This window comes from Capsicum annuum, chromosome 7, assembly GCF_002878395.1.
Source record: "Capsicum annuum cultivar UCD-10X-F1 chromosome 7, UCD10Xv1.1, whole genome shotgun sequence".
Taxonomy (NCBI): Eukaryota; Viridiplantae; Streptophyta; class Magnoliopsida; order Solanales; family Solanaceae; genus Capsicum; species Capsicum annuum.
The window spans coordinates 180,447,811-180,519,899 of record NC_061117.1 but is presented as its reverse complement, the minus strand read 5'-3'; the positions used below and the strand labels follow the sequence as shown (position 1 = coordinate 180,519,899).

The window sequence follows — 72,089 nt, the reverse complement described above, 5'->3', positions numbered from 1 at the left end:
TTGCAGAGCCGGTAGTGATGTTTGTTTTGGTTATGGCTAGCCAGGCCATAGATTTAGAGATTGTCCTCAGTCCAGTTATCAGGGTCACCAAAATCGTCCCACAGCTCAGTCCAATCGCCCAAACCAGTAGGGTGCCACTTCCAGTGCTACTAGTGGGAAATGTACAAATAGACTCTATGCTCTTCAGACTCGACAGGATCAGGAAAATTCTCCTGATGTCATTACTGGTACATTATAGATTTCCACGTTTATGTTTACGCTTTGCTAGATCCAGGTGCATCCTTGTATTTTGTCACCCCATACATAGCAGGCAATTTCAGAATCAGTCCCGAAATTTTAGCAGAGCCCTTTTTAGTCTCTACCCCAGTGGGTAAAACCATCATAGCTCAGTGGGTATACAGGAACTGTCCGGTTATGATATTTCAGAAATCCACGTCAGCAGATTTAGTCGAATTAGAGATGATTGATTTTGATGCCATTCTCGGCATGGATTGGCTTTATTCCTGCTATGCCATAATTGACTGTAGAACCCAGATGTTCAATTTCAGTTCTCGAATAAGCCTGTCCTAGAGTGGAAGGGTATTACTTCATCTTTTAGGGGTCAACTTGTTTTCTACTTTTGGGCAAGGAAAATGATTTCAAAGGGGTGTGTGTATCATCTCATGCATATAAAGGATTCCAGTTCCGAATCTCCCTGTCTTGAATCAGTTCCATTTGTTAATGAATATTCAGACGTCTTTCCCAAAGATCTTCCAGGCATTCCTCTCGAAAGGGAAATAGACTTCGAAATAGACCTTCTCTCAGGTACTCAGCCTATTTCTATTCTGCCATACAGAATGGCACCAGTAGAACTCAAGAAACTGAAAGATCAGTTAAAGGATCTCTTAGATAAGGGATTTATCAAGCCCAGTGTATCCCCATGGGGTGCACCAGTCTTATTTGTGTGCAAGAAAGACGGTTCTCTCGGGATGTTTATTGATTATCGTCAGCTCAAAAAAGTCACGATCAAGAACAGGTATCCGCTTCCTAGAATAGATGACTTGTTTGGCCAACTTTAGGGTGCTAGTTATTTCTCTAAGATAGACCTCAGATCAGGCTATCATCAGCTCAAAGTTAGAGAACGTGACATCCTGAAGACAGCTTTCCGTACTCGGTATGGTCACTTTAAATTTCTAGTCATGTCCTTTGGTCTTACCAATGCCCCTGCATCTTTTATGGACTTGATGAACTGGGTGTTTAAGCATTACTTGGACATGTTCATCATAGTCTTCATAGATGATATTCTGGTCTATTCTCGCACAGAGCGTGATCATTCAGACCATCTCAAAATTATTCTTCAGACTATCGGAGATCATTAGTTGTTCGCCAAGTTTAGTAAGTACAAATTTTGGCTAAGATCAGTAGCATTCCTTGGCCATATTATTTTTGGTGATGGAATTAGAGTAGATCCTCAGAAGATCAAAGCGGTAAGAAGCTGTCCTCGCCCTGTCTCTTCATCAGATGTCAGGAGTTTTTTGGGTTTGGCTGGCTATTACAGATGCTTTGTCAAGGGATTTTCTTCTATTGCATCTCCTATGTCCAGATTGACTCAGAAGAAGGTTAAGTTTCAATGGTCAAATTCTTGTGAGAAGAGTTTTCAAGAGTTGAAGACTCGACTCACCTCAGCCCCAGTTCTAACTCTTCCAAATGGTTCAGACGGTTTTGTAGTCTATTATGAAGCATCCAGAGTAGGCTTAGGTTGTTTCCTCATACAACACAATAAATTCATAGCTTATGTCTCTAAACAGCTAAAGCCTTATGAGAAGAATTATCTTACTCATGATCTTGAGTTATCAGCCCTAGTATTTGCCTTACAGATTTGGAGGCATTATCTATACGGAGTTCATGTAGATGTCTTCACAAATCATAAGAGTCTCTAGTATGTATTTTCTCAAAAAAAATCTCAATCTTCATCAGAGAAGATGGTTAGAGCTTTTGAAAGATAATGACATGAGTGTTCTTTATCATTCGGGCAAGGCCAACGTTATGGCCAACGCTCTCAGTAGACTCTCCATGGGTAGTGTTTCTCACATAGAGGATGGTAAGAAGAAGATAGCCCAGGAAATTCATTAGTTTGCCAGACTAGGTGTTCTCTTAGTCAACTCTTCAGAGGTTGGTGTATGTGTTTAGACAAGTTCAGAGTAGTTCAGAGTCATCTCTATTTTGTGAGGTAAAAGAAAAGCAAGACAGGGATCCTAGCCTTGTCAAGCTAAAAAAGTTAGTTCAGAATCAGAAAGTAGAGGCTTTCTCCCAAGGGGGAGATGGTGTTCTTCGTTGTCAGGGTTGTCTGTGTGTTCCAGGTGTAGATGACTTGAGGCATCAAATTCTTGCAGAGGCACATGGTACGCGATACTCTATTCATCCAGGGGCCGCTAAGATATACCACGACTTGTAGGAGATCTATTGGTGGAGTGGGATGAAAAGAGATGTTTTAGAGTTTGTGGCTAAGTGCTCTACATGTCAGCAGGTTAAGATAGAGCATCAGAAACCTAGTGGGTCCATGCAGGAGTTTACCATTCATACTTGGAAGTGGGAAAAAGTGAACATGGATTTCGTGACAGGTTTGCCTCAAACTCATCAACATCATGATTCGGTTTGGGTCATTGTAGACAGAATAACCAAGTCAGCTCATTTCCTTCCAGTTCATACCTCTTATTCAGCCGAGGATTACGCCAAACTCTATATCAGGGATTTGGTGAGATTCACAGTGTTCCATTATCTATCATCTCAGATAAAGGTACACAATTTACCTCTCACTTTTGGAAAGCATTCTAAAAGGGTTTTGGTGCCCAAGTCCATCTCAGTACAGTGTTTCATCCTCAGACAGATGGCCAAGAAGAGAGGACTATTCAGAATCTTAAAGATATGCTAAGGGCGTGTGAAATTGATTTCAAAGGAAGTTGGGACGACCACTTGCCCTTGATTGAGTTTGCATACAACAATAGCTATCATTTTAGTATTCAGATGGCTCTATTCGAAGCTCTCTATGGTAGAAGGTATAGATCTCCAGTTGGTTGGTTCGAAGTTAGTGAGGCCTCAGTCATCGGTCCTAACTTGGTATTCGACGCCTTAGAGAAAGTTCAGTTGATCAGAGAGAGACTTAGAGTTGCTCAGAGCCAACAGAAGTCTTATGTAGATGTTTGTAGAAAGGATTTTGAGTTTGAGGTCAATGACTATGTCTATCTCAAAATCTCTCCCATGAAGGGAGTGAAGAGGTTCGGCAAGAAAGAAAAATTCAGTCCCTGCTATGTCGGTCCCTTCAGGATTCTCAGTCGCTTCGGCAAGGTAGCTTATGATCTTGAATTGCCTTTAGATCTAGCCTCAATTCATCCGTTCTTCCATGTCTCTTTGCTCAAGAAGTACATAGGTGACCCAGCAGTTATAGTCCTTATTCAGAACATTGATGTTCAGGACAACCTCTCTTATGAAGAGATTCTAGTTAAAATTTTAGACTATCAGATTCGTAGGCTAAGGAACAAAGAAGTCCCTCTAGTCAAAGTTCTTTGGAAATATCAGTCCATTAAGGGAGCTACTTGGGAAGTAGAAGCAGACATGCATACCAAGTACCCTCACCTTTTCTTCGTCAACCCAGATCAAGCTCAAGGTAACAGTCCTCCTTAAGCTTATTCAGTTTCACGTTAAGCATTCAATACAACTTGATATTTCATTTAATGTTCATGTTCCATCACAAATTTGGTATCAAGTACCATTTCATATTCAGTCATGCATACATGTATCAGTCCAGTAAATAATCATGCATCATATATGCATTCTCATTGCGAGATCCTCAGTCATGCGTTTATGAATCAGTTACACGTGCATCAGATATGCATGTTCAGTATAACGCGCTCAGTTTGTCAGTCATAAGATCATGTTCCAGCTACTCCTGTTCAGATTATTGTTTCCCCTCTCAGTCAGTTCCATTCGAGGACTCTCAAGGGGGAGATATTATAATACTCGTGCCTTTTTCCTAGCTAGAAATCATCTCAAGGATACTAGGACTTAATTTAAAATACAAACCTATCATTGTACACATGGTATTTTTGATATTTTCACTTTCTATCACGTGGGAAATTGAGTTAGCTTTCCAACGGTACCAATTTTGTCCAAATCCGACATCAAACGAGGAAGTTATGGACGTTTTACTTGGAACTGTTGAAAATGCCCAGGTATGACGACCAAGTTGACGGACCGCCACTTTGACCGTCACAGCCAAGGCAGTTGAGACATGTACTGTATAAGGACTGACGGACGAGTTGATGGATAGTCAAAGTTGTGACGGACCGTCATCCAGCCCGTCAACTCTTATCCAGTGAACCCCATTTCTGGTCCACGTCTAACGGGCTAAGTGACGGACCGTCAAGTTTCTGACGGACTGTCAGTCAGACCGTCACATGCCACGTTCAGTTTATTCCCAAGTCATTTTAATAGGGGTATTTTGGTCACTTACCACTTGCCTATATATATCCAAATGAGTCCGAATTCAGCCATTTTGATCATTATTATTTCACAAACAAAAACTAGGGTTTCTTTCTAAATTTAATATCCAAGAACAAGACCCAATATTCTTCAAGAATCAAAGGATTTCAAACACTTCAAGTTCAAAAAAATGTCAAGAACCTTGAGTCAGGTATGTGTAATATTCATCTATGGACCCCTTTTGTTCATAGAGTTCAAGAACCATGCTTTTAAATGAGAAACTTTGATTTCATTGTGGTTATATGATGTTGTTCATGTTAATGATCATTGTTTAAGCTTCAAGATATTAATTTAAGTTGACTTCCATGATGTATGCATCCTTGTAGTTAAAACCCATGAATTTGGGTGGTTCAAGATGATTAAAATTGTTTAGAAAACCTATGCCCCAAAGTGTGCATGCAAGGTGTTTGTTAAAATGCCCAGAATGCTAAAAATCATGTTCCCATGACCCCATAGTAATTAAATGACAAGCTATGTCAACTCTTAAGATGATTCCACATGAACTTCCATGCTATTGATATGTGTTGCTAGTATGATTATGCAATGAACATGATATTAAAGTTGTGCAAGTACTTCCATGTGACATGAAATCCTTTCCATGCAATACATTATTGATAACCATGCTTAGTATGAAATCCCTTATGTACGATATTATGAATTGTGGACTTAAATCTTGTGATCAAGTCATGTCATGTGTGTCAGTTTCCTTCCATCGAGTCCTGGGGGTATTCATACCCAAAAAATATAGTTGTGTGCCTAGAGCCAAGTCACATTACCTTTATAATCTCAGTCAAGCCATGATCTATAGAACTCAGTCAGTCATGTAACTCAAGAAACCTCCGAAATCTCATGATCTCAGCAAAAATCTCAGATAGTAGTGCTATTCCATCAGTCAACAGAAGTCAATTACTCAGTCTATGTACAGCCAGTTAAATCATGTTCAGTCTCTTCAGATGGGAGTAAAAGTTAGCACCGAGTGAACCCAAGGATGGGAATTCACCTACCAGTTTAGGGTGAGATTCTTAGCAGTCATCCTTGTATTCCAGAACTACATAGCCAGCATAGGTTGAGACATCTTAACCTGTCAGACTAGGGTTGATGAGGTGGCTTAACCTGTTAGCTTAGGCTTCCCACCATTCTCATTTGAGTACCTACCAGATGAGGGTCACTCACAACTGTCCTTACCAGTGGCGTGGTATTGACACTCATCCAGTCGGGGTAGAGATTGGACCTCAACTTAGCTATATGCATTATTGGGACATGTCAGTTAAACAACTACCTCCCACAGTTTTAGGCTCAGTCTCAGTAAAAGAACTCAGACAGTTCTTCAGATAGCAGTATACCAAGACTGCTAGATATACTCAAAGTCAGTTATAGTATGGAACTCAGATAGTTCCATCAAACCTAGGGCTGTTAGACACAGTCACCCATATTGACAAAACCATAGTTTCAGTCAGGTCAGAAATTAGTAAATCATGGATTAGCGTACAGATCCACTATTATGTATTTATGTTTCCAATTATTATGTATGTATGTTTGCACTCTCACTTTCATATCAGTCAGTTAGTTAGCATTGTTTATGCATGTAACCCTATTTATGTTTAGCCTACCTCACTCGTATACTCAGTACTTCAGTTATACTGATGCATTTGCACTATAGTTCTTTCTTTTCATGTTACACTATAGGTTCAGAGACACGAGTTCCAGACCAGCAGTAGCATTCACATTCCAGTATATAGAGCTGCAGTGAGTTTTCTTCATTCAAGGAAGATATGATTTGATTTATTTATTTATTATTTCAGTTAGCTATCAGTTTACGGAGTTAGTTGGGGACATGTTCCTTCAACTTCTTATTCAGACAGTGTTTAGAGGCTCTCAGATTTAGTTCAGTCTTGATTCAGACTTTAGTTATCTTGGGTATTTTTCACCCACATGGATCTCATAATTATTTTAGTTGAACCTTATGGTCTATTGTTTATGTTTTCCGCATATTACATGTATGTTATGCAATGTACAGGTACGGATATTAGTCATGGGTTAGCTTGTGGTCCCTCGGTGTCATGAGCACAGTGTAGCATTCCGGTTCAGAAAATTGAGGTGTTACATAACTAGACCACAACTTCAAAATTAGTAATAATTTGAGAAACGAGAAGCCCTCTATATACGATGAAAATATATAAGAAAGGCCCAAATGGAGTCTATTTGATTTTGATCGACCTTTAAAGAAAAACATCAGTTGATACAAAACCTAAATTTTAGAAGAAAACAACATATTTGAATATACAATCCATAACGAACTGAAGCTCGAACAAGATACTATGCACAGAACATCAACTGAACAAAATGGATAAAAGTCAACTTGAGCCAATTTATTCATATTTGAAGATAAAAAGACAAGCTATAAAAGAAGTACATATTATGTAGGCCTAAATAAAAGGTGATCACATAGATTTTTAAATGAAAATCAGCATAGCAAACAACTAAAAATTAAGAGGAAATAAGCATTTAATTAACACTTAAACAACATATTTATGAAAAGGAAATGACACTTAACAAATTTTTTAAAAAAAAATAGATTCTAACAGAAAATTGTATAAAGAGGGTTTTACCTTTTCTAGAGCAACGAAATTGGAACGACAAACTAATCACAATGAAATTTTGGCAACTAGAACTCGACTTAGACTCACGGAGTTCAAACAATGTTCATCAGATTTGATTTTTTGACTGTTCTTTGGGAATTTTGGCTATGTTAAATTAGAAGCATGTGCCTCTAGAATCTCCAAGTTTTCCTTAAAAAAATAATCCTCCTTATCAACCCTATCTCTCACCATCTATTTATAGGGGATTTGGAGTGGGGGGGAAATTAGGGTTTTGGATTTCAAATTTGAATTTGAGTAGATTTCTTCAGAAACTTTTGAATTCCATAGTGATACAAAGACCATTAATGGTCTTTGTACTTGAAAATTAGTGGAAAGAGATGAGAAAAGAGAGGTTGGTTTCATTGGTGAAAGAGGTGAATTAATTCACAGTCTAAAATGGTGAACATGGACTGTAAATTGCAAAGATGGCGAAATTCCAATCGAAAATTTGCAGAAAAGCAGCAGAGACTAGGCTATGGTGAGCTATTGTTCTGGAAAAAAAACTGAAGAGAAAACACAGTATTCTTTTTTTATCTAGAAAAGAGTTGAGCATGTGGAAGAGTGGTGTGACGCACAAATATTGAAGGGAGGATTGTGTGCGTGAGTTGTTGATATTGTTTGTTGTTGTTGTTGTGCAGCTGTGCAACAGCTGATGTTGTATTGAAAAAGACAAGAGTGGGCCGGGTCATTATTTTTAGGCCTGTTGGGCAGGCTAGTAAGTGAACTGGTATGGGCTGATGTTTTAAGTTAGTATTGTGGGCCCATTTATATTAAAAGGATTTGCATTGGATTGATTTAGGAATAGGACTTTAATTATTATTGGGTAGATTAAGCTATTTAAGAGATAGCCTAAATGAGATGGGATTTTTGTCAATTTTATTTATAATCTAACCAAATTGACAAGTCCATTAACCAATTGCATAACAATTGTGGCCAAATATATTTCAATTATTGCCGAATCCAACAAATTGACTAAATTGAATCAAAATTCAAAGTAAATGAACAATTAATTTAATGCAGAGTTTCTTGATTTTGTAAAATCAAACACATATTTATTATTATTATTATATTTCAAAAAAATAAATCATTTTTTGAGAACAAATTATATTTAATTTAAAATTTTAACCATTTGAATTCATTTTCAAGATAACCTTCGATTAAAATCTAATTTTTCATAAAAATAATTATTTAAATAACAAAATTATATAATTTTGTATATATGAATACAAAAATATATAATCGTTACTTAAAATTACCTAGATAAATACTTTGGAAAGCTTTTAGCCGAATAAATAAACAGTGTAATTTTATTTAAAATTGAAGAAACTCAGAATTAAACTCAACCGGGGAGGACAAAAATTAGGTGTCAATAACTGCCCCTCCCCTTTGGGTAGGGTATATCCAAGTAACCTTGGACAAATGGAGTTTAACGTTCTAATTTTTTTTCGGCCATAAATTTATTTTGAGGAAAAGGTTAGCTTTTACACAAGTTTCATGGAGTTATGGACAGACCTCGGTATCAGGTTTCCTACATATCTTAGGTTATATGAGAATTCAAGCCACATGTAGTTCAGAACGCTTGATTTGAAGTGTGATTTTCAAAAAAATCACAAGTTATCTCAGTTTTATGAATTTTGGTAAAATCGAGAAGCTGGGGGAATAAGAGGATTAAAAGAGGTTGAAATGCAGTCGAGTTTTCTACATAGAGATCAGCCTATATATCCTTGAGGCTCAAGGAATCATATTGCCTACAGTTTGATTCAATCGGTGAAAAATGTAGTCTTTTATGCCAAGACGACCTTTGGCTCAAGATGAGCAACAGATAATTATGCTAGGGATTAGAGGCTTGTAATTATATCAATTACAAAACATGGGGCCTTTATGAATGTCAATATGAGATACATGGATATAATTCCCAAAGCTCGAGGTGTATGTCACCCAAATTTGAAGAAAAAGGAAAGTTATTTTCAACGTGGGTTTAAAAATACTCTGAAAGTGAACTGAAATCGAATTTCCAAAATACCCACATGGCTTCGATAGGGATGTGGTTTGATGGTGGTGGAAGCCATCTTTTAGCTCATGTCCAAAGAGTTTGACATTCCTCTTCGAACTATGTCCTAATTCACTGCTAAGAAAAAGTTCCACATTATGCTGCATCTTTTTTAGAGTCGTCCACACCTGTGTTTATGGTTTGAGATTTTCATCCTTTTCAGATGCTCTCAGCAATATCTCAAACAACTATTAGTGATAAACATAATTTTGTAAGGGATCTATAGTCTTTTACCATATCCCCGCATGAGTTGCTACTTTAAAAAACGTCATCCTCTCATGTACTTGTTTGGAGAGCGAAAATTCTTATGATAACCAACACAACTACCCTCTTTGTTGTTGGATGAAATAGTTGTTTTGATGGTTGAAAATTTTCTTCAAAGTGGGGCGGCCTTCTTGGGCATAACGACACTTTGTATAGAACGATCCCTGCAACTGCACAATTCTATGCTGATGTGGAAACCCTTTTGGTTACCTATACTGCTTCTTGTATTTGACCTTGGGGAGTCTTGTGCATATTTTGTATTAATATGAATCATAGATATCCCTCGAATTGCCAGTCTTTGGGTAATCTAGCACATCACTTGATATTGGATATAAGGCGACGTACAGATATCCTTTAAGTTGCTAGCTTTTGTGTAATCCTACATATTATCCAACCTTGGATAAGAGATGACTTATAGATATCACTCTAATAGATAGATATCAGGTACTTCTGCACATCATCCGACTTTGGATACAATATGACTTATAGATATCTCTCAAAATTGTACTCTTTGGGTAATCCTGTGCATAATCGATCTTGGAAATGACACGGATTATAGAGAACCCTTAGACCTATCAATTTTAAAAATCTTGCATATTTTTTGGGTACGATGTTGTTGTGGCTTATGGAGGATCCATGGACTGTCAACTTATGGATAATTTTGCACACTATCCTATCTCAAATAATGTGACTTATAGATGACTCTCGAATTGTCAACTTTTGGAAAATCTAGTATGTCTTACATCTTTGGATAGCGAGTATAGCCATCTTTCAAACCATATGTTTCTTGAGATATAGTGGTGGATGCCATTTGATCTTTGATAATTGATGCACTTTAAGCCGATGAATATCTCTTAATGCCAGGTTGCTTTGCCTTTGCGTGATTTGATCAGATATAGATGCTTCAGAATATCCTTCAGCTCTAGACTCTTTCTCCTTTGTGTGATTAATGTATATATATATGGAAATGCTTTAAAATATCCTTCAGCACTAGACTCTTTAGACTTTGTGTGATTGATGCATATATGTGGAAATGCTTCAAAATATCGTTCAACACTAGACTCTTTTGCATTTGTGTGATTAATGGATATATGTGGAAATGCTTCAAAATATCCTTAAACTATACTCTTTATCCTTTGTGTGCTTAACGAATATAGAAGACTTTGAATTAATCACAGGAATCAAATACAATTTGGAGATGCCCTTGAATTATTGTGTAAGACCCCGCAAAATCCTCTTTATCGAAATCCCTTAAAGCATGCCAAAAGAGGTCCCAGACTTAGAAATTTTTTAGCTAAGTGTTAGGACTTAGTCTTTTCCAAAGCCCTCAAATTTTGAGGAATTTATTTATGACCTTCCCGACCTACGAAAGTTGATTTTTAAGTTAATTCACGGTTGAGGAAGTCAATAGTATATCTCGGGTGAGTTTCAAAATTTTTGGACTAGCGTAAGAGTATGTTTAGGATTCCAAAATAGTAGCTCAAGGTGATATCCCCACGGCGCCTCACCTAGAGCGGCATTTCAGAGCCCGCGACACCATGCCCAGAGCGGCGCTCCAGAGCCCGTAGCGCCCTGGCCAGTCCGGTTTGGGTAAATTTTTGCAGTTAAGCCCTATGTTTTTAAGGGCAAATAGGTCTTTTTCCCTTTACCCCATAGCTTAATAACACGGGATTAAAGTCCCAAATAGCCAAATCCCTTATATTTTACACAAAATCATCTCAAGAACAAACCCTAGCTTCAACAAGTTCAAGAAACAAACCTTAAGAATTCACCCCACTCTCCACGAAATTGACTATTAAGGTATGTTAGGTGTTCATCCAAGAGTTTCCTTCCACCCTTGGAGTTCAAGAACCCTTTTAATTACAAGATTTATGATTTTAAGATTTACATGTTTGAATTCAATCGTGTTCACGTATCTGTTGATGTTGGGAGATCAAATTCAAGATTTAATTGTTACTTTCATGAAAATAAAGTAACATGTGTGTGGTGGTAGTTTCCCTATCAAGAATCTTTGAATTGTAAATTTATTATTATAACCATGATATATTAGCATGTCATTCATGCCCAAGTAAAAGATTATGCCTCTTAGGTGTTTGACAAAATGCTTAATTGAGTTAGTTGTTCATTTGGGGTCTCGTGGTGATCCTAGTGTTGAACTCATGTCATTACAATGTGTTAAATTTCTAAACATGCTAAAGTTATGCCTTGTAAGTGCTTGATGGAATGTCCATGAGAATGAAATAGTGAAATTATGACATGATAGCATGTATTCCCCATTCATGTATAAGTAGATTCCTTACAAGTGTTTCATTGAATGCCTCTATGAATGAATCATAGACAAGTATGCATTGTTATGATTTTTAAGATTATACTATGTTTTACTTTTCATGCTATCGAGTCCTAGGGGTATTTTATACCTAAAAACTTAGTTATTTACCTAGAGCCAGTGTCAATTAAAGAATATTATCAGTCATGGCACAATCAGTAGTACTCTCAGTCAGTCATGAAAATCAGTAAAACTCAGTCAATCAAAAAACTCAGTAAGCTCAGCATTAGTCCAGTATTCAGTTCGGAACTCAGTAGTATTCATTTTAGAGCCCAGTAAGCCTAGTCAGTTCATAGAATTCAGTCAAAAAATAGTTCAGTACTCAGTATCAGTTTAGTCCAGTTCAGTGTAATCAGTTCAGTGTCTTTCAGTTGGGAGTAGGATTTAACACCGAGTAAACCCAAGAACGAGGGCTCACTTGACAGTAGAGGGTGTGATCCTTTGAATCAATCCTTGAGTTCTAGAACTACGTAGCCAGCGTAGGTTGAGACATCAAACCTGTGAGTTGAGGGTTGATGAGGGTGTTTTAACCTGTCAGATAAGGGTTCCACCATTCTCATTTGAGTACCTGCCAGATAAGGGTAACTCTTCAGTGTCTTTACCCATGCACGGTACTGACACCCTTCCAACTGGGTCACAGGTTGGACCCCAACTCAGCTATTTTATTTGGGGCATGTCAGTTAGATGATTACCTCCCACAGTCTCAATTTTAGTTCCAGTCTCAGTATAGAACTCAGAATAGTTCTATAGAAATCAGGATTGTTAGATACAGTCACTCACTTATCAGTAATACAGTATCAATAAACTCATATATTAGTAAACCAGTGATTCAGAACTTAGTATTCAATGTTACGATGATCTCAATTACAGTTTAAGCATTCATGTATGTACTCTCATTTAGTTATGTTCACGTTATTTAGTCAGTTATTATGCATACATATGAACCCATGCATATTAGACTACCTCACTTAGCATACCAGTACATTTAAAGTACTGACGCATACTTTTCTCTTGCTCTATAATGTCTTATATCATAGGTTGAGACACACGGGCTCCCAACCGTACTTAGTGACCCAATCTATCAGCAGCAGAGTTAGTGATGAGACTTCATAGTTCGAGGATAAATTTATCATTTCAGTTATATCAGTACTCAGTTTACTTTCGTATTCGAAGTTAGTTGGGGACTTGTCCCATCAACTCCTTATTCAGAAAGTAGAGGCTTTTCAAACTAGAGTATTTTAGACAGATGTATCAGTATTCAGTTCTTAGTATTGATATTCAGTATTTATTTTAGATTTGAACCTTATGGCAGCTTTTCGCCTAATTTTTACATAATTACAGTATTGTTATTCAGTTATTGCAACAGGTACCAGTCATGAGTTAGTTTGTGGTCCTTTAAGATTATGAGCACTATCCAGGGTACATACTCAGGGTGTTACAAACTTAGTATCAGAGCCTAAGGTTCAACAGAGTCCTAGAAAGTCTAAAAGTCGCATCTAGTAAAGTCTTGTACATAGGTGTGTAGCGTGTCACACTTATGGACAAGAGGCTATGAGACGTTTTAGGAAAAGTTTCCCTTCTTTAAGTATTTATATCATGCGAATGAGAATGAGCTTAAGTTAAACTCTCAGTCTAATTCATCTATTTCTTATGCTTCCAGAATATGTCTTCTAGAGAAGCTAACAAAATAAGTAATGAAAACCAGTCAGCCCCTCCGCATGTTCAGGCAGATCCCCTGAATAAGCATATTTCTCACGCTGAGTTCAGTTCCAATCTTAGTATAGAACTCAGAATAGTTCTACAGAAATCAGGACTATTAATACAGTCACTCATTTATCAGTAATACAGTATCAATAAACTCATATATTGGTAAATCGATGATTTAGAACTTAGTATTCAGTGTTACCATGATCTCAATTATAGTTTAAGCTTTCATGTATGTACTCTTATTTAGTTATGTTCACGTTATTCAGTTAGTTATTATTCATACATATGAACCTATGCATATCAAACTACCTCACTAAGAATACCAGTACACCGCCTTAGCTTATTCAATAGTTGCTCAGAACAATTGGCTGGCTGTTATCCTATCTAGGCTTATGGCTCATGCTCCTCACAATAAGGAGGGGATTTGTAGGAAAAAAGGGAGAAAGAATAATAGGGCTAGAATGTCTAGGCTAAAGAGTGGCTGAACTAATCCCCTTTGCCAGAAATATGGCAGAAACCACCAGGGTATCTGCAGGGCTGATAGTGATGTGTATTTCAGGTATGGAGATCTAGGTCACAGAGTCGGAGAATGTCCTCAGTCAAGTTTCCAGGGTCAGCATAATCATCCCCCAGTGAAGTTAGGTCATCCGAATCAGTAGAATGCCTCTTCCAATGCCACCAATGGGCAACGCCCAAACCGATTCTATGCCCTTCAGTCCCGACAGAATCAGGAAGGTTCTCCTGATATGGTCACTGGTATGTTACAATTTTATCATTTGAATGTTTATGGTTTGCCAGATCCAAGAGCCTCTTTTAACTCCTTATATAGTTGTTGACTTTAGAGTCAGTCCCAAAATTTTAGCAGAGCCTTTTTTAGTCTCTACCTCAGTGGGTAAATCTATCATATCCCAGTGGATATACAGGAACTGTCCAATTATGGTATCTCAGAAAGTCACATCAGCAGACTTAGTTTAATTAAAGATGACCGATTTTGATATCATTCTCGGCATAGATTGGCTTCATTCCTACTATTTCTTAGTCGACTGTAGAAATAGAATTATCTAGCTTCAGTTCTTGAATGAACCCATCCTAGAGTGGAGGGGTAGTACTTTAGCACTCAGGGCTAAGCTTGTTTCCTACCTAAGGGCAAGAAAAATAATATCTAAGGGATGTGTCTACCATCTCGTTCGAGTCCAAGACTCTAGTTCAGAAATCCCTACTCTTGAGCAAGTATTAGTAGCATATGAATTCTTAGACGTGTTTCCCAAAAATCTTCCGGGAGTTCCTTCCAAAAGGGAAATTGACTTTAGAATCGACCTTCTTCCAGATACTTAGCCCATATATTTTTCTCCATATAGGATGGCACCTATAGAACTCAAGGAGTTAAAAGAAAAGACAAAGGATCTCCTAGATAATGGATTCATCAGACCTAGTATGTCCCCGTGGGGTGCACCAGTTCTATTCGTGCGTAAGAAAGATGGTTCTCTCAGAATGTGTATAGACTACCTTCGGCTAAATAAAGTCACCATCAAGAACAAGTATCCATTCCCAGAATTGATGACTTATTTGACCAACTTCAGGGTTCCAGTTACTTTTCTAAGATAGACCTCAGATTAGGTTATCATCAACTCAAAGTCAGAGAATGTGATATTCTAAAAACATCTTCCAAAACTTGGTATAGTCACTTCAAATTCTTAGTCATGTCATTTGGTCTTACCAATGCTCTAGTAGCCTACATGGGCTTGATAAACCACGTGTTCAAGTAGCACTTGGACATGTTCATCATAGTTTACATAGATGACCCTCTTGTCTATTCCCATAATGAGGATGAACCCACTGGTCATCTCATAATCGTACTTCAGACTCTCAAAAACCATCAATTATCATAGTATCTTATCTATTCATGTCTTACATATCTGCTCTATGGTAATATCTCATAATTGTGCACGTTAGCAAAAATCATGTACTCTTATAGTTCCTAGTATAGGAGTTTTAGTTCACTCAATATTACGAATCATATTTCTTAAATATAGAAACTCCAGACTCAAGCCATGCAACTCATGACTCATGTAATTATATCATGCTTTACAGTATGCTCAGTTCTCAAGGCTCATGCTACACTCTTAATAGTCGGCTAAGTTTAGATTATGTCATGTATATCCTCAGTTTAGGTCTCTTAATAAATCTATGGTGTTTCTATTCTACTTCTCAGGCCTCAATTTAGTGTCGAGATCGGCATAGTATTCATTCACGTTTTAGATCCTTATGTTTTAACCCTTTAGTGAACTCTCCTTATGAAATAATATAGTGATGAGCGATTACTTAGATGGGAGGGAGTATATGTTTTATGATAAGGAAAGATTTTTGCATGCTTGTTTTACACGAGGCTGTAGTTATGAGAATAGGCCTGAATGTCAGGTTAGTGTGCTAAGTAAATGGCTAGCAAGAAGTTGTATTCAGTTGTTGAAGGGAGAGAAACCATAATTTTTTTCATAAGATGATAAGTTGAGAAAATGCCAAGTATAAGTGTCTATTTAAATCCTCGATTTATGTTAGTATCCATCGCGTAGTTATCAGAACCCAGTATTCAGTTCCAGTACAGTCTCAGTTACCATCTTAGTTATAGTCTCAGTCCCAGTCTCAGTCCAGTAATCAGATCAGTAACTCAGTTCAGTTTCAGGTTTTCTTGGTCATAGCGTATAGTTATTAGTTATTCGGTTATCAATATTTTAGTGCCTCCGTTTACAGACTACTTCAGAATCATGTTATACGCTTGGTCTTGCATTCTCAAGTAATACAGTTTTCACGAATTCATGCTCAGCTATCTCATGTTACTCAGTCAGTCCTTACCTCATATGTATAATACACTACAGTTTTAGTCCAACTATCTAGACTAAGTACAATTCCATCTTATATGACCCAGTATTCAACTATTAGTCATTCGGTTAATCAGACAAGTTAGCATATTATGAATTCGTGCTCAGTACCCATGTGAGTATTTTTAGTAGTCTCACGTGAAGTGTTGTGCTAAGTTGGAGAATATAGTGAGAAAGTATTTGAGGATTATGTCTAAGCTTGAAAATTTATAGATAGAGTACATGATGCTTAGTGACTCTATCTGAGATGATGTTTTGTAGACTATATCCCATGCCACAGAATTAGAGCCATGTTTGATTTCTTATTCAGATGCCGTATTCAGACCATTCCAAGATTTCTTACTCCCTAAATTCACTAGAACTCTATAGAAAGAGTATCAAGGAAATGCTCCAGTCAAGTATAAGTTTTCAGTATGAGTTAATCCGTAAAGCCAACAATTCAGTTTAGCAGTTAAGCAGACAAGTTGTACAGTTTAGTTTCCCATCTTTCCATCTAGACATACTATTCAAAGTCTCATGAACGTAACATAACTATTCTAAGATCAAGAAACTAGGTAGTTGCAAGTCCAGCTCAGTTCATGTATCATGACTCAATTTTAGATCTCGAATATTTAGTCATGATTTAGTTCGTAGGTGCCCCATTTATCATCTTATGCCTATCCTCAGTGTCTCAGCCAAGCCATTATTCTTCAGGGGAAATAATATCCCAAGGGAGAGATTCACTATAATTCCCCAAGCTTTCATTACCTAAACCTTTCATCTTCTCTTCACGTAACGAATCCAGTTTGGAGTAGTGGGTACTCATAGGTGGACCCTCAAGTTCCAATCTCTGCCATAAGCCATGTATTCAGGGATTCAGTTTAGTTCATGATGTTCAGTTCATGTATTAAGTTTCAGGCTCAGTTATGTTCTCATGTTCCCATTCATGCATGCTTAGTAAATGATCTCAGGTTCGTTAGTATTCTCAGCTTAAGGTAACAGTCTTTCTTAGACTGGCTTAGTTTCATATTAAGTTACAGTTACAAACTTGGTATCCATTACCATTGCATATTCAGTCATGCATCCACAAATCAGTTCTATTATGTAATCATGCATCAGATATGCATGCTCAATGTGAGAAACTCAGCTTATCAGTAATCCCAGTCATGCTTTCATGAATCAGCTCAGTCATGTATTCATGCATCAGATATGCATGTTCAGTATAAAATTTTAGTTTGTCAGTAGTGTCAGTTATGTAATCATGCTTCAGTTGTGCATGTTCAGTGTGTAAGCTCAGTATATCAATAGTCTTAGTTCAGTCGATCTAATTCGACGACGAATGTTCCCAAGGGGGAGATATTTTAAGATATCACAAAATCCTCGTCATCGAGATCCTTTAAAGCATGTGAAAAGAGGTCTCAGACTTAGAAAATTTTCAGCTAATTGTTAGGACTTAGTCTCTTCTAAAGCCCTCAAATTTTGAGGAATTTATTTACTACCTACCCGACCTCCGAAAGTTGATTTTTAAGTTCACGAGTGGGAAGTCAATAGTATATCTCGGGTGAGTTTTGAAATTTTTGAACTAGCGTAAGGGCATGTTTGGGATTCCAAAATAGTAGCTCAGGGTGATATACCCATGGCGCCCCACCTAGAGCAGCGCTCCAGAGCTCACAGCGCCCTGGCCAGTCCAGTCCGAGTAAATTTTTAAAGTTAAGACCCACATTTTTAAGGGTAAATGGGCCTTTTCCCTTTATCCCACAGCTCAATAACACAGGATTAAAGCCCCAAATAGCCAAATCCCGCATATTTTTTACAAAATCATCTCAAGAACAAACCCTAGTTTCAACAAGTTCAAGAAACAAACCTCAAGAATTCACCCCACTCTTCACGAAATTGACTATTAAGGTATGTTAAGTGTTCATCCAAGGGTTTCCTTTCCATCCTTGGAGTTTAAGAGCCCTTTTTAATTACAATATTTGTGATTTTAAGATCTACATGTTCGAATTCAATTGTGTTCATGTATGTGTTGATATTGGGAGATCAAATTCAAGATTTAATTGCTAGTCTCATGAAAATAAAGTAACATGTGTGTGGTGGAAATTTCCCGATCAAGAATCTTTTAATTGTAAATTGATTGTTGTAACCATGTTATATTAGCATGTCATTCATGCCAAAGTACAAGATTATGCCTCTTAGGTGTTTGACAAAATTCTTAATTGAGTTAGTTGTGCATTTAGGGTCTCTTGGTGATCCTAGTGTTAAACTCATGTCATTTCAATGTGTTAAATTTCTAAACATACTAAAGTTATTCCTTGTAAGTATTTGATGGAATGTCCATGAGAATGAAATAGTGAAATTGTGACATGATAGCATGTATTCCCCATTCATGTATAAGTAGATGCCTTACAAGTGTTGATTGAATGCCTCTATAAATGAATCATAGACAAGTATGCATTGTTATGATTTTCAAGATTATCCTATGTTTTACTTTTCATGCTATCGAGTCCTAGGGTATTTAATACCCGACAACTTAGCTATTTACCTAGAGTCAGTTTCGATTATAGAATAGTATCAGTTATGTCATGATTAGTAGTACTCTTAGTCAGTCATGAAACTCAGTACAAATAAGTCAATCACAGAACTGAGAAAAACTCAGTAAGCTCAGTATCGGTCCAGTATTCAGTTCAGAACTCAGTAGTATTCAGTTCAGAGCCCAGTAAGCTCAGTCAGTTCATAGCATTTAGTCAGTAATTATTTTAGTACTCAGTATTAGTTCAGTCAAAATTAGTATAATCAGTTCAGTGTCTTTCAGTTGGGAGTAGGATTCAGCACCGAGTAAACCCAAGAATGGTGGCTCACTTGACAGCAGAGGGTATGATCCTTAGAAGTAATCCTTGAGTTCTAGAACTACGTAGCCAGCATAGGTTGAGATATCAAACCTACCATTTGAGGGTTGATGAGGTATTTTAACCTGTTAGATGAGGGTTCCACCATTCTCATTTGAGTACCTACCAAATAAGGATAACTCTTTAGTGTCCTTACCCATGGCATGGTACTGACACCCTTCCAACTAGGGTCACAGGTTGGACCCCAACTCAACTATTTTATTTGGGGCATGTCGTTTAGATGACTACCTCCCACAGTATCAGTATAGAACTCAAAATAGTTCTATATAAACTAGGACTGTCAGATACAGTCACTCAGTTATCTGTAATACAGTATTAGTTAACTCAGATATCAGTAAACCAGTGATTTAGAACTCAATATTTAGTGTTATCATGATCTCAGTTACAGTTTAAGCATTCTTGCATGCACTCTCGTTTAGTTATGTTCACGTTATTCAGTCAGTTATTGTTCATGCATATAAATCCATGCATATCAGCCTACCTCACTTAGCATACCAGTACATTCAAAGTACTTACGCATACTTTCTCTTACGTTATGATGTCTTATATTATAGGTTCAGATGCACGGGCTCCCGAACATACCTAGCGGCCTAATCTATCAGCAGCAGAGTTAGTGGTGAGTCCTCATAGTTTGAGGACTGATTTATCATTTCAATTATATCAGTACTTAGTTTACTTCAGTAGCCAGAGTTGGTTGGGGACTTGTCCCATCAACTCATTATTCAGACAGTAGAGGCTTTTCAGACTAGAGTATTTTAGATAAATGTATCAGTATTCAGTTCTAAGTATTGATATTCAGTATTTATTTCAGATTTGAACCTTATGCCAGCTTTCTGCCTAATTTTTGCATAATTATAGTAATGTTATTCAGTTATTGCAGTAGGTACCAGTCATAGGTTAGCTTGTGGTCCTTTGGGATTATGAGCACCATGTAGCATCTGGGGCACAGACTCGGTACGTTACATGTTATCTCTTTGAAACTAGCCAGAGAAAGCAATATGATCTTTGGGACATGGCCCTTATGGTAGGACCCTTTTGGCATGACCTTCTTAGCATGACCCTCTTGTCATGTCCCTTTCAGCATGACCCTCTTGGTATGACCCTTACAGCATGGCCCTCTTAGCATGGCCCTCTTGGCATGATATGATGCACCATAAAGATAAGGATGAATACAAATAATTGTGCAACAATTGTCGAAAACATCGCCTTAACCATCCATTAGCATATTGGACCTTCTCTAAATACCATTTTCGAACGTCATAGTTATTTATGGTCCCTGATCTGTTGGGGATGTGAGTAAATCATCATTTTTATTTCCACATCTGATGATACTCGTAACCATAGAAAACTTGTTAGTTTTGGGAAACTTAACTATTTTCAGCTTCCTGACCATCCTGGCCCTTTTTTATTGGCCTTTGGATATTTGACTTTGTTGTATTTATTTAAATAAAGGACTATTTTGAATAATCGATCCTTTTGTTGGTTTTTTAGCTGGCTTCAGGATAACCTACATCCACAGAAAATTTGTTAGTTTGGTAAAATTGATATGTGTTGACCTCCTTGGTCTTCAAATCCTCTCATTATCATCGTTGAACTCTCATCTTACTCAGGTGTTTGTCATCCTATGGCTTTGACTTTGACTCCCTGAGTTGGTGGATGTAAGGACTAAAGTAATTTAAAGTGATTACTTTTGTAAAAAATTGAATTTTTAAGAAATATCCTCTTTTAAAATAAGATTGAGAAGGGTCTCTGTCAATTAAGTCATGTCATGTACTAGCTTTAATAATATTTTTGGCTCGAGGCATTGACATATCTGTCATTCTATCGGTGAGATCTAGAGATCTTTTATTATTGTGGATAAGGAGTTTTGGGGATGAGCCTTTGTAGCTGAAGGTCCATGAAGTTGACTCTGTTATTTCGACACCAATGATGTCAGGATTCGAGGCTACCCCCTAGTCGCGACAACGGTGCTTACAGTCACAAGTGACCACAAGCTAACCCATGAGTGGGTAACTGCTGTGAGCACTGAGTCAATTGATAAATAATGACATATGCGGAAAAAATTGATAATTCTATAAGGTTTTAAATACTGAAAATACAACCGATAAGTCTAATAAACTAACTGACTGTCTGAATGTCTGAAAAGCCTCTGACTGACTGTGGAGGTGATGGGACAAACCCCTAACTAACTATAACTGACTGAAATAGAGAAATACTAAAATAACTGAATGAAAGATAAACTTGTCCTCAAAAGATGAGGACTCACCACCGTTGTTGTTGCTGTAATACTGAACTATCTAAGTGCAATCAAGAAATTATGCGTCTGAACTTATGATATAAGACATCATACCCCGAAGAAAAGTATGCGGTCAGTACTTTGAATGTACTGGTATATAAGATGAGGTTAGGCAGTAATGCAAGGGTTAACTGTGCATGAAATAATGACTAGTTGAATAGCTTGAGATAACTGAGTATGCATGCATAAAAAATAAAATACTGAGAATGCAAGACCAAGCATATAATGTTTCTGAAACAATCTGTAAGTTGAATTACTGAAATTTGATAACTGAATAATTGGAAGTCTGTATGCTATGGTCAAGCAAACCTGAACTGAATATTGTACTGAATACTATACTAAGACTGTGTGAGGTATCATCTAACCAACATGCCCCAATCTAAGTGGGTTCCAACATGTACCTCTAGTTGGAAGGGTGTCAGTACCGTGCCATAGGTACTAACAATGGTTATGTCAACCCTAAACTGGTAGGAAGACATCTTGTCAACCTTAAACTGACAGGAAGACTCATGAGATATGTGTCAACCCTAAACAAACAGAAATATAAATACATCTCAACCTATGCTAGCTACGTAGTTCTGTAACTCAGGAATTACTACTAAGGGTCAAACCCTATATTGGCAGGAATACCCCCATCCATAGGTTCGCTCGGTGTTGAATCCTACTCCCAACTAAATGACACTGATTACTAGACTAAACCAAGCTTAACTAAGTAAACAACTGATCAGAATAACTAACTCGATGACAATGCTCATGGTTTGTATGAAATCATTCTAAAGATACTGAAATTATGTAAACATCTAAGTATAGGGTGTTTATAACACTCCAGCACTAAATGGAAATATCAATAAGGACATATATAGCTTTAAAAACCATAATAAGGGGTAATTGTTCAAAAACCAACACTTAGGCATTTCATCAAATACATGGAAAGCATGAACTTAAGCATGGGAATGGTTAAAGCATGCGATTAAAAACAAGTTACAATACTAAAACCATGAATTAGGGATTTAACATGAAGATTTCATCATTCAAATATGTAAGAGCTCATTCTATCAAAACACTTGTAAACATAATTTATAATCAAAATTCATAAGAACTTCATGGAGATAATTTAACTTGAACATGTAAAAATTTATCATTTAAAACATAAACATGGATTCTTGGACTTCATGGGGAAAAGGGTCCATGGATGAACATCACACATACCATAAACCCTTATGCTTGAAAAAAGAATACCAATCTTGAAGCTTTCTTAAAAGTTCTTGGATTGGAAAACTTAAATTCTAGATTTTTTTGGAGAGGAGGTAATTGAATTTGATGTTCTTGGAAGATTATTAGGGTTTATTTTTTAGAGGAAATTGGAGAATATGGGCAAATAATGCCCTAATTGAAGCTTTAATTCGTGTTTATACGAATTGGGTCTATGGGAAAAGACATAACTGTCCCTCAGGAGATTAAATTCATAATTGGAATATAGATTAGAAGGACACCGTGATGCAGTGAGTGTCTCATCGCTATAAGCAGAGCGACATAATGCTATCGCGGTGAGCTACTGGAATCAAAATCCAAACACGAACTAATCCTTGTTCAAAAAATCCAAAACTTCCCCAAGACATGCTCCTTACACCCCTGAACATGAATTAACTCGCAAACAAACATCTAGGGGTCGAGAAGACCAATTTAAAAATCCTCAAAGTTAAGAGGCCAAAAATAAGGCTAAGTCCCCAACTAGGAGCTGAACTAAGCTCAGTATAATACGGGGTATTACAATATCTCCCCCTAAGGGACATTCACCCTAGAATGAGACTGATTGAGCTGAGAATACTGGGGAAACTAAAATCACATACTAAACGTGCATAACTGAAAACATGATTACATGACTTAGTCCTAAATATGACACATAACTGAATTGAATTCGTGAATGCATGCATAGACATGAGAATGGTTATAAGGCTGAGATAGACATGAGAGAGTCATCTTATGAGTAACCACTGCCTCAGGATGGATTTGGTTTCGTGAAGAAAAATTGAGAGGTTTAGGACATGAGAACTTGGGGTATTACAACATCTCCCCCTTGGGATTATTCATTCCCCGAATGACTTTGACTTGGCTAAAATACTAAGGAAAGACTGAGATAATGCACGAGGCACTTATGAACTAAATCATGACTAAATGTCTAAATCTGAATCATGATGCATGAACTGAACTAAGTTCATGATTTGCATGGATGCAATCAAACTATCTCTTGGAATAAAAATGTTCATGAAACTTCTAATAGTAAGACTAGATCAGAAGATGGAAAAACCATAAAAGCTTATTATCTGGCTGCTAAACTGAATTTTTGGCTATACAGACTGAATTATACTGAACGCTTATACTCAGCTGGAGGATTTCTTCAACAATCTTTCTAAGAAGTTATAATAATAGTAGGAAGCAAAGAACTTGGGCATGATCTGAATAAGATATATGAGTAAGGACTCTTAATAAGGCTATAACTCTGTAACATGGAACATAGGCCTATAAAACATAAATTAGAATTTCTATGCCTTAGACAATGCAACTACTACTCTCAAGCTTAGACATACTCCTCACATACTCCCTCAACTATACATTCTACTTCAATACCACACTTCACATGAGGCTACTGAAAATATTTACATGGTTACTAATAAATCTATCTACTGAAGTCTGAGCTGAACTAAATTCTCTCACTATTTTCAAGCCTACTCGAATCTATAAAGTACACCTATAACACTGTAATACTAGTGGGAATCATGAATTCAATACACCCTGCATTTTCACAACTTCTCATCTCAAGAATAATTCTTCTTATCACTTCAAAAACTAAATTCAACCTCTTACTAGGAATGCACTAAAGCACAATGCACCCATTCACTTATATACACCAACATGACGTTCAAGCCTATCATTATAACCATATACAAACTTCCAGGCCAACAACCCATTAAGGCATCTTTTCTATACTCTCTAATACTTCTATCATTAACAATTTCCATGTGCTATTCTTAAGAAAATCACACACAAAATTTCAACTAGACATGACATTTATCAAAAACTTGGCCTTAATCTTAATCCACACTTATAACCTTAGATCAAACAAACATACAACAATCTTTCCCCAACATGAAATATTTACTCTCTTCCATTTAAACAACTGTTCATCACCACTACCATTTCATAAGGAGAGGTCACTAAAAGGTTAGAGTATGAGGACCTGAAGCATGAAAGAATACTATGCATTACTTGAATGCTCAATTGAGGCTTGAGAAAAAGGATATTCGTGACCTAAATTAATTACAGAGATAAAACCTGAGGATATACATGTCATAATTTGAATTTTGCTGACCACTAAGAGAGTAGCATGAGTACTAAAACTTAACATACTGTAAAGCATGGGTACACGAGTCATGAGCTGCATGACCTGAGTTTAGAGTTCATAAATTTCATGGAATATGATTCGTACAGCTAAGCAAACTGGAATTCCTTATACTAAGAACTAGAAGAATACATGATTTTATGTAAGGTGCGTGAATTTGAGCTATGATCAGGGAACTGACATGTAAGGCCTAAGTATATATCGTGATAACTGAAGTACAAATACTGAAACAAGAATGGGTTGGGCATCATCCTCTCTTACTACTATTCTACAACCTATTGGCATCACTACTGGAATCTGAGAGCTTGACTTGGTTACTTAATCTATTATCTCCTCCGTAGCTATAAGCTATGGACCCTTTTGATAAACTCTAAACTGAACTGCAACCACTTTACTCTAAATTTTGGAATATGACAATACTCATCAGTAACAAATTCATCCTGAAAGACTACAATTGGAAGTGTAAAACCCATTGCTAATACTCCCTTCTGAGATACAACTCTTAACTTTCTATAGCTCCAATAGTCATTACATAATAACTTAAACACTGACTAACTTAGAATCTTCATGAGTGCCAAAAAAACCATGAGTTCACACCATCTAAAATTTCAATTCTTTTTACTATTAGATCAACCATCCAAGAATCAAACTTAGATTCTAACACATAACATAGTGATTCCCAAACCATTAATGAACCATACTAACTTCCTTCATAGCCTACTAATATCACACCTTTAAACTTATATTTTTCCCCAAACTATGAGAATTGCCATCAGACCTGAATATCCGACATCATTATCTTATATCCCATAACTTAACTGGTAAGAATATCAATCACTATATTACTAGCCCCATTCAAACTTAGCAACTCAAGGGTACAATATAAGTGCATCTATATCATCATACTTAACTTAATTTCTTGCATACACTATTTCAGGCCTATTGATTCATCTTTCATACAACTAACCCCATGGATACATCATCTACTAAATTCTGATAATACTATCCCCACTTTACTAATGCTAAACTTATGGGTTCATGCTTTTAACTCTAGATCATATGTTGTCATAGGATTCTGGGAAGGGATTTGAAAACACAACCCTTAGATATTATTCTTTTTGCTCTAAGATATGAAACGATCTGACCCCTAAGCACTGAGATACTACGCCTCAAATTAATAACTGGTTCATTGGGAAACTAAAAACAAATGACTCTATTTCTACAGTCAACTAAGGCATAACATGAATGGAGCCAATCCATGATGAGAATGATATCAAAAGCAGTCACCTCTAACTCCATGAGATCTACTGAAGTGATTTTCTAAGATACTATAACTAGGTAATTTCTGTATACCCATCTGGCTGTAATAGATTTACCCACTAGGGTAGATACCAAGAAAGGCTCTGTTAAGGTTTTTGGACTAACACCAAAACTAAAATCTATATAAGGATTCACAAAAGAAAGCAAAGCTTTAGTATCTAATAAAATATAAACATGAAGATGAACGACCTGTAACGTACCCGTAACCATATCAGGAGAACTTTCCTGATCATTTTAGGACCAGAGTGTATACAATCTATTCTGGTATTGACCACTGGTGGCACTGGAAGTGGCACCCTGCTGAGTCGAGTGACCTACTGGAGCTGATGACAGATTAGACTGGTCCTGCTGACTAGCCCTCGGGCAATCTCTAACCTAGTGGCCTGTCATTCCATATCCAAAACACACACCACTACCATCCCTAACACACCCTGATGATTCCTACCACACCTCCTGCAAAGCAGATTAGTATAACCACTGTTCACACTATTCTAGGGCCTAGAGTCTAATGATTTATCCCGATTGTCATTCCTGAACTTTGGCATTGGTGAACTAGCTAAAATTGAGCTGGGGATGAGAATTTTTGTTAGAAATAGGAACGGTTACCACTCTCTGACCTTGACTTAAAACCACCTGTTCTGGCCCTCTTATTCTCTCTTCTTTTTTTCCTATGCTTCTCCTCCTCACTCAACTGAGCATGAATGATAAGCCTAGATAAGACAACAACCTATTGATCATTCTAAATAACTACTGAATGAGCTAAGGTAGTGAAATTAGCTATGAATTTAGCTTGAGAGAAATGCTCATTTAGGGGATCTTCCTGAACAAGCGGATGTGCGGGCTTCTTTCTATTTTTTCTTTCATTGTTTCTTTTGGGAGGCATTGTCTATAAACAAAATGAAAGATGATTCAAAAAGAGAGTTTTAAATAGAGCTTATGCTTATTCGTACGACATGAATACTGAAAGAAGGAAAATTTTTCATAAAACGTCTTGCAGCCTCCTGTCCATAAGTGTGGCATACTTCACACCCATGCACAAGACTCTACTCAACACAACTTTTTAGACTCCCTAGGACATTGTAAAACCTTAGGCTTTGATACCAAGTTTTTTCATGACCCAAGTCTACCCCTAGTCGCGACAATAATGCGTACGGTCACAAATGACCACAAGCTAACCCATGAGCCGGTACTAGTTGTAAGCACTGAGTAAACTGATAAATAAGGACATATATGAAAACAACTGATAATTCTATAAGGTTTTAAATGCTAAAAATACAACTGATAAGTCTGATAAACTAAATGATTGTCTGAATGTCTGAAAAACCTCTAACTGTCTAACTGTGGAGGTGATGGGACAAACCCCAACTAATTCTAACTAACTGAACTAGAGAAATACTAAAATAACTGAATGAAAGATAAACTTGTCCTCAAAATATGAGGAATCACCACTGTTGTTGTTGCTGTAATACTGAACTATCTAAGCACAGTCAGGAAACTGTGCATTTAACCCTGTGATAAAGACATCATAGCGCGAAGAAAAGTATGCAGTTAGTATTTTGAATGTATTGGTATATGAGATAATGCATAAAATAATGATTGACTGAATATATTGAGATAACTGAGTATGCATGCATGAAAACTGAAATACTGAAAATGGAAGACCAAGCATATAATATTTCTGAAATAATCTGTAAGTTGAATTACTAAAATCTGATAACTGAATAATTGGAAGTCTGTATGCTATGGTCAAGAAAACTTGAACTAAATTCTGTACTAAATACTGTACTAAGACTGTAGGAGGTATCATCTAACCCACATGCCCCAATCTAAGCTAAGTGGTGTCTAACTTATAACCCCAATTAGAAGGGTGTCAATACTGTGCCACGGGTACTAACAATGGTTGTGTCAACCCTAAACTAACAGAAAGGCATCTTGTCAACCCTAAATTGACAAAAAGACTTATGAGATATGTGTCAACCCTAAAATGATAGAAATACATCTCAACCTACACTAGCTATATAGTTTTGTAACTCAGGAATTGCTACTAAGGGTCAAACCCTATACTAGCAGGAATACCCCTATCCCTGGGTTCGCTCAGTGTTGAATCCTATTCCGAACTGAATTACACTGATTACTGGACTAAGCTAAGCTTAACTAAGCAAACAACTGATCATGATAACTAACTCGATGACAATGATCATGGTTTGTCTAAAACCATTCTGAAAATATTAAAATTATGCGAACAACTAAGTATCGAGTATTCATAACCCTCCAGCACTGAATGGAAATATCAATAAGGACATATAAAGCTTTAACAAACTAAAGTAAGGGGTCATTCTTTAAAAATCAACACGTAGGCATTTCATCAAACACATGGAAAACACAAACTTAAGCATGAGAATGGGTAAAACATGCGATTAAAAACATAGTTACAATACTAAAATCATGAATTAGGGATTTAACATGAAGATTTCATCATTCAAACGTGTAAGGGATCATTCCATCAAAACACTTGTATACATTATTTATAATCAAAATTTATAGGAGCTTTACGGAGATAATTTAACTTGAACATGTAAAAATTCATCATTTAAAACATAAAAATGGATTCTTGAACTCCATGGGGAAAAGGGCCCATGAATGAACATCACACATACCTTAAACCCTTAAGCTTGAAAGAAGAATACCAATCTTGAAGCTTTCTTGAAAGTTCTTGGATTGGAAAACTTAAATTCTTGGTTTTCTTGGAGAGGAGTAAATTGAATTTGATGTTCTTGGAAGATGATTAGGGTTTTATTTAGAGAAAATTGGAGAATATTGGCAAATAATTCCCTAACTGAAGCTTTAATTCGTGTTGATACGAATTGGGTTGATGGGAAAATACATAACTGCCCCTTAGGAGATTAAATTAGTTGCTAGAATGCTGATTAAAAATGCACCGCAATACGGTGAGTGTCTTATCGCTATAAGCAGCATGACGCAATGCTATCGTGGTGAGCTGCTAGAATCAAAATCCAAACATGACCCAATCCTCATCTGAAAAATTCGAAACTTCTCTGAGACATGCTCCTTACACCACTAAACATGAGTAACTTAAAAAATAATATCTCAGGGTCGGGAAGACCAATTTAAAAATTTGCAAAGTTAAGAGGCTAAAAATAATACTAAGTCTCCAACAGTTAGTGAAAATTTCAGGCTTTAAGCCTCTTATGTATGCAACTAGGAGCTAAACTAAGCTAAGCATAATACGGGGTAATACAGATGAGTCTTTGGGTTCATGGTGAACTCTTTAGTATGATATGGTGGAAATTTTGAAGTCTTCCTCAAAATTTGTTCTTACCATATTCCGTGTGTGAGTTTTCATTAAGATTGCGAAAGGATGATCTTCTTTTGAATTTTTGAGATTCCTTCTCACAAATTCTGCCCAGTTTCCATTTTGTGGGGAGGTATGACTGAGCTGTTGTGGCGCCTATGAATCCTCTTGAATAGAAATCAGGTCAAACATAGTTCCCATATCATAAAAGAGAATAAAAATATAGTTAAAAGGGTGAGTGAAGCCGATAAAGGCCGCCTACGTATCCCATCTTTGGAAATTCTGGTCATCACCTAGTTCAAGAGAATTAAAAATAAAATTTCCTAAGGGATTGACTGAAGCTAACATAGGTTGTCTACGTATCTCATTCTTGAGAATTCAGGTCAAACGTAGTTTATACATGGAAGGATGGGGAATTTTAAAGTTATTACAAAGCATAAAAATGATTACAAATGGGAAAAACAATTACAATGAAATAAACACAAAGAAACACCATCAGACATAGTATCTCTTTACTGCATCAAAATTGATTGGCATAGACCACCTTTGGCCATACATCTCAGAAAAAATCAAGGCTCCTCCAGATAACACATTCCAGACTACATACGACCCTTGCCAATATGGAGCGAACATCCCCTTATGCTCCTCTTAGTGAACAAATATACGTTTGAGCACCAATTGTCCAACTTCAAACATGCGAGCTCTTGCTCTTTTGTTGAAATCATGAATCAATAATTATTGATATAATTGGCATTGATATATGGTGCTCATCCTTTTTTCATCGATCATCATAAGTTATTCATGGTAGGCGCGGACCCATTCTTCATTACTCAACCCTACTTCTTAGATGATCTTTAAAGATGGTATTTTAATTTCAGCGAGTATTACTGCTTCTGTCCCATAGAATAATACATAAGGAGTTGACCTAGTCAAAGTTTTGACTATCGTGAAATATACCAGCAAGACATAAGGCAGTATGCTATGCCACGATTGGTGACTATCAACTATCTTTCTTAAGATCTTCTTGATGTTTCTATTGGCAGCTTCTACTGCTGCATTCATTTGAGGGCGATATATGGTTGAATCCTAATGAGTAATCTTAAAATATTCACATATCTCTTTAATCAAATAACTATACAAGTTTTCTTTATTGTCTGAGATGATTGACTTGGGTATCTCGAATCAGCAAATCAAGTTGTTCTTGAAAAATCTGCTACTACCTTCTTGGTTACAGCTTTGTATGAGGTAGATTCCACCCACTTGATAAAGTAATCGATAGCAACTAAGATGAATCTGTGTCCATTAAAAGTTGGTGGCTCAATCGGGCTGATGATATCCATGCCCCAAGCTACAGATGGCCAGGGCAAGCTCATAATATTAAGTTCATGTGGGGGCACTTAGATCAGATCCCCATGTATCTGACACTTATGGAATTTTCTCACAAATTTGCTACAATCACTTTCCATGGTCATCTAGAAATATCTGGATCTTAGGATCTTCTTAGCTAGAGTGAACCCATTCATATGAGGTCCACACATTTCGACGTGAATTTCTTCAAGCAATTTTGTAGCTTCAATGGAATCTACACATTGTAGATCTCCTAAATCGGGGGTCCTCCTGTAAAGGACTTTCCCATTCAAAAGGAAATTATTGGCCATTCGGTGGATTATTTTCTTCTAACTAATAGTTGTATCTTCGGGGTATGCCCAAGCTTCTAAATACCTCTTGATATTGAAGTACCATGTCTTTCTATTCGGTTCTACCTCAACTTGTGCACAATGTGTAGGTTTCTCCTTTAAGCTTATTTCTAATGGGTTAATGTAACTATGATCTGGATGTTGGATCATGAAAGATATAGTGGATAAAGCATCAGCGAACTCATTTTGTATTCTTTGAACATGCTTTAATTCCACTTCCTTGAATCTTCTGCATAACTCCAATACCAATTCTATCTAGGGCATGATTTTAGGGTTCTTTATGGCCCATTCACCTCAAACCTATTGAACCAATAGATCAGATTAATGACTAATAGCTCCCGAACATTCATATCAATAGTGAATCTGAAACTGAGAATGCAAGCCTCGTATTCAGTCATATTATTAGGGCATGGAAAGTATAGTTTGGCAGAAACCGAATAATGTTGACCAATTTCTGATATTAAGACTTATCCAATTCCTGAACCCTTGAAATTGACCGCCCCATCAAATAACAATCTCCAACCAAGATATATTTCGACAATGTCTTCCCCTACGAACAATACTTTTTCATCTGGAAAATAAGTTTGGAGTGGCTCACATTCTTCATCAATTGGATTGTCTGCTCTATGGTCCGCTAGGGCTTGCCCTTTGATTGTCTTTTGAGTAACGTATACAATGTCGAACTCACGCAAAAGTTTGTCATTTGACCAATTTCCCTATAGGCATGGCCTTATGGAATATGTCCTACAAAGGATCCATTTTGGGATGCGACGCGTTGTATATATCGTCAGATAATGTCTCAGCTTTTAGACCACCTAAGTAAATGCACAACACGTCATTTCCAATAGCGTGTAATGAGCCTCACATGGAGTGAACTTTTTACTCAAGTAATATATTGCTCTTTCTTTCTTTATAGTTTCTTCATGTTGGCCTAAGACACATCCAAAAGCATTGTATGATACTGATAAATATAACAACAAAGGAATTTCTTCTCTTGGAGGAACTAGTATCGGTGGACTGGATAAATAATCCTTGATCCAGTCCAAAGCTTGTTGGAATTCCTTAGTCCATTCATTTTCCGCATCTTTCTTTAACATCTTGAGGATTAGTCCGCAAATAACCATTGATTGGGCTATGAACCTGCTGATGCAATTTAATCTTTCTAAGAAACTCATGACTTCCTTCTTTATATTTAGAGGATGCAGTTCTTAGATCGCCTTAGTTTTTGAGGAGTTGAGCTCAATGCCACTTCTACTAACTATAAAACCCAACAGCTTCCCAGATGGTACCCCAAAAACGTACTTGGCAGGATTCAACTTCAAATTATAATTCCACAATCGATTAAAGAACTTTCCCAAATGGTTAAATGGTCCAAACTCTTGCGAGATTTGATGATTACATCATCCACATACACTTCAATATCTTTATGGATCATATCATGAAATATGGTTATCATGGCTCTCATATACATAGCACCAACATTCTTGAGACAGAAGGGGATCACCTTATAGTGATAAACATTCCCAAGCTGTGATGCAAGCCATTTTCTCTACATCTTCTTCGTCCATAAGTATTTGATGATACCCTGCCAAAGCAATCCACGAATGAATTTATTCCATGCCTCACATAGTTGTTAATGAGAATGTGGATGTTGGGTAATAGAAAGTTATCTTAGCACCGGCTTTGTTTAAGTCTCTATAATCGACAAAAATCCTGACCTTTCCATCCTTCTTTTATACTAGAATAATATTGGATAGCCATGTTAGATATTTTGTAACTTCAACCACATCGGCTTGGATTTTCTTAGTGACTTCTTCCTTGATTTCTAGACTCAGATCTAGCTTGAATTTCCACAACTTTTTCTTTACAAGATTGAACCCTCAGTCAATTGACAACTTATGCGATATGATATCTGTACTTAATCCTGGCATGTCATCATAGGACCAAGAAAATATATCAATGTATTATGTAAGCAACCTGATGAGTTCCCTTTTTTGTGCTTCTATAAGATAAACGCTGATTTTGGTTTCTTTGACTTTGCTATCATCACCTAGATTAACTACCTCAGTCTCATCTAAGTTGGACTTTTTATGATCTTCAAAATCTTTTAGTTCCTTTTTATATCGGTCTGAGGCCATAATATTTTCATCATAATCTTCCCATTCATCATCATTTACCTTGATTTGTTCATTTAGCTCTTGACATGATATGACATTGGCTTGTTTTAAATTATTATTAATGAAATCATAAACAACATAAGTTGGATTATAATGATCAAATAATTCAACAAAAATAAGTAAAAAATATTTTCACAATAAAGGAGGCTTTCATTGAAACTTAGAACACTACAAACGTTGGCTATGATTAGCGCAGGTCTAAGCCTTTTGGAAAACATAAAAAGCAAAAATAAGGTAAATAAATTTTAAAGGGTGGGCCTCGAGCCTCATTCGTACTACCATCGATTTCACAAAAGTTAAATTTTATCCTTTCATCTACAACATTAATTGGGGAATCATGATTAGAGTGACAGTTTGGTTCGACAGTGATATGTGAGCATATGCTAAAACATCTAAGGCTTTTAACTCTAAATAATTGCAAGGTCTTGAGCAAATTTAGTTATTTTTTATTAGTTTGTGTTTGATTTTGCAGTTTAAGCTGATATGATAGAGAACCAACATGAAATGAAGCAAAAAAGTTGAAATTTGAAAAAATTTGAAGACAAGTGTGGCTGACGATATTTGTGATAAGTTGTCAGCCCTGTGATAAGCTATCAGGTTGGTCGTCATTAGTAGATAGAGAATTAGCCTAAAGTAAAAGTTGTGATGACATTTTGTGATAAGCCATCAAGGGTCTGATAAGTTATCAAGAATGTCATCAGCCTAAGGCAGCCAAGGAGAACTGAAGCAAAGCCTTGACGATATTTTATGATAGGCCACCACATAGCTAATAGGTTATCAAGTTTGTCATCAACCTTAAGCAGGAAGATCCAAAACTGAAGAAAGAGCTGACGACATTTGTGATAAGTCGTCAGCTTCCTGATAAACTATCACAAATATCGTCGGCTAATTCGAACGATTTCTGATTTTTATTAATTTGTTTCCTTAGTTAGGGTAAACTATTTAAAGCTTTGTTTTAGGGTTTTCTAGACATTATTATTATTATTATTTTGCACAAGGTCGACACCTTGATTTTTGGACAGCATATTTTGATATTTTCTCTCTTTACTTCTAGACTTTAACAACACAACTATTTTTGAGAGATTATTATCAGTATTTTGGGATTTTCCTTTGTGATCTAATCTACGATTCACTAGTTATTATTCATCCCTGTAAGTTTATCTTTCAAATCATAAATGTAATTATGTGTTTCATTTGTTACATCATGAGTGACTAAACTCCATTAACCTGAGTTATGGGATCTAGGGTTAGGTCTTGATGAGGTGCTAAGTATTCAAGATTCAAAAGGTGGTAGGATTTCTTGATAATTCTGAAGTTTTAATTAACGTCTTTTGGTTGTAAATAGTATACACACCTGCTTTGATTTGCTTGAGAAAGAAATCAAATATAATAGAAAGTGATTATCAATAGGGACTCAAAAATACTTCATTTAATAATCAGCATTGTAACAAGGTTGGTTAACCTGAGGTAAAATCAGGGCAGTAAATAGAAATTCCCTAAGTCCGAGAGGATTAGGGAATTAAACGTTTAAGTAGGTCGAGAGATATTTAAGCATAACATCGATAAAGATCGCTTGTTATCCTACCCACCGTGAGAATCTTGAACCACTTTTAGCATTTGTCATGTACCAAAAGCCCTAGTGAACATAATTCTGGTTTTTTCATAAACTCTTGATTACAAACTGAAACTAAGGTGACCAAAAACTATTGGCTAATCTCCAAAACCCCCATTTTATCTTTTCGTTCCAGTTGTTTGAATTCAACTTGTAGATATAGTTTCAAATTAGTTTAATCACCACTCATATTGTTCCCTGTGGATTCGACCCCGACTCTAAAAGTTGGGTAAATATATTAACGACGACCGTCTTGCACTTAATTGACATGTAAGTTGAGCATTATCAGACAGATTATGCCGTGGTTCCTCTTTTTTAATCTCAGTCTTCTCAGGGAAATCTTCTATAATAGTGTCATACTTTTCAAACAAGTTCCTTATTCCATCCTCGAGACCATTACTTGTAGGCTTTACAGATGCAGGATATGACTGGTAGAGCAAAGGTAACCTCTTTGCCAATTCTGTCCCTTCCTTCTTTGTCTTTCTTTCACCTTGTTTACTTGGCTTATAGCCTAACCCATATTTGAAAAACTTCTCTGGGATCACAACAGGATCAATTATTTTATTCAAATTCTTTCCTAAGTCACATCTGGGCTCAAAACTGCTTCTAAGTGTAACAGAGGCCAACATCTTATAGATCGAAGGCATTGTCTTGTAAGGAGTTGGGTCTTACTCAGCTACATTCACGATCTCTACCATATTAAAGTCACTCCATTTTGGGACTCCTTCAATCAGTGGAATATAATCGTTAGGGTGACTCGGATGGCTTTATCCACCATGGATGACCACTTCATTATTTTCCTACATGAATTTTACCGATTGGTGTAATGTTGAAGAAACGACCCCCGCTTTATGAATCCAAGGCCTTTCTAAGAGCAAATTATAGCTTGTGGCAATATCCATCACTTGGAACTCAACTAGGAATTTTGCAGGCCCCATTTAAAGACACAACTTGACTTCTCCAATGATGTTTCTTTGACCCCCATTAAAAGCTAGTACATTTATTATGTTCTAACAAATTTTCCCTATATCATAGTTTAACTAAGCCAGAATAGATAATGGGCAGATATTCAAACCCAATCCACCATCAATTAATACCCTATTAATGATCTTATCTTGGCATTTGACAATGATATATAATGCCTTGTTATTCATCACTCCTTTGAAGGGTAACTCATCTCCACCAAAGCTAATGTGATAGTCTTCTACCACTCTACTAATCATGGCCACCAAATTTTGGTATTTATGCCTACGGGTAGGTAGGCTTCTTCAAGGACTTTCATCAAGGCTTGTCTATGATATTGAGAACTCATAAGCAATGCCTGAATAGAAATTTGAGCAAGGGTCCTCTCTAAATATTTCATAATAGAGTATTCTTTCGGCTGCATTCTTCTCCAAAATTCTTCAGCATCCCCTTCAGTGATTGTCATTTTTTAAGCATTTTTCATGTAACATCATTGGCAAGCTCCTCCGGAGTGCAGCATTTTCCTGATCTAGTCATCACTTGTACGGTGAAGGCTTCCACCATAAATTCTTGTCTTGGGGGAACCAAAGAAATGGCTTGATAAGGTTCGGTGAATGCAATAAACTTAGGCTTCTTGGTAACACTTAAGGAAGTTGTTGCCTGTTCTATTTCTTCCATTTTATCAATTTCTTTTAGGCTGGCTTGTACTATATACTTTCTCACCACTCACTTATTATCTATTTCTATCATACTGATATGTTCTCTTACATGATTTGGAAGTGAGTTGGTGGTAACATTTACAGGCACTATTTGAAGAGAAATTAGTTTGTGATCAATCAAATCTTAAATCTTGTGCTTTAAGTTAATACAATCCTTAATTGTGTGCCAGCACCCCCTGAATAATATGCACAATGATGATTGGCATAGAAGAATTGGGAATTGGTATTGGTAATTTTTGGTGGGATAGGTTGGATGAGACCTGCTGCCTTTAACCTTAGAACAATTGAATTTTAGTTTCAGCCAACGCAGTGAAACTCCTGGTAACTTTTTTTTTGTTATTTGGATGAGGAAGATTTTGTTATTTGGATGAGGAAGATTGTGGTCATCTTGGTTGGTAGGAAGATGGACTTGATGGTAATTCTGGTTAATTGGGGATTTTTGGTAGGGTTGGAACTTTAGGAGTGGAGCTTGGTAAGTGGGATGATAATTTGGCAATAGAGCTGGGTAATTCGGTTGATTGGTAGAGAAATTTAGTTGTTGAATTGGGGACTAGGTTTGATATAGAACACAGGTTGGGGATTTTGTAGAGTTGAGGGGTATATAGATGCTGATGATATTTTCCTAGAATTGGACCCTAAAGATTTCTTTGACTTTGGGTTTGGACTAGAGGATACGAAAGACACATCTTCTAACTTTTTCTTTGGGAATCCTGAAGATCCAAGTTGTGCAGGGGTTTTGTTGATATTTCCTGTCTTGATTCCTTCCTTAACTATTTCACCGATCTTAACCAAATCAGCAAAGGTAGCACAAATAGCCGATATCATTTTATCATAAAACTCCCCCTCCTAAGCTTGGGTAAACACAACTTTTCTTCTTTTGTTATAGAAGGTCGTACCTTTGCTGCCTATTTTCACCAACAATAGGCATATTCATAAAATAATTTATTAGACTTTTTCTTAATACGGTTCGAAGAATATCGATTAGGAACCATCTCTACATTATAGGAAAATCTATCAACAAAATCCTAGCTAAAAGCACTCCATTCAGGCCATTTTTTTAGTTCTTGTAAAGCAAACTATTCTAACACTTCTCCACTCAGTCTTTGACTGAAGATCCTCATCGGTAATGCTTCATTTCTACCAAAGCCTACCATTTGGTCATAATATCCTTTCAAGTGGGCAATAGGGTTTCTAGTACCACTAGATGTTTCAAACTTAGGAACTTTATCAAGGTAAATGTAAAAGTTATCATAACTGAACTCCGTTGCATTAGGAAAACCACGTGATTTCTTCATCCTGGTGATCTCTTCCTTTATTAATAGTAGCTCCCTAGCACATTTATCTTCAGACGCCTTACATTGCTTCTCTATCTCCTCATAATGGTCAATTTCTAGATTTTAGGGAAATGTATAGTAAGATATAGGTATTACGGTGGCATGGATGGTGGCAGCAGGAATATTTTGGGTTATCAAAGGATTTTGAGTGGTATAAGTGAAGTTTTGTTATGTGTGAACTGGATTTTAGGAGGCATTGGTATTAGGATTAAAAGTGGGGCAAGTATTTTGGGAAGTGAAGGCATTTTGGGAGGTATTTTGGTAATTTGGAGTGAATTTTTTAGGATGGTTAACATTTGGATTGTTTTCACAGTTCGTATTGTAGGTTGGAGGAATATTTTGGGTTATCAAAGGATTTTGGGTGGTATGAGCGAAGTTGTGGTATGTGTGAACTGGATTTTAGGGAGCATTAGTATTAGGATTGAAAGTGGGGCGAGTATTTTGGGAAGCGAAGGCATTTTGGGAGGTATTCTGGTAATTTGGAGTGAAGATTTTAGGATGGTTGACATTTGGATTGTTTTCGCAGTTGGTATTGTAGGTTGGAGGAGTATGGGTTTGGCATGATGGATTGATGGGATTGGAAGGAGGTCTAGGTATAGAAGAAGGGGGTATGTCATTTGGTTGGTTTTCATTATTAAGAAGGCTAAGAGGAAGGAATCAGAGCTGAACCACATGGTTATCCAAGACTGGCATATTAGCAGCAATGACCAGATTAGCCATATCTTTTGATCATTTTACTTCTTCTTAAAGCTCCTCCATTCTCTTTGTTAGTTCGGCGATCATCTCGCCTTGTCCATTATCGCACCGCCCCTGATAGTAATTTTGATGAGAGCATTATTATCGCTATTACCAGTCATTGTTTCCTTTTCATCTAGACGATGGTCAAGCAAGGAATTTTTATTTGCCTTAGATCTAGTGACGTATTGGTGTTCAGCCAACTTTTTGTCAACACAGATCAATTTGTACTTACTTGATTACTTGATAAAGTGAAAAACAACTCCAAAGGAAAATATGTTAGATCCCATCAATGGAAAGTAATGCAAGATATCCGACAAAAAGTAAACACGTTTAGTTGTTTTCATCTTAGGTAATTGATCCAGGGGAAGTTATCGACTCAAAAAGAATTAATGGATAGGACTTTGTCCATTTATTTTAAGATAAGTAGGTCTTTAACAAGAAGTTTGTCAAGTCTAAAATCTTTGGGCATCTCCATCAACTGTCTTTGGATTCATATGACTTTTCTCGACAAAATAGGAGATAAAGTTTTACAGGATAGAGGTCGGGCCAAAAGGTTGCCTACGTATCTCTTAAAGGAGAAATTAGGCTATAGGTAGTTTAAATAGGCAAGGATAGAACTTCATTTCATTGAAATCTTATTAGAATTCATTACATCAGGAAAATATAAAAGGAAAATGTCAACAGAAAAGACAAGACTAATGACTAGATCCTAAATATGTGCGGGTCTTCTCGCTTAATTTTACTTCTTCCATATCTTGATCTTCTACAGGTGGTATAGCAGAAATTCCAACTCGGCCCTTCCTGCATCTACGAGGCTCTCCAAATATATTTTAAAAGCATGGCATAACTCCAAGTTGTGCCCTCCGATTCCTCCATGATAGTGACAAACCTCTTTGAATTTCTTCCAATCCTTAGACATCGTGCTAGGCTTCCTTTCCACTGGCTCCAGAATCTTGGTATGGATGAGCTTTGAATAGATTTCATAATAGGTATCTTCAAACTTTGTGAAGTCATATTTGTAGATTTGAACATTATCAGTGATGGGCATGCGTGGATTAACATGATCGCAATAGAGAATAGTTTATGGCCCCAATAAATTACTTATCTACCCGTTACGGATAATATTGAAAATTTTGGCTTTTAGAGCGAGGCATTCAGCAGTGGTATGGCCAAATTGATTTGGATGATAAAAACATCTTTTATGAGCATATTTTGGAAAACAACCAAATCTGTCCGTTTGGTCAGGATGGAAGACTCTCATATCTCTTAGAATTTGATAAATTGTCGAGCATGTCATGACCTTGGGGAACCGAGAGTATCCTCTGAAGTGAGCCCTGATGATAATTTTTTCATTTCCCAACCTGATCCTAGTTGACTAAACAGCTTCCCATTTGATCTTGGCCTAGTGTTCTTTTCTTACATTTGAAGGTGGAGCTTTCTCAAACTTCTTTTTTTCTTGCACGATCAATTGTTTGACTTTAGCAATTTCCTTGTCATCCTGATCGATCCTTCTAATCATTCTCTTGATCTCCGCTCTTAGAATTTCCTCCACTTGGAATAACTCCACTATCCATCTTTTCAGTTGAGTAGTCCTTGAATCCATGACCGATTTTCCTGAAAGAATAGGAATACATTTAAAAAGAAAGTTAACGAAAATGGTTGAGGACTTTTTGAGAGACTTGGAGACCTAAAATTTTTTGGGCTGACTTTGGATAGTATATTTTGGCTTAGAGGGGTTTATAAAACTTCGGTTGAGGAGTATATCAATTTACCTTTGATTCGAACAACGTACATAAGCACATACAACAATTTTATCATACAACAATAACATAATAAACGCTTCTTAATTGGGTGAATCTTTCGAGCCAAGGGTTGGTCTAGCAAATATGAAGGTAGTATATGTCTTTTAAAACCAATTCATTGTCCCTCATAATCTCCATAGATATATGAAAAAGGGCATAAATGCCTACAAAGTTGCATGAAAAGGGATAAAAATTTTTGGGAAGAAAAAATAACATAAGAAACAGAATAAGGTCCCATGCAAGGGATAAAAATAAAAAACACTAGTGTCTAGATGATCCTTCATCGGCCTTCACCCTCTTAGCTTTGTCAACCTCATGCCACATGCGATATTTATTGGTGATCAAGTGATTCACGTATAACTGTGCTCGACTTTCATCGGTTATTCTCCCTATGCTATTAATCCAGTAAACCATGCAATCATCCAAATCAATCAAACACCGCCTAGCATCATCAATCTCTTACTTGGATCGCTTTAATTCTTCTCTCAATTGGTATATGCTTGAGGCATCCTCCATATGCATTCGATGGTGTGCAATCTCACTTTTTTGGAATTCATACTGAAGTCTGTATAATCGAATCTGATGTTTCGATTCTACATAAATGATTTGTATGGTCACATTCGAACCTGGGACCAATGTTCCGGCAATATTCTTATTTCACCATTATTTGTAAGTGTCACTAACCTCGGGATCATACCCGATGTTAAAGGATATTTTCTTAATTTTTTTCCCTTCACTCCTTTACCATGAAGTGCTTAAGTGGGGTCTCGCCTTTTCCATACTCGGTGATAAATCTAACCATAGGCACAGTTTTTAAGAAAATGATGCGAGAACCCGCGGTGAAGAAATAAAGAAATCCTTCTATATCGAAATCTTATTTAAGAAAATAATAGGCAAATTCCTGGATCACCCGGGGCTTTTCAATAAATGCTTCATCATCCACTATTGCAAGATAAGATTGCATCCTTGAAAGAAATGATACCCACTTTGACACCTTCCCAAAGCTCTATATATTTCAGCGACGATCATGGGAGCTAAAGTGTGGAATACTTTAGTGGTTCTGTAATCCACTCCATAGAAAAGGGCATGGGTCACCATAACAATAGTGGGATGAATGGTGCCATTTTCTCCTTGTGGGAACACCGTAGTTCCAAGTAAGTTCACCGGGAAAGCTGATGCTCTTTTCTCCTTCCACTTTGACTATGATGCAAATAAATGCCCAAATTTTTCAAAAATATTAAATCTTCCCAACCGATAATATACTTGTGAAAAGGTATGTTTGCTCTATCATGCTCTCCCAACCAGGTATCATCTTTGATTGAAAAGACATACTTGATCTTTTGACGGTTCCATACAATCGGGACCAAAATACTATTGTCAGGTGCACTCCTCCTTTTGGTACACATGTTGATGCTTTCATAACAAGTTACCACTTCTTTAATAGTGGGATTCAATTCAACCTCCCCAAAGAGAAACACAATGTTGTCATCATCATTAAATTTTGTTAGCGCATGGATTATTTCTGGCCAAGCATCCATTTCCATAAGCAAAGGTAGGTGCCTGATATGTGTTCTAACAATATTTTTATCTTCCGCACTCATGTGAGTCTACTAAACTTTAAGGCAGTTAGGGAGTTTGGTAACCATTTTGAACTTTTTGAAAGGGACTAGTTGAGCTATTTCTACATAGAAACAAATAAAGTAAGCTTTTCCTCCTACCCTGAAGGATAATGGATCAGATCTATTAACATATACTCCTTTAACACCTAAATATGGCTCGTCTGTGATTGACTCGTGGTCAATAGATGTGGGATAGGTTTTCCAACCCAATATCCCCTCAGGTATTGGGTTGTCCTAGATCATGCCTAATAGGGTTTCGGTTTCGCTCTATCCTAGGTATCTAGAGTGGGCTTTGACTAGGTTCCCAAGTGGACACCTTAGGTTTGAAAATACGAACAGCCATCAGATGTCCTACGTACCAATAAACTGTCATATTTTCAACACTTCATTTGAAATTGATAAATAGGGGTCGCAACAACTACAAAAACCTAAACAGTTTATATATTTCAAATATGGAAGTATGTCATGAAATGCAACAGTTTAAATTTTGCAAGAATTTAAACAAAATTTAAATAGTCAAAGTAGTTAGTTTAAATATTTGGTTAGAACCTAGATATAATCCCCAGTAGAATCGACATTTTAGTTTTATCCCTTTTCGAATTTTATTTAAAAGAAAATGGTTTTGACTTTTTCAAACTATTTCGAAATTCAAGAAAATTTCAAAAGGATTTTGAGAAATTTATAAAGATCTCTACTTGATTTTTAAAGAATATACTCCCTCCGTCCCATTTTATGTGTCATCATTTCCTTTTTTGTCCGTCCCAAAAAAAATGTCATCTTTCCTTATTTGGTAACTATTTAAAGATACAATTACACTTTCACCCTTATATGTCCCACTTATAAGAGCATACTTAATTAAAAATAATAATAGTACATTGTTTTAATGAAGAACAATTTTGTAAAAAGCATAAAGTCTTTACTTATTTCTTAAACTCTGTGCCCGATCAAATGACGACACATAAAATGGAACGGAGGGAGTACCAAGAAAACTTAAAGGAATATCAAAGATTTAAAAAATAGAAATGAATATTTGAAATTAGAAAAACTGAGTAAGGATTCAATTAACGTCCTAAGAAGGTTTTTAAGGCACTTAGACATCCGTTTTAAAAACGGTTCACCAAAAATTATTTTTTTGACTAACTTAAAAAGGGTGGCTTAACTTTATGAAAAGGTTGATTTTATAAAAACATTAAAGTTATTTATTTACATATTTAAAATGGAATCTCTTTTATTCAAACGAGAAATATTATACTTTAGACCAAGTACTTCCCTAATGATAGAAAGTTAATTTTCCAAAATAACTTAATTTCTTAAGTTTGAAGAAAATTACTTCAATCTAAATAAACTATTAGTCATGTGAACATGTTTTGAGGATGAAAAATGAAGGAACCAATTTAATCTATTTTAAACAAGATGAATTAGTTGATAAAAGTTATAGATTAAGTAGGAAAGTCGAGATAAAATATAGTGGCAACAACATAGGGAACCACTAGATTAATTAATTAAAGTTAAGGTTAATAAAAATAAACAAGAATAAATTATAAATTACAAGGGAATAAAATATAAAGAGTTGGAGTTGGGCCCCTTTGTTGTCCCATCAATAAGCTGCCCAGTTTTGGGCCTTAAACTTTATGGATTTTGGGTCCATTTTCTTTCCGGTATATCAGTTGTATATCACAGCTCTTTTTTCAGCATTTTCTGTATACTCAATGTATATATGACTGTATTTTAGTAATGTATACAGAACTTTAGTCCTCTAATGGTATAATCAGCTTACTCTTCGACTCCCCTGTTTAGGGACCCGTATATTTGTGTATAAATGCTGTATACCGGCACTGTATCAGTCCATTTTGAACTTTAGCGTGTAGCTAGACTCGACAGCTCGGGTCTGCTTGGCCCATCTCGGAATATTCAAGGGATGGAGTTCATTCGGACTCAAGATCATTATATTTCATGCATAGAAAAAGATGAGATAAGGATTAGACATTTATGATATAAAATTTGACAGCAACTAAGTATTTCCAACATAGAATGGTTATCCACAAGCACTTATACGCAAATAGAGGACAATACGTGATTCATTCTTCTAACTAATTCAGCACCCTAACACTTTACATCTACTATGTAGAATTTTTACAATCCCAGACATAAACAATGCATAGTAAGACAGATGACAAAATTGATTTGAACACTCAAATGATGCACAAATGGGCGCACAAACAAGTTGTGAAAATAATATCCTACACAGGCAACTACGGAGGATACAAACAACACATTTTTTCCTAACCAACGATATATTTAACAATCAACTCCGTATAAACTTAAATGCTTATCCCGGGCATTATATAGAATGGTTGATAGAAATAGGAGGCACAATAGTCTAGTTCAAAATCCTTTTATGCCTCATGAACAATCGCAACAATCAGGGGAGGGTTAACTTTAAGAAAGCATTATGGCCACTATTGCAAGAAAAGACAATGATATTTTAAAAAAAAAAAAAAAAAACTTAACCAGAAGGGAGGGCTTGCTGGTTCAGTAACTTAGCTTCACTAAACAAACTTGAATCCACTTATTATTTGACTTTAGAATACGTGTTGTTTAAGGCCAAAAACTAAAAATAAAATTTGAAACTGCTAAGGGGTAAGATTCAAATAGATCACGACATCACGTGTTAGCAAATCACTCAACCACTATGCATGATACCCAAAGATACAGAATAAGCACATGTAACTAGACCACAACTTCAAAATTAGTAATAGCTAGAGAAACGAGCAGCCCTCTATATACGATGAAAACATATAAGAAATGCCCAAATGGAGTCTATTTGATTTTAATCGAGCTTTAAAGCGAAACATCAGTTGATACAAAACCTAAATTTTAGAAGGAAACAACACATTTGAATATACAATCCATAACGAACTGAAGCTCGAACAAGATACTATGCACAGAACATCAACTGAACAAAATGGATAAAAGTCGACTTGAGCCAATTTATTCATATTTGAAGATGAAACGACAAGCTACTATCAAAGAAGCACATATTATGCGGTCTTAAATAAAAGGTGATCTCACAGTTTTTTAAATGAAAAGCAGCATAGCAAACAACTAGAAATTAAGAGGAAAAAATCATCTGATTGAACACTCAAACAACACATTTATGAAAAGGAATGACACTTAACAGATTTTTTAAAAAATTTAGACGCTAACAGGAAATCGCATGGAAAGCGTTTAACCTTTTTCAGAGCAACGAACTTGGGACAACTAACTTATCACAATGAAATTTCCGCCACTAGAACTCGACTTGAACTCATGGAGTTCAAACAACGTTCGTAGGATTTGATTTCTTGAGTGTTCTTTGAGAATTTTGGTTACGTGATGCGCCTCCAGAATCTCCAAGTTTTTCCCCAAAAAAATCCTCCTCCTCACCCCTATCTCTCTCTATCTATTTATAGGGGATTTAGGGGGGATTAGGAGTTGATTTCATGAGAAATTTTTGAATTCCACAGTGACACAAAGACCATTAAACCATTAATGGTCTTTGTACTTGAAAATCAGTGGAAAGAGATTTGGAAAAGAGATGTTGGTTTTATTGGTCAAAGAGGTGAATTAATTCACAGTACGAAATGGTGAACATGAACTATAAATTGCCAAATATGGTGAACTTCGAATCGAAAATAGGCAGAAAAGCAAAAAAGAAATGGTTGTGATTAAATGTTGTTCCGGAAAAAAGTGAAGAGAAAGACGCAGTATTTTTTTGTTTATCTGAAAAAGAGTTGAGCGCGTGGGAGAGTGGTGGGGTGGGATGATGTGTTATGTTAGTGTTGTTGGGCCCGTTTGTATTGAAAGGATTTGGGTTGGATTGATTTAGGAATAGGACTTTAATTATTGCTTGGATAGATTAAGCTATTTAAGAGATAGCCTAAATGAGTTGAGATTTTAGTCAGTTTTATTTATAATCTAGCCAAATTGATAAGTTCATTGACCAATTGCATAGCAATTGTGGTAAAATAGATTTCAATTATAGTCGAACCTAATAAATTGACTAAATTGAATCAAAATTTGATACAAATTAACAATCAATGTAATCCCAAATTTCTTGATTTAGTAAAATCAAACACATTATTTTTTTTATTTTATTTTTTTTATTGTTATTATTATTATTATTATTATTATTATTATCATCATCATCATCATCATCATTATTATTATTATATTTTAAAAAATAAAATTATTTTTTAAGAACAAATTATATTTAAATCAAAATTTTAACTATTTGAATTAATTTTCAAGATAACCTTCGATTAAAATCTGATTTTTCGTGAAAATAATTATTTAAGTAACAAAATTATACGATTTCGTATATTTGAATAAGAAAATATATAATCATTACTTAAAATTACCTAGATAAATACTTTTAAAAGCTTTTATCCGGATAAAATAAAGGTTGCAATTTTATTTAAAATCAAAGAAAAGAAATTTAATGTTAAAATTAGCAATATGTAATATGTGTTATATAGATGAATATACTTGCGCATTTAAAGAATATTATTACAAAGGAGCATATAGTATAGAAGAAAGTAAAGAAATAAGAAAATTATATTTTAATAAATTACCCGAGCCATTTAGTTCGAAAATAATAAAAAGTTGGGAAGAAGCAAAAATAGTAGATACGTTAGGATCAAGAATAAAATATTTACAACAATGGTATAGAAACTTATGTGAAAAATATAGAGAAGAATTAAAAATGGAAAAAACATTAATAAGAAATTTAGCTTGTTGCAAAAATAAAATAGCACCCCAATTTGGATGCGAAGAAAGATATTATAAGAAAAGAAAAAGACATAAGAAATATAAGAAATATAAAAAATCAAAATATAAATATAAGAAACCAAGAAAAAGATATTATGTAAAAAATTATAAACATAAAAGACCATATAGAAAGAAGAAATCTATAAAAGAATGTACTTGTTATAATTGTGGAAAGTTAGGACATTTAGCTAGAGATTGTAAATTACCTAAAAATCCAGAAAATAAACAAATATCAGAAATAAAAATAGATAATACCGAATATATGCAGATAGATTATATAGATTATGAATTAGAAAGTGAAGATAGTATATATGAAATTTCAGAAAACGAAACAGATAATGAAATAGATAGCGAAATAGATGAATCAGATGACTGAAGAAGATATAAAAATAATAACAAAGGAAGAATATCTAAATGATGAAGGAACGGAACAAAAAATAATATTTGACAGTAATATATTTGACAAGATAAAAGGAAAAGAATTAGATTTAAGTGTAGAGAAAATATTTAAAATACCAACAATAAAAAATATTTTTACTAGGAAAAAGGATGAATATTATGTAGTATGTCAAAAAGAACATGTAATAGACTGCAGATATGCAAAAGGAAAAGCTAGTATACCGCTAGTAACAAAAAGAATAATTAATAAAGAAATAAATGATATAAAAAGTAAAGGAGATCCAATAAAATATGTACACCTTGGAGGTACAGAGATATTAATAAAAGCATGTTTTAGAGAAGGAATAGATACACCAATAGAATTATATTTAGCAGACGATAGAATTATAAAACCTATAGAAAAAAGCATAATAACTGCCGTAAAAGGAAATCTAATATACCAAAAATTTAAATTTATAATAAGTGCAAATTATTCAGTAGCAGTAACAGATAGGAATATAGATAAATCATTAGTATTATATTGGAAAATATCAGGAATAGAATTAACCCCAGGAAGTAAAATATTTACAGCAAGATGTAAAAATCTATATGTATTAACAACAAAACATAAAATAACAGAAAAAAATAAGATTAACAAAATACAAATAGAAAGCCCATTCGAACAAATAGTAAAAACAATAGATTATAATGATTATACCTATAGAGACATAGATACAGAAGAAAATTTAGAAATAGTAAATGATAGACTAAGTACAACGAAAAGAATAGCTAATGAAAAACCAGAATCATCAAGCTCATAAAAAGAACAAGTTATGAAACAAATTCAATAAGTAATTTAAACCAATATTACATAACGGGAAAAATAAATGAAAAAGAATATTTAATACTTTTGAATACAGGACAAGAAGAAAATCATATAGCAAAATATCTAGTAAAAAATGAAGAAATAAAAACTGACAATAATATATGCCCAGATCTACCAAGAAGTTTAATAAATAATAAAAATATAGCAGAAAAAGAAATAATGCTAGGAGTTAGAAAAATAAAAATAGAATTCGAAGTAAAGGAAGAAATGCAGAAAGCAGATATAATATTAGGAATAAAATGGTTAGAACAAGTAAAACCATATAATATAGAACATACACAATTAACCTTAACATATAACAAAGAAAAGTTATTCCTAAAAAGAGCCTTAACATGAAATGAAGATATATGTATTAATGAAGATAGTAGTAGAAGGATATTACAGTAGATATTATACGCCTATGATAGATTCAGGAGCAGAAGCTAATTTATGTAGATATAATTGCTTACCAGAAAGCAAATGGGATAAACTAAAAACACCAATAATAGTTAAAGGATTTAATAATGAAGGAAGCTTAATTACTTATAAAGCTAGGAATGTAAAAATACAAGTATGGGATAAGATATTAACAATAGAAGAAATTTATAATTATGAATTAACATCAAAAGATATACTTTTAGGAATGCCATTTTTAGATAAATTATACCCACATATAATAACCAAAACAGACTGGTGGTTTACAACACCATGCAAACAAAAAGTAAGAGCAAAAAGAGTTAATAATAAAATAAGAAAGAAAACTGATTGGATAAAAGGAAGTGAAAAAATTACACAAAAGTTAGAAAATATAAACAATACTGAAGATACAGTAGAACTAGTAGTATTTTCGATAAATAAAACAGAAATAACTATATTTTCAATAAATAAAATAGAAATAATTCAGAAAAAATTAGAACAATTATATAGTGAAGACCCATTAAAAGGATGGGAAAAATACAAAACTACTATAAAAATTGAATTAATAGATAAGAATAGCATAATAACACAAAAACCATTAGCATATAATTTTGATGATTTAAAAGAATTTAAAATGCACATAGATGAATTATTAGAAAAACAATATATACAAAAAAGTAATAGTAAACATAATAGTCCAGCATTTATAGTAAATAAACATAGTGAACAAAAAAGAGGAAAAAGTAGGATGGTTATTGACTATAGAAATTTAAATGCAAAAACTATAACATATAATTATCCGATACCAAATAAGATATTAAAAATAAGACAAATCCAAGGATATAATTATTTTAGCAAATTTGACTGTAAATCAGGATTTTACCACCTAAAGCTAGAAGAAGAATCTAAAGAATTAACCGCATTTACGGTACCACAAGGATTTTATGAATGGAACGTGTTACCATTTGGATATAAAAATGCACCAGGTAGATACCAACATTTTATGGATAATTATTTTAAACAATTATCTAATTGTATAGTATACATAGATGATATATTATTATACACAAAAACCAAAGAAGAACATTTAAAATTATTAGAACAATTCACAGATATAATAGAAAAATCAGGAATAAGTCTAAGCAAAAAGAAAGCTGAAATTATGAAAAACCAGATAGAATTTCTAGGAATACAAATAGATAAAAGTGGAGTAAAAATGCAACAACATATAGTACAAAAAATAATAAATTCGAAAGAAGAATTAGATACAAAAAAGAAATTATAATCATTTTTAGGATTAGTAAACCAAGTAAGAGAATATATTCTGCAATTAGCAGAAACCTTAAAACCACTACAGAAAAAATTAAAAAAGGATATAGAATATAATTATGATGAAAAAGATAAAAAACAAGTTCAAAAAATAAAATTACTTTGTAGAGAATTACCAAAATTGCAATTTCCAGATGAAAATAGAAAATTTATATATATAGTAGAAGCAGATGCAAGTGAATATAGTTACGGAGGAGTACTTAAATATCGATATGAAGCAGAAAAAATAGAACACCATTGTAGATACTACTCAGGTACGTTCAACGAGACAGAAATAAAATGGGAAATAAATAGAAAAGAATTATGTTCATTATATAAATGTTTATTAGCATTTGAGCCGTATATTGTATATAACAAATTTATTGTACGAACAGATAATACACAGGTACGCTGGTGGTTAACAAAGAAAATACAAAATTCAGTTACAACAAAAGAGATTCGAAGACTAGTTTTAAATATATTAAATTTCACATTTACAATTGAAGTGATCAGTACTAATAAAAACGTTATTGCAGATTACATATCAAGACAAAGCTACACAGACTGAAATAGTAGAGGAAGATACTCTAGAAAAAATACTTAACACCCTAACTACGCTTTCAATGAAAGTGGACAGTATGGGTAATGAGATAGAAAAGCTAAAGACTAATGAAGATAAACTGAAGTCTATAGCTACAAATCAGCTAACTCAGCAGTGTGCAGAGCTATGTCGATCGGAAGACATTAAAAATCCAGAGCTAGAAGGAGACGTTGGGACACTCCATAAAACCCATAACATTTATCAATCTACTTCTGCAGGTACAAGCAAAGGAGTTAATAGACCAAGATACCAGAATGTAAATATGAACAAAATATTTGAAAAACCATTTACCCCAAAAACACAAAAAGACCATTTATTTATACCCCCACAAGTTAACACATACCGAGATAGCCTAAACCAAGACAAAAAAGTATACAACTACACCGCCCAGAAATACATAGAAAATATATACAGAATACAAACCTTTCTAAACCATAACCCCAGAGCTACAGACATCAAAGAACCAAATACCAATTATATAACTCAAAAACTACAAGGATACAATAAATTAATCGCACTACCCAAAACTAACCCAAGCCTAGTTAAAACCTGTTTTGACTATGGACTACTAAATACCATATATACCCACGACGGAGAAGAGCTAACAGCTATGGAGGAATTATATAAGATATTCACTACTTACAAGAGAATAACAAAAGGAAATTTATTTTATATAAAGTGTTATACTGCACCAGCAGAGATATTATATGACGAAATAAAACCAGTTATACAAGTTGTAAAGATAGGACTAACAAGAGATATGATTATTCCAGAAGATATTACGCAACAACCGGATATACCTAGAATCGAGATACCAGATTTTTATGCAAATAAAAGACTTATCGGACTAGCTACGATCATTCAAAAACTAGCAAATAACTATGCTAACGGAAACCCAATATGGAGCTACTATTCAAGAGATCATCAAATGATATATTCAAATTCAAAAGAGCTACGCCAAGCAGATATGGAAGACGTAAGACAATGGATAATGACGCTACTTAACCCAGAAAAACAATCAGAGCAATAAAAAAGGGATTTATTTCAGAAGGATTGCTAACAAGATACTGTAAAATAATTGGACATAAATATCCAGACCACCAATGTTCGAGGTGCAATGGAGAAGATAATATTATTCCAGAGGTACGTCTAGAATAAAAGAAGAATGCCAGCTGGAAAGATAAGATGAAAGAGCAATAATGGAGCAGATACAGAGCAATAATGGAACAGATACGACAAAATCAACGGAGACAAGATACTGTACAAAGGCAGAATTATTGTATATAAATGTAACAAAAGTCTTTATTGGAATAGTTGTACATTAATTAGTTTGTTGAAATTTGTTGAAAAATTTTTCGTAAAGTTAAGATAGAAAAGTTAAAGTTAGGAAAGTTAGATAGGCATAGGCCCTCTTTCTTTGACTTTTTTAGTCTTAGATTTTAGAAACCAAAAACATGTGTAAATTGTAAACTTACCTTTCTCATTCTATATAACAAAGGCAGAAGGCATTGCAAAAAGCAAGCCTTCATGCGTTGAAGCACCTTGCTCTCTCCAATCCACAAAAAAAATATTTTACTCAGTTAATTAGATAAACATATTTCAATGGAAAAAGCTATGGAACAACAAAACTCAGAAATAACAAAACTACCCGAACAGGTATATCTATTTATGATTATGAATAGCTAATTTCATAATTCCCAATAATCATGATATGATAAAATAAATTCATATTAGTTACTTTATAGTAGAATTATTTAAAGAATAATATGTTAAGAAGTTTATTAACAAAGAGGAAACGGAGAAATATCCCTAAGGATTATGCCATCCTAAAGGTGAAACCAATGATGTAGTAGTGCTTTGAAGGAGTTGGTGACTTGTAGTAGTGCTTTGAAGGAGTAGTTTTGTGCAGTCAAATGACGTAGATTCGTTTAAGAAATTTCCATCAAAATCGTGTCCTCTAAGGTACGGGACATCCGAGATTAAGGAAGATGCCCTAATCCTGTTTCAAGCAGGATTGCGTGAATATCTTGGCCTGCACAATGTGAAGATTTCTAGAAATCAAAACAGTGGCTGGGGAATAACTGGTCTTTTTGTTTTAGCCAGCAAAATAATAGCTATACCATCAGTAAGTTCCAAGTTAGTTGTAACTATAATCAATTACATTCCTATCCTATTTATATTCCAATGTTTACATCTCCATAGAAATTTTTTCCTGTCTACAGTATAAGCCTCTGAGATGTGTGAACCCAACAAACAAGTGGAAGCTAATTGGTGTGGTTTTTGTTTGTTTTAAGAAGATATATGAGAAAGGGATTGCACAACTTCTTAAAATCCCTTTTCTTGATTGTTTCTTTCAGGTTGCAGTTCGGATAAAATCACTAAATGACTTAACTTCTTATTGCAGTTTATTTTGTGATGCTTTGCTTTTTCTAATTGATTTTCCTAAACTCCATGACCCATCCAAATTGAATTCATTTGTTGTTGATCTCATTTTTGCCACTTGTCTTATAGTTTCTCAACAGGTCTCTACTTCCAAAGGCAATTATTTTTTAGTTAATGAGTTTCCAGTATAATGCAGTGTTGTTGTTGCTGAAAATTCCTGTTGCGGTGTATATGCCTTATAGAGTGTTTTTCTTTTTCAAATATGGAATATGTTTATATCTGCTGATATATTACAGTGGTTATGTTGTTGCAAGTTAATATGAAACTCTATTCTAATATGAAGCAGTCCCTTTTTTATGTATAGTATGTTCTATTTTCATTGGTTATTTCCCGATTTGAATAAGTTTAGATTTTTGGAGAAACTATGGTCTGAAATGTACTGTTATTAAAACATATTCTTGAACAAATGAAAATTTATGCAATATGTAATGTCCCATGTGCTAGAAGTTCCTTTAAGGTGAACTGTATCACCTGTATTCACCGAGTTACCTACAAATTTAGTTGTGTGGAAGCAGAGATAAACAAGCAGATAATTTTGGATTAAAGTCTATAAGGATCAAATAAAACAAGAGTAAGTTCCATGAGATCTGTTTATGGTGAATTAGAATCCAAAATACATCCAAATCACCTAAAGTTTACTTAGTTCAAGGTAATTTGACGAGGAAAGGATGAAAAATTTTGTTTTCTCTGTACCTAAATAAAGTAGTTTAAGTGGGTCATGGCAATGCAGTTAAGTGGTACTACTAATGTGGTTCAAGGCAATGCTGCTGAGTGGTACTACTAATGAAGATCTCCAAATTTTCTCTTTCGCTAGTTGTTTCTGCCTAGTTATTTGATATTTTAGTTAAAGAAAGCTTTGACATGAAAGTGAATTGTATAAAGAACTTGAAATGTCTTACGACATCCAGAATCTTGCTTGAGTATAAGGATTTATGTTGTTTAGTTTTAACTGAGACTTCTTTTTCATTAAATTCATGGTTGGTGTTCTACCTCTTGCTGTGCTTAGTGTCATGGTATTAAGTTCTGCTAATTAAATCTTTTTGCAGGGTACACGCTCTATTATGAATTATTTTCATAACCAAGAGGAAACTTGCCCTCAGGTTAAACTTTCTAGCGGAAAACTAATCCAAGTCGTGAAAAATATTATTTTTTCAGGCGTTGTTGCTGGCATGAAGTGGGTCTTGTGTAATAAGAAATTTTCCAAGATAGTATGGGTTTATGAACCAAAAGAATCGTCTGAACCAATAAACATCAGGACTGAGACTGACATTAAATGAGCATCTTTGATTCTATTTCTCCTTTTACTGTTAGTTTACCAAATAAGAATGGAAAACAGCTTGGATTTTGGTGGCAGTTACATCCTTAACGCATCTGGTAATGAGCATCTTTGGTTCTATTTCTTCTTTTACTGTTAGGTTTACTTTGTGGTGTTTCTCCAAGCCTGCATTTTTTGTGGCAGCTACATCTTTGGTTATATTGAGGTCAAGGCCTGCATTTTTTGTTGGCTTTGTTATTTCATTGACCTTTTATTAATGTTTTAAAAGTGAATATTCAAATGGTTTGGTGGTGCAACTCTTTATTATTCATTTTCTTAGTATTTGGTTTGGCTTAGGCTTGTAAATGATTCCTCTTTTCTTGCCATTTGCAAGTTGTAATGAAGGTGAGACTTATTTTAATGTATTGGAGGTTTCACAATTAGAGAATTCTTATTTTTTTTTTTAATGTATAACATGTTTGAAGCATGCGTATTAAATGGACAAAGCATTATGTGATGCATTTTTAATACTTGAAACTGATTGAGTAGTTTAAAATTGTAGCGTATAGTAGTTGTTGATTCATCTATTTACATTTATAATGATGTTTTTATTTTTTTTAAGTTATACGCAAATATGAATGTTTTATAATAAGGACTGAAAGTTTATCTGATTTGTTTTTATACTTTGCATTTTTATGTAGCCAAGTGATGCGGTCAGTGAACCAATTTCGCCGCTGGATGCAAGGAGATCACGTGATGATAGTGATCCTAATGACAGTCGTTGATTTCATTGCAAATTGTCTTGGATGTAATTGTGAATCTTAGAATACTGAAGCTTTTGTGTTTAAATTTGATTTTGAAGTTTGAAGATACTAGTTAATGTTGAAAAATTGGAGTTTGGAGATGTTAATGTTGAATATTTAATTTTGAAGTTTAATGATAAATGTATTTTTGACATGTTTTTCAATTACAATGTTTAATTAGTCATGTTGTGTTAATGATATATGAATTGAACGAATATTGGATTGTAGGTTATGCCTAAGGAAACAATTAAATTTGAGCTAAAATTAGAATCTATAATTAGTAATTGAAATTGATGGGCCTTACTAAATTTTTTTTTTAAAAAATAATAATAGTGGAGGTTTTAAGTTCCCGCAACTTGTAAATAAAAATTTATTATAAAAAAGATTAAACTTAGAGTAACGGGGGTTGACCGTTGCAAATTAATTATGGCGGTCAGGAAAAAACTGTCGTAAATCGATTGTGACGGCTCGTATTGTGAGGATTTTGGGAACCCCCGGAAATGAAATTAGTGGGGGTTTAAAACCCCTACAAAATGTAAAATTAACCCCCGCAATTTGACCCATTTTTTGTAGTGAGCTGGTACTTGTTGCGAGCACTGAGTAGATTGATAATAAACAACATATGCGGAAGAACAACTGATAATGCCATAAGATTTTAGATACTGAAACATGATTAAATCATAGATCGGCAATGTATGAAGACCTACTGAAAAGACTGATAAAACAACTGATAAATCGATTAACTGGCTGAATGTCTGAAAAGCCTCTACTGAATGACTGTGGAGTTGATGGGACAAACCCTCAACTAACTCCGACTAAATGAAAATACTAAACTACTGAGATAAACTAAAATGAAACAATCATGTCCTTGATAGATGAGGACTCACCACAACTGTTGTTGCTGATAAGTTGAACTGTCTAAGCGCGGTCAGGAAACTGTGTGTCCGAACTTATGATATAAGACATCATAGCGCAAAGAAAAGTATGTGGTTAGTTCTTTGAATATAGTGGTATATGAGATGAGGTTAGGATGTAATGCAAGGGTTAACTGTGCGTGAAATAATGACAGGCTGAATAGCATGAGATAACTGAGTATGCATGCATGAAAACTAAAATACTGAGAATGCAAGACCAAACATATATTGTTTCTAAAATAATCTGTAAACTGAATTACTGAAATCTGATAAATGAATAACTGGAAGTCTGTATGCCATGGTTAAGCTAACCTGAACTAAATTCTATAATGAATGTTGAACTGACACTGTGGGAGGTATCATCTAACAGACATGCCCCAATCTGAGCTAATCAGGGTCTAACCTGTACCCCAGTTAGTAGGGTGTCAGTACCGTGCCACGGGTACTAACACATGGATGTGTGGATCCACTAAACTAATGTCCCGAAAGACTTATAATTCACCCCCAAATAGCAGGTGCTCTAATGAGATATGTGTTACCCTCAATTGGCAGGTAAACACCTTGTCAACCTTCTACTGGCAGGTTGGTAGCTCTAACCTACGCTGGCTACGTAGTTTCAAAACTCGGGGACTGCTACTAAAGGTCATACCCTCAACTGGTAGGAGAGCCCCTATCCCTGGGTTCGCTCGGTGCTAAATCCTACTCCCAACTGAACAGACACTGATTACTGAACTGAACTAAGCTTAATTGAACAAACAACTAATTATAATAACTGACTGAATGATAATACTCATGGTATATTTGAAATCATTTTGAAGATACTGAAATTATGTAAACAGCTAAGTATCGGATGTTCATAACCCTATAGCATTGAATGAAAATAACATTATGGACATATAAAAGCTTTGAAACCATAGTAGAGGATCATTGTTAAGAATCCAACACTAAGGCATTTCATTAAACACACGAGATTCATGAACTTGAGAATGAGAATGGGTAAATCATGTGATAATAACATAATTACCATACTAAAACCATGAGTTAGGGATTTTAACGTAAAAATTCCATCTTTTAAACGTGTAAAGGATCATTCATCGAAAAACACTTGTAAAACCTAATTTATAATCAAAATTCATAAGAGTTTCACGGATATAATTCATCATAAACATGTAAAATTCATAATTTAAAACATAAAAATGGATTTTTGGACTCAATGGGTGAAAAGGGCCCATGGATGAACATCACACATACCTTAAAACCTTAAGCTTGAAAGAGAAACACAATCTTGATGCTTTTCTTGAAAGTTCTTGGATTGGAAAACTTAAATTCTTGATTTTCTTGGAGAGAAGGTAATTGAATTTGATGTTCTTGGGAGATGGTTAGGGTTTTCTTTGAGAGGAGAATTGGGAAAAATGAGCATATAATGCCCTAACCAATGCTTTAATTCATGTTTTTATGAATTGGATTGGGGGGGGGGGGGAGACTCAATTGCCCCTCAGAGAATTAAATTTGTAATTGAAACACGATTTAAGAGGTCACCACATTGCGATGAGGCCTCCACCGCGATGCGCCACTATCGCTGTGAGCTGCTGGAATCGAAATCCAAACACGACCCAATCCTTATCTGAAAAATCCAAAACTTCCCCAACACATGCTCCTTACACTTCTGAACATGAATTAACTCAAAAATCAACATCTCGGGGTTGGGAAGAAAAATATAAAAATTCCCAAAGGTAAGAGGCCAAAAATAAAATTTTCAGGCCTTAAGCCTCTTATGCTGAACTGAGCCAGGAATAATATGGGGTATTACAATATCTCCTTGAATGAAATTAATTAAGCTGAGAGTTCTGAACTAAGGCAACTGAGATCACACACTGAACATGCATGACTTGGAACATGAGTGGATAACTGAGTCTGGGCTTGGTACATGAACCAAACTGATTTCATGAATGCATGCAATGACATGATAATGGTTATAAGGATGAGATAGAAATGAGAGAATCAACTTATGAGTAACCATTACCTCAAGCTGGATCTGGTTCTGTGAAGAAAAGTTGATAGGTTTAGGACATGAAAATCAGGATATTACAACATCTCCCCCTTGGGATCATTCCCCTCCCACCTCTGAATGATACTGACTTGTATGAAATACTAAGAAAAGATTGAGATAATGCACGAGACACTTACGGAATGAATCATAATGCAATATCTTGAATCTAAGACCGATGGATGATGTATGAACTGAGTTGAATTCCCAAATTACCTGGATGCAAACATTTTTGCCTCTTGAAATAGCCATATTCACGAGACTTCGAATTGTATGACTAAATAAGAAGATGGAAAAACATAGGAACTTGTCTGTCTGACCGCTAGACTGAATTGCTGGATTTACAGGCTAACTCATACCGAAAGTTTATACTTAACTGGAATATTTCTTCAATTCTCTTTTTAAGAAGTTCTAATAACATTAGAGAGCAGAGAATCTTGAGAATGATCTGAACAAGACATCTGCATTAGGAAATCACAACATGGCCATAATTCTGTAACATGGATTACATGCCTATTAAACATAAGCTAGGACAGGATTGCTATGCCTTAGACAAAGTAACTGCTACTCCCAAGCTTAGACAAACTCCTCAAATACTCCCTAAGCTATACATTCCACTTTAGTACTGAACCTCACTTGAGGCTACTTAAAATATACACGTGAGCACTGATAACTCTATCTTCTGAAGTCTGATATGAAGTCCATTCTCCCATTATGCTCAAGCCTACAAATCTACAAGGTACACACACATGAACTTCTAAACAAACACCCATAAAAGCATCTTTATCACATTCTTCAACCCTCTACCATTAACAACTTTCATGCACTACCCCAAGAAAATACACATAGAATTGTCAACCTTCCATGACGTATACAAAAAGCTTAACCTTAATCTTTTTTCAACCTTATAGCCTTAGATAAAAGAAACATATAACAACCATTCCTTTACAAGGAATATGTCCCTCCCATCTAATCAATTACTTATCACCACTATCATTACATAAGAAGAGCTCACTGATAGATTAGAACATGAGGACCAAAAACATAAAAGGATACTATGCATAACTTGGACACTTAACTGAGGCTTGAGGAATAGAGTATTAATGTTATGAATTCATCAACGAGGTCTAACTTTAGGATAAGTTAACAAAATCCCAATTTTGATGATCATTAGGAGTGTAGCGTGAGTACCTGGAACTGAACATACGTTGAAACATAGGTACCTGAGTCATGAGCTGAATGACCTAATTTTGGAGTTCATGATTTCATGGAACATGATTTGTACTGCTCAGTGAACTGGAACTCCTTATACTAGGTACTGGAAGTACACATGATTATCTATGATGTGCATGAACATAAACTATGATCATGCAGTTGACATGTAAGGCATGAGTAGATATCGTGATAATTAAAGTACAAATACTGAAATAAGCACGGGTCAAGCATCTTTCTCCCTAATGTTGTTCTATAATACACTGCATCACTACTAGAATCTAAGAGCCTGACTCAGTTACTGGTCCTATCATCTCCACCATAGCTTTAATCCATATGCCTAAGTCAGTGGTACAATAACACGCATAAGGATAAACTCACCCTGAAAGACTAAGCCTGATAATGTAAGACCCACTGCTAATACTTCCTTCTGTTATGAAATTCTTAGTTTTCTATAGCCCCAACAATCATCATACAATAACTTAAACACTAACAAACTTAGAATTTCCAGGAGTATCACCATTCCATGAGTTCATACCATCTAGTTCTTCAACTTTACTTTCTATTAGCTCAATCTTCAAAGATTCAAGCTTTAATTCTAACACTAAACATGGATATCCCCAAACTTTTAATGAAATATACTACTTTCATCATAGCCTACAAATATCACATCTCTAAACTTATATTTTCCCTATACCATGAGAATTAATATTAAACTAACATACCCAACATCAACAACATATAATTTCAAATCAAGAAACTTAAATCCTTCCATACTCTGTTTTAAGCCTACTGATTCACCTTTCATACAACTAGCCCCATGGATATCATTTTTCTCGCTCTAAGATATGAAACAATCTGACCCCTAAGCACTGAAGTACCACCCCTCTATTCAAGGACTGGTTCATTCAGAAATTAAAAATCAAATAACTCTATTTCTGCAGCTAACAAAAGCATAGCATGAGTGGAGCCAATCCATATTGAGAATGACATTAAAATCAGTCATCTTTAACACCACAAGATCAACTAAAGTGATTTTCAAGGATACTATAACCAGCCAATTTCTGTACTCCTATCAAGCTGTGATAGATTTACCCATTGGGGTAGACACTGAGAAAGGCTCTACTAAAGTTTTAGGACTGATACTGAAATTAACAACTATATAAGGGGTTACAAAGAAAGTGAAGCCTCGAGATCTAACAAAGCATACACATGAAGATGAAAGACCTGTAACGTACCCATAACCATATTAGGAGATCTTTCCTGATCATGACAGGATTGGAGTTCATATAATCTATTCTGGCATTGACCACTGGTTGCGCTGGAAGCGGCACCTTGCTAAGTCAGGTGACGAAATAAAATTAGAGGACGGTTGGACTGACCTTACTAATCACTCTTTGGATAGTTTCTGACTCTGTGGCCTGGCTTGCCACACCCAAAACACACCTTATGTCGGCTCTACACACACCCCTTATAGTTTCTACTATATTCTCCACAAAGTGGATTGGTATAACCATTATTCACACTACCTTGGGTCTTGGAGCCTGGCGCCCTATCCTAATTGTCATTTCTAACTTAAGAACTGGCGCACTAGCTGAAGATGGAGATGGGGTAGAAAAATTTTAATGGAACTGAGAATAATTACCACTCTCTGACCTTGACTTAAAACTACCCATTCTATCCTTCTTATTCTCTCTTTTTTCTCCCTATGCTTCTCCTTCTCAATCTATTAGGCATGAACCATAAGCCTAGATAGGACAATAACCTGCTGATCATTCTGAGCAACTACTGAATGAGCTAAAATAGTGAAAGTAGCTCTGAATTTGATGTGAGATACATGCTCATTCAGGGGATTTTCTTGAACAGGCGGATGTGCGGGTTGCTTCCCGTTCCTTCTTTCGTTGTTTATTTTAGGAGGCATTGTCTATAAATGAAATGAAGGATGAGTCAGGAAAAGATTTTAAATAGATTTTATGCTCTTTTGCATGACATGAACATTGAAAGAAGGGAAACTTTGCCTAAAACATCTTGTAGCCTCTTGTCCATAAGTGTAGCACGCTTCACACCTATGTACAAGACTCTACTCAACGTGGCTTTTCAAAATCCCTAGGACACTATAAAACCTTAAACTCTAATACCAAGTTTTGTCACGAATCGAGGCTACCCCCAGTTGTGACAATGATGCTTACGATCGCAAGTGACCATAAGCTAACCCATGAGCTGCTACCTGCAGTGAGCACTAAGTTTTTAGATACTAAAACAGGATTAAATCATAAATCTACAATGTATAAAGACTTACTGAAAATACTGATAAAACAACTGCTAAACTGACTAACTATCTGAATATCTAACAAGCCTCTAACTAACTAACTATGTATTTGATGGGACAAACCCCCAACTAACTCTAACTAAATAGAAATACTGAACTACTGAGATAAACTAAAATAAAATAACCATGTCCTTAATAGATAAGGACTTACCACAACTGCTGCTGCTGATAAGTTGAACTTTCTAAGCGCGGTCAGGAAACTATGCATTTGGACCTATGATATTAGACATCATAGTGCAAAGAAAAATATGCGGTCAATACTTTGAATGTACTGGTATATGAGATAAAGTTAGGATGTAATGCAAGGGTTAACTTTGCATGAAATAATGACCGGTTAAATAGTATGAGATAACTGAGTATGCATGCATGAAAACTGAAATATTGAGAATGTAAGACCAAAAATATATTATTTCTGAAATAATCTGTAAATTGAATTACTGATATCTGATAACTGAATAACTGGAAGTCTGTATGCTATGGTCAAGCAAACCTGAACTGAATTCTGTACTGAATGCTGAACTGAGATCGTGGGAGATATCATCTAACTGATATGCCCCAATCTAAGATAATTGGGTCCAACCTGTACCCTAGTTGGAAGGGTGTTCATACCGTGCCATGGGTACTAACACATGGCTATTTGGACCCATTGAACTAATGTCTCGAAATACTAATGAGTCACCCTCAACTGGCAGGTGCTCTAATGAGATATGTGTTACCCTCAACTGGTAGGTAAACACCCTGTCAACCCTCAACTGGCAGGTTGATAGCTCTAACCTAATCTGGATACGTAGTTCCAAAACTCAGTGACTGCTACTAAAAGTCACACCCTCTACTAGCAGGTGAGCCCCCATCCCTGGGTTCGCTTGGTGCTAAATGCTACTCCTAACTGAACTGACCCTGATTACTCAACTGAACTAAGCTTAACTGAACATACAACTGATCATAATAACTGATTGAATAATAATGCTTATTGTATATCTAAAATTATTCTAAAGATACTAAAATTATGTAAACATCTAAGTATCGGGTGTTCATAACCCTCTACATTGAATGAAAATAACATTATGGACATATAAAAGCTTTGAAACCATAGTGGAGGATCATTGTTCAGAATCCAACACTTTGGCATTTCATCAAACACATAAAAGTCATGAACTTAAGCATGGAAATGGTTAAATCATGTGATAATAACATAATTACCATACTAAAACCATGAGTTAGAGATTTTAACATGAAAATTCCATCTTTCAAACGTGTAAAGGCTCATTCATTGAAAAACACTTGTAAAACCTAATTTATAATCAAAATTCATAAGAGTTTCATGAAGATAATTCATCATAAACATGTAAAATTCATAATTTAAAACATAAAAATGGATTCTTGAACTCCATGGGTGAAAAGGGCCCATGGATGAACATCGCACATTCCTTAAACCCTTAAGCTTGAAAGAGAAACACAATCTTGATGCTTTTCTTGAAAGTTCTTGGATTGGAAAACTTAAATTCTTGGCTTTCTTGGAGAAGAGGTAATTGAATTTGATGTTCTTGGATATGGTTAGGGTTTTCTTTGAGAGGAGAATTGGGGAAAATGGGCATATATTGCCCTAACCGACACTTCAATTCGTTTTTTTGTGAATTGGATTGGGGAGATAGAATTAATTGCCCTCAAAGAATTAAATTCGCAACTAGGGTGCGGTTTAAGAGGTCACCGCTATGCAAAAAGGCCTCTATCTCTATAACCACTGCGACGTGCCACTATTGCAGTGAGCTGCTGTAATTGAAATCCAAACCCGACCCAATCCTCATCTGAAAAATCCAAAACTTTCTCGAGACATGCTCCTTACACTCCTAAAAATGAATCAATTCAAAAACCAACATCTCGGGGTCAAGAAGACCAATTAAAAATCCTTGAAGTTAAGAGGCCAAAAATAAGACAAAGTCCCCAATACTTAGTGAAATTTTTAGTCCTTAAGCATCTTATGCATGCAACTACGGGCTGAACTGAGATAGGAACAATACGGGGTATTACACATGGATTCTTTAAACTGATGTTCCAAAGGATGAGGGTGTCATGCCTTTACTGATGGGGGACCCCTTATAATCAATGGTGGATATGTCTGGAACTTAGAGACTGCTACTAATGACTCATGCCTAACTAACGGGGGAGCCGCCATCCTTAAGTTCACTCGGTGCTAAGTGTTATTCCCAAATTATTGATACTGATATTTATTTGTATTCAATATGACATAATACTGATGAGTGCTAATTATAATGTTATTCTGAGATTTAACGATACAAGCCTAAACTGAATGACTTGTAACCTGATAAGCATGATTTTCCTAGGTATCGGGTATTCATAACCCACTAGCACTATCTATTGTAGCTAATCATGGAAGTTATTGGACAATCCATGATAAAGGGAAACATGAGTAACACCCCATAGTTCTACAATTAATCATGATTTATACATTTTCATTATCAAACATATGGAAATACAATTATCATAGTGGAATAATTTTCATGGCTCAAAATCAAAGCAATTGAGAGAAGATTTCATAAAATTCATCATTAACTTGGAAACCCATAAAGAAAAAAGAGTTTTAGACTTAAAAGTTTATGGAGTTCTTGGCACTTAGTGGGTGGAAGGGACCCATTGATGAATATCCCATATACCTAAAGTAAAAACTTTGGTGAAACCCTTTCAATTGATCTTGTTCTTAGGAACCCTAGTTTACTCTTAAGGAAAAAGTAAAACTGTTTATTTTGATTTGCTTTGGGTTAAATTATGAGTAAATGATGGAATTAGGGTTTTGGGTCTTTTATACCACCCCTTGAGAAGCCAAATGAACATGGGTTTGGCTTCTAATAAAGTGGGAAAAGACATAAAAGTCACTGGAAAATGTGCAATAAAACACATTCTCATTCCTTACGACTCATCCTATGACTCATTGGGAATGACTACGAGCCGTAGTCTGAGTTGTAAGCTAGAATCTAGGATCTGAGGCCCATTTCTGGTTTGACAACGGCTCTCTCCCTTATGACTAGTCAAGATTGATTAAGAGTCATGAGGTGTAGTTGTAGTCTTAAGCTTGAATATTGGGTCCTTTATTGGTCAGGCTACGATTACCTCCATACGACTCGTAGTCACTGAGTATGAGTCGTGTGGTCTGGTTGTGGCCATAGGATAAAACTTGTGGCCTTCACTATAATGACTATGACTCACTCATGACGAATCATCATGAGTGGTTATGACTTATTACCTGAGTCATAGTCATGGAAGTGTACCAGGTCCTAAGGGAAACCTTTCACAACTTCTTACCATGACATAGGATTTAGATGAGACTTGAAGAATTGGAAAGCTAACTTTGGGGATAATCTTTTGAGAGGTTTAGAGCATGAAAACTTAGGGTATTACAATATCTCCCCATTGAGATCATTCATCCCTGAATGAACAATGCTTAAACTGGAATACTAGGAAGACCAAGGTTATGTACTGAAAAGTTAGGAGCTGAATCATGATTAAATATCCAAATATGAAAACATGATGCATGGACTGAACTGAATTTGTGAATGCATATTATGACATAAAGATGGTTAGATAGATGAGATAGAATATGAGAGAATTAATCTAAAGAACCATTACCTCAAGATGAATTTGAATTTGTAGAGAAGAGATAAGGATACTTGATTCGCATATCAGCTCCTGTTTCTCAAGTAGCTCCCTCAATGGACTGATTTCTCCACAAAACCTTTACTAAGGCAACTTCTTTATTCCCCAGCCTATGAATCTGGTGATCAAGGATCTCAACTGGAACTATCTCATAGGAGAGGCTATTTTCCATACCCGCACTCTCTAAAGGAACAACCAAAACTAGGTCACAGTGCATTTCTTTAGCGAAGAGACATGAGACACTGGATGCACTGCTACTAACTCTGCAGGCAACTCTAACTCATAAGTTACCTTCCCAAAATGTCTGAAGGTCCTAATATGGTCCAACATAAAAAGGACTGAACTTCCCCTTCTTGCCAAACTTCTTCACCCCTTTCATAGGTGAAATCTTCAGATACACAAAATCACTACTATCAAATTCAAGATCCCTCTTTCTTATGTCTATATAGGATTTCTGATGACTTTGGGCAGTCTTCAGCCTTTCTTGAATCAACTAAACTTTCTCTATCACCTTAAATACTGAATCTAGCCCTATTAAGACAACCTCACCTACCTCAAACCAACCAATAAGAGATCTACATCTCCTACTATAGAGATCCTCAAATGGAGCCATTTGGATACTAGAGCAATAGTTGTTACTATAGGCAAACTCAATCAAAGGTAAGTGCCTATCGTAACTACCGTCAATCAATACACAGGCTCTCAAATGTCCTCTAGGGTCTGAATAGTCCTCTCTGCCTAACCATTTTCTGGGGATGAAAAGTTATACTAAGATTAAATTAGGTACCAAGACCCTTCTGAAAAGCCTTCCAAAAATAAGAGGTGAACTGGGTACCTCTATCTGAAATGATGGTCAACGAAACTCCATGCAACTTTATTAACTCCCTTAGATAGAGTCTATCCTATTCTTTGGCTAAATATGAAGTATGAAATGGTAAGAAATGGGCTGACTTGGTCATTCTATCCACAATAACCCAAATAGAGTCATGCTGATGACGTGTACTAGGCAACCCCGTAACAAAATCCATGTTCACTATTTCCTATTTCCAAGTGGGGATGCTGAACTCCTAAAGAATACCACTAGTCCTTTATTGTTGAAACTTAACCTACTGATAATTCAAACACTTTGCCATGAATTTTGCATTATCCATTTTCATACCATTCCACCAACATACCTCCCACAAATCACAGTAGATCTTAGTGGCTCCTGGATGAATAGCATATCAGGAACCATGTGCTTCTGCTAATATTCACTGTCTCAAACCATCCACACTCAAAACACATAACCTTTCCCAAAAATGAAGCACACTATCTCCCCCTTGGAAGAAAAGGATTCGTTAGTCCAAAAGACATAAAAACAAATTCAAAGTGACCATACTATGTTCTGAAGGCTGTATTTGAAATGTCACTTTCTCTTATTCTAAGTTGATGATAGCCGGGTCTAAGTTTTATTGTATATAAATAATATTCTACCTGAAGTTAGTTAAACAAGTCATCAATCCTAGGGAGAGGATATTTGTTATTGATTGTGACTTTGTTCAACTGACGGTAGTCGATGCACATTCTGAGGGAACCATCTTTCTTGCACATGCATAAATCCCATGCAGATACACTAGGCCTCATAAAAACCTTTATCTAAGAGGTATTCAACTATTCTTTCAATCTCTTGAGCTCAGCTAGATCCATTCTATAAGGTGGAATTAAGATGGGCTGGGTATCTAGAAGGAGATCTATTCCGAAGTTGATTTCCCTTTCGGGAGGAACTCCAAGCAAATCTTTGGGACATACATCTAGAATTCACTTACTACTATAACTAACTCAAGAGTTAGAGTTTCAGAACTTAAGACCTTGACTTGGACAAGATGGTAAATACAACCCTTGGAAATTATTTTCCTTTTCTTAAGGTAAGAAACAAATTGACCGATAGGTGATGCGGTACTACCCCTCTAATCTATGAATGACTTATTAAGAAATCAGAGCTGGACGATTTTACTTCTACAATCAATTGAGGTATAACTTGAATGAAGCCAATCCATGCCGAGAATGACATCAAAATCACTCATTTCTAACTTTACAAGGTCTATTGAAGTGGCTTTTTGAGATACTGTGAACGGGCAGTTTTTGTATACCCATCTGGCTGTAATAGAACTACCTACTGGGGTAGACATTGAGAATGATTCTATTAAAATATTGGAACTGATACCAAAGTTTATGGATATATAAGGAGTCACAAAAGAAAGTAAAGCTTTAGGGTCTAAAAATTCATAAAAATGAAGATGGAAAACTTGTAATATACCAGTATCCACATCAAGAGAACCTTTCTGATCCTGTTGAGTCTGTAGGGTATAGAGTTGGCTCTGAAGCTGCCAACTGGTGGCACTAGAGGTAGCGCCCTACTGAGTCGAGCAACCTTCAAGAGCTGGAGAATTAGTCTGACCCTACTAACGCTCATTTTTTCCCTTCCACATACCCACTAGGCAATACCTTACCCTATGGCCTGACTTGCCACACCTAAAACACACATCACTTCTTTCCCTGCACCCACCCTGATGGTTTGTACCATACCTCTTGCAGACTAGCTTGATGCAACCACTATTCATACTATCCTAAGATTTAGAGCCTGGCGCTCTATCCCATTATCCTGCCTGAACTTAGGAATTGGAGCATTGGCAGAAGACAGGGATGGGGCACAAAATTTTTGGTGGAACAGAGAATGATTCCCAATATCTGACCTTTGTTGTGAGAAGTTGAAGCTACCAGTTTTGGCCCTTTTATTTTCCTTTTCCTTGAGCTTTTTCTCCTCAATTTTTTAAGCATGGACCATCAATCTAGAAAGGTCCATCTTCTTAATCAACATAGATGTTCTACAACCCTTGACCACTTCATCAGACACACCAGACATAAACATGCTTATTCTGGCCCTAAAATCAGCTACAATAGTCGAGGAATACCCCACTAACTGAGAAAACATAAGTAAGTACTCCTTCACACTCGTGTTACTTTACTTTAGATTTATAAACTTCTATACCTTGGAATTTCTCAACTTGAGGGGGAAAATATGTCTAGGAAAGTAGTAGCAAACTCATTCCACTCTATAGGTCCTGACTCAATGCCTCTAACCTTTTTCCACTGTGTAACGACCTATAATTACCTCCCGGGATGTCACACGGTGCTTAGGACTACGAGTAGCCCCAAGCTAACCCTTTAAGATTATCACTTCTCATAATAACTCATTCAAGAAGGAATATACAAAATACTGGCACTATCATATCAAATGAAAAGTAATACGAAGGTAATACTCGGTCCAAACGACCACAATACTGGAAATCTCAACATAACCATAGTCTGATAACTAGTCTGAAAAAGCCTATACTACTCCATGAACTCGAGAGCCATTGGGACAGGTCCCAAACTAACTCAAACTGAACTTAAAGTAATAACATAAACACTCGAATACTAAAATATCTGAAGATAGGTCCTCGAACCATGAGGACTCACCATTGTAGAAATGTAGACATAGGTACTCGAGAATCACTGACGAGGCTGGGACTGAGCACCTGAACCTACATTATAAGACAATGTAGCACATAGACGTATACGTGGATCAACACTTGGGAATGTACTGAGTATATGGAAGTGTATGCATTTACATAAACAATATCAATACTCTTTAATCAAATTATGCATGCAAATAGAAATGACTCACGTGGCTTGAATAAGTCTAAAATGTAAAGCTCATAAATCATGTAGAATGAAGCATGTAACACAAATCTCGTGAGTCATTATACTTTGGATTTAAAATTTATGCTCTCCTCTTATTCTCGTTACTCGTAGGATGAAGGAATCTTTAAACAATACTTTCAACTCATGCATATATCTCATGGAGAGTAAAACTTCTTTATTGCTCAAGAATTTATAAATTTTTTGAACTCAAATACTTGGAACTTGGAATCATATGAATTTGGTTTTAAAACTGATGATCAAATCTTCTTAGTAGAGAAAACTAATTCCTTCTTTGGAAAATACTCAAAAGTAATTTGTTCACTTTAGAAAATATCTCATCTCAAAGCTTTAGAGGAAATATTCTATCTCAATGGAAAATACTTTACTTTAGGGAGGTTCTCTTAACCGAAATAAACCATGAGAGATACATGGAGTCCAACATCTTGTCATCCTAAGGAAGAAACCTCACGTTGGGAAGAGGCGTCATACTCTTGCCAAGGAGTATAACTTAACTCAGTGATCACTTATCTCGACCTCGGGTTCAATCATCTCCGACTTAGGCCCAAAATCTCAAACCTACGGTGGCAATTAGTTCTGGGGTAAGAAACCATAGTAACTTACCCAAATAGGTGCTAAATACTACTCCCTTTAGTTTATCTCGTTTATATCATGAAAACCGCTTTAGAATAATCTCATGGTTCAATAAGAACCCAACTATAAAATCTATAATCTCATGTAGTAAAGTGGATTTCAAAGCTCTATGACTATTAGGTCAAAAAATTTCTTAATAATCTCATAATACTCGAATCATGGGTGCTTATAGCACAAGAGTTCATAAAATTGAAAGTCTCAAGTAGGGCTTAATGACCCATAATTCAATCTCAAGTTAAAACTCATCGAAATGCATATTAGATAGCATATAGATTTATAAATCATATAGAAATCTAGAATTTACAGCAATTTAGCTCATAATATCAACATACTCATATACTTTAATATCTCAAACATTTCAACTATTAACTTCTCAAAGATTAAAATCATGGGGTATAGACCCAGCTGCAATTTCTCAAGAAAACATGTAAAAATCATGCCATTAGGCCCTCAATTCATGGGAAACATCAAAATCTTGCAACCAATAACAATGGGTGAAAACCCCCAATTCAATTTCATGTAAAATCTCATAGATTGTAGAAAATTATAGTTAAAATAAGCCTTTGGGCACAAGGGTGAAAGGATTACCCCTTTTCAAAACCCCACATACCTTAGATAATGAAATTGGATGAACAAGCTTGCTTTAAACTCTTCTTCTTACTCTTGAGAGAGGGTTCTTGCAACCCTTGAACTTGGAGAACTTAAATCTCAACTCAATTTGTAGAATTTATGGTGAGTTTTTAGATTTCTTGGAGAAGGGTTTTAGATTTGATCTCAAGGGAGAAACCCTAGCTCTCTTGTGTTTTGGATGGTGAATGAAGTTATTTGACTGGTTTGGAATATATCTTGTTGATAAAAAAGAGGAAAGACTAAAGAGTCCCTTTTGAAAATGACTTAAAATACTAAACGGGGGCTGCGATGGTTGGAGCGATGATCCGTCGCTAGCCTGATGGTCTGTCGCTAGCCTGACGGTCTATCGAATCGTCCATCATACATTGGTTAAAAAAGAACACACTACCTCAATGCGACGGTGTCAGTAACGGTCCGTCGGATTGTCCATCGCACGTTGGCCAGGATGAGGCCACCCAGCCTCAGCGGTGACGGTCTCAGGGACGATCCATCGCAGCCTTAACGGTCCGTCGTCCTGACCGTCACAGTTAGTCCAGAAAATGGAGTTACTACCTTGGTTACAACGGGCCTAGCGATGGTCCATCGTAGACTCGATGGTCCGTCGGATCATCTGTCGCACCTGGGCGGTTCCGATAACTCTCAGCAAAATGATCATAACTTCTCACCTCGATGCTGGATTTGGATGAGATTGGTATCGTTGGAAATCTAATTCAATTCTCTACATGAAAAAATTCAAATTTAAGAAAATTCTATAGTGTTTAAACACCAATCACTTACAAAGTCTCTTCTCAATTACACTTTACAATTCTATAGAACTTAATTATGCTTGTATTTGTTATGCATTGTTTGAGTTAGTGTATCACAAATAACATGAAATGCATAATTTTAAGAGAAAAAAATTATTTTTTTAATAAAAATGCCCTATATAAATATGATGAAAAGAATTGTTGAAAAGATTTTGAGAAAACAATTATTACTTTAATCATATTAATGCATTGCATTACTAATACCAGTTCATGCATTAATAATACACTCATTAATACAAATAGATCTAGTGTATAACTAATGGGAGCTAGTAGTTGAAATAACATGTTGATAGAAAAAGTTACTCGATAAATGTGCGGGTAATGAAATACGTTAGGTGTATAAAATTAAGAGTTTGACAAGTATCTCGTAAAATTAATGATGTGACCATGATTATTAAAAATTAGAGTAATCATACCTGAGTATATGCAGAGTTTGAGAAAGAACCGAAGTACAATATTTTTGAATTCCTTTGACGTTTGCACTAAAATATTAGTTATGTAAAATAAATTAAATTATTTTGTGATGGAGATTAGTGGACATAAAGAGGTTGAACTCAAAAATGGTAGAAAAAGCAAATGGTTGCTTTATGTGGGGGAAACAATTAAGTGTTTAGAAAGTAATTAGATGGTTTTTTTTCTTTTTGACAAAAGAAGAATAAAGGGGAGAATTATACAAGACAATGTGAAGTGTATACTTATCATTTTATAATGAAAAGTTGGTAACATGTATAATGGGTAATAATATAGAATTTACAACAATTTAGCTCATAATCTCAACATACTCATATACTTTAATATCTCAAATATTTCAACTATTAGCTTCTCAAGGATTAAAATCATGGGGTATAGACCCAGCAGCAATTTCTCAAGAAAATATGTAGAAATCATGCCATTAGACCCGCAATTCATGGAAAACATCAAAAGTTTGCAACCAATAATAATGGGTGAAAAACCCCAATTCAATTTCATGTAAAA

At 35.4% G+C, this 72,089-nt stretch overlaps 2 long non-coding RNA genes across 4 annotated transcripts; one reads left to right on the top strand and one right to left on the bottom strand.

Annotated features, from left to right (window-relative positions):
• Positions 1 to 43,709: 43,709 nt before the first annotated feature.
• LOC124885649 lies at positions 43,710 to 46,029 on the bottom strand. The gene is made up of 2 exons (XR_007043000.1): positions 45,489 to 46,029; positions 43,710 to 44,189 (listed from the first exon to the last, which is right to left on the bottom strand). It is a non-coding gene; the product is annotated as an uncharacterized LOC124885649 (long non-coding RNA).
• A 6,454-nt stretch (positions 46,030 to 52,483) lies between these two features.
• Positions 52,484 to 55,297, top strand: LOC107853241. 3 transcript variants are annotated; one of them, XR_001669708.2, is made up of 3 exons: positions 52,484 to 52,758; positions 54,231 to 54,449; positions 55,032 to 55,297. It is a non-coding gene; the product is annotated as an uncharacterized LOC107853241 (long non-coding RNA). The 3 variants fall into 3 exon arrangements; XR_001669709.2 differs by having other exon boundaries at positions 52,484 to 52,990; XR_007042999.1 differs by having other exon boundaries at positions 52,484 to 54,449.
• The last annotated feature ends 16,792 nt before the right edge of the window (positions 55,298 to 72,089 follow it).